Source organism: Centroberyx affinis, unplaced genomic scaffold (assembly GCF_046629955.1).
Source record: "Centroberyx affinis isolate AG114_WGS23_722 - 3 ecotype Tasmania unplaced genomic scaffold, CSIRO-AGI_Caff_v1 ptg001029l_1, whole genome shotgun sequence".
Classification (NCBI taxonomy): domain Eukaryota; kingdom Metazoa; phylum Chordata; class Actinopteri; order Beryciformes; family Berycidae; genus Centroberyx; species Centroberyx affinis.
In genome coordinates, this window is record NW_027279589.1 from 49,758 (window position 1) to 119,727 (window position 69,970).

General features: G+C 43.2%; 5 protein-coding genes and 9 non-coding genes across 15 annotated transcripts in view; 2 read left to right on the forward strand and 12 right to left on the reverse strand.

The window, feature by feature from the left end:
* Positions 1-9,885: 9,885 nt before the first annotated feature.
* trnay-gua (transfer RNA tyrosine (anticodon GUA)) lies at positions 9,886-9,974 on the reverse strand. The gene is given in 2 exon segments: positions 9,886-9,921; positions 9,938-9,974. It is a non-coding gene; the product is annotated as a tRNA-Tyr (tRNA).
* Positions 9,975-18,699: 8,725 nt separating this feature from the next.
* trnay-gua (transfer RNA tyrosine (anticodon GUA)) lies at positions 18,700-18,788 on the reverse strand. The gene is given in 2 exon segments: positions 18,700-18,735; positions 18,752-18,788. It is a non-coding gene; the product is annotated as a tRNA-Tyr (tRNA).
* A 2,690-nt stretch (positions 18,789-21,478) lies between these two features.
* Positions 21,479-21,567, reverse strand: trnay-gua (transfer RNA tyrosine (anticodon GUA)). Its single transcript is given in 2 exon segments — positions 21,479-21,514; positions 21,531-21,567. It is a non-coding gene; the product is annotated as a tRNA-Tyr (tRNA).
* A 1,659-nt stretch (positions 21,568-23,226) lies between these two features.
* Positions 23,227-23,315, reverse strand: trnay-gua (transfer RNA tyrosine (anticodon GUA)). Its single transcript is given in 2 exon segments — positions 23,227-23,262; positions 23,279-23,315. It is a non-coding gene; the product is annotated as a tRNA-Tyr (tRNA).
* An 8,972-nt stretch (positions 23,316-32,287) lies between these two features.
* trnay-gua (transfer RNA tyrosine (anticodon GUA)) lies at positions 32,288-32,376 on the reverse strand. The gene is given in 2 exon segments: positions 32,288-32,323; positions 32,340-32,376. It is a non-coding gene; the product is annotated as a tRNA-Tyr (tRNA).
* A 10,194-nt stretch (positions 32,377-42,570) lies between these two features.
* Positions 42,571-42,659, reverse strand: trnay-gua (transfer RNA tyrosine (anticodon GUA)). The gene is given in 2 exon segments: positions 42,571-42,606; positions 42,623-42,659. It is a non-coding gene; the product is annotated as a tRNA-Tyr (tRNA).
* A 3,715-nt stretch (positions 42,660-46,374) lies between these two features.
* trnay-gua (transfer RNA tyrosine (anticodon GUA)) lies at positions 46,375-46,463 on the reverse strand. The gene is given in 2 exon segments: positions 46,375-46,410; positions 46,427-46,463. It is a non-coding gene; the product is annotated as a tRNA-Tyr (tRNA).
* A 1,227-nt stretch (positions 46,464-47,690) lies between these two features.
* trnay-gua (transfer RNA tyrosine (anticodon GUA)) lies at positions 47,691-47,779 on the reverse strand. Its single transcript is given in 2 exon segments — positions 47,691-47,726; positions 47,743-47,779. It is a non-coding gene; the product is annotated as a tRNA-Tyr (tRNA).
* A 266-nt stretch (positions 47,780-48,045) lies between these two features.
* Positions 48,046-48,134, reverse strand: trnay-gua (transfer RNA tyrosine (anticodon GUA)). Its single transcript is given in 2 exon segments — positions 48,046-48,081; positions 48,098-48,134. It is a non-coding gene; the product is annotated as a tRNA-Tyr (tRNA).
* A 330-nt stretch (positions 48,135-48,464) lies between these two features.
* Positions 48,465-50,868, forward strand: LOC139646993 (uncharacterized). The gene is made up of 2 exons (XM_071522813.1): positions 48,465-48,864; positions 49,671-50,868. Exons 1-2 carry the CDS (start codon positions 48,465-48,467, stop codon positions 50,792-50,794), a joined length of 1,524 nt encoding a protein of 507 aa, XP_071378914.1. The 3' UTR covers positions 50,795-50,868.
* On the reverse strand, positions 50,852-58,269 carry gstt1b (glutathione S-transferase theta 1b). Its single transcript, XM_071522808.1, has 5 exons — positions 58,047-58,269; positions 56,241-56,328; positions 55,093-55,243; positions 53,958-54,134; positions 50,852-53,450 (listed from the first exon to the last, which is right to left on the reverse strand). The coding sequence occupies exons 1-5, from the start codon at positions 58,156-58,158 to the stop codon at positions 53,253-53,255; spliced, it is 726 nt and encodes a 241-aa protein (XP_071378909.1). The 5' UTR covers positions 58,159-58,269; the 3' UTR covers positions 50,852-53,252.
* An 880-nt stretch (positions 58,270-59,149) lies between these two features.
* On the reverse strand, positions 59,150-62,652 carry ddt (D-dopachrome tautomerase). The gene is made up of 3 exons (XM_071522811.1): positions 62,485-62,652; positions 61,696-61,871; positions 59,150-59,630 (listed from the first exon to the last, which is right to left on the reverse strand). The coding sequence occupies exons 1-3, from the start codon at positions 62,590-62,592 to the stop codon at positions 59,558-59,560; spliced, it is 357 nt and encodes a 118-aa protein (XP_071378912.1). The 5' UTR covers positions 62,593-62,652; the 3' UTR covers positions 59,150-59,557.
* A 926-nt stretch (positions 62,653-63,578) lies between these two features.
* On the reverse strand, positions 63,579-68,359 carry chchd10 (coiled-coil-helix-coiled-coil-helix domain containing 10). 2 transcript variants are annotated; one of them, XM_071522810.1, is made up of 5 exons: positions 68,188-68,359; positions 65,652-65,889; positions 64,397-64,538; positions 64,101-64,146; positions 63,579-63,827 (listed from the first exon to the last, which is right to left on the reverse strand). In XM_071522810.1, the coding sequence occupies exons 1-4, from the start codon at positions 68,226-68,228 to the stop codon at positions 64,139-64,141; spliced, it is 429 nt and encodes a 142-aa protein (XP_071378911.1). In that variant the 5' UTR covers positions 68,229-68,359; the 3' UTR covers positions 63,579-63,827; positions 64,101-64,138. The 2 variants fall into 2 exon arrangements, with proteins under 2 accessions (XP_071378911.1, XP_071378910.1); XM_071522809.1 differs by lacking the exon at positions 64,101-64,146.
* Positions 68,360-68,907: 548 nt separating this feature from the next.
* LOC139646994 (uncharacterized) overlaps positions 68,908-69,970 on the forward strand; it is an 11,288-nt gene continuing 10,225 nt past the window's right edge. Inside the window, exon 1 of the mRNA XM_071522814.1 lies at positions 68,908-69,970. This exon is cut by the window's right edge and continues 32 nt beyond it. Coding sequence (XP_071378915.1) covers positions 69,714-69,970 — 257 coding nt within the window. The 5' untranslated portion in view covers positions 68,908-69,713.

Sequence of the window (69,970 nt, forward strand, 5' to 3'; positions counted from 1 at the left end):
AAGTTTTTCTATTGGCCGGCTGCATGAATTCGCAGGTCAAAGTTCACCAAAGTTGAATTCTGCGCCAAGGCAACTGGAAGCGGTTGTTTTTATTTGTCGTCCTACATCAATGGGAATATCAATAGGGCTGTCAAAATTGGCCAAAAATGACGTTCGATTATTCCTTCTAAAAAAAACACACAGGTTCGAACCATTCGAATATCTATTTTTGCACATTATGTCCATAAGAGGGCAAACCAATACGAGAGACATAACTACTTGTATAGGTATATTTATTCCAACATAAACATGTCTTTTAAAAGATCTACATACCTACACATTACAATATAAACAAAATAATGTCCTATACCGTAAAACTTTATTTAAAGACCGTAGGCGTCTCTCTCTCTCTCTCTCTCTCTCTCTCTCTCTCTCTCTCTCTCTGCGCCGTGGTTGGTGCTAGAGTGAGAACTGAGCACGCGCTGTCTCTTGGAGCGAGATCAAATTAATGATTTGTAATTGATATATTATTCAATCGCCTAATTTTTATACAGGTTAGGTAATATTCATACTGGTTTAAATAAACAATTTGATAGTATTTTTCCATCTTTGCTGAGCAAGTTTTGTGAGAGTTTTGTGCGAAAGGAATTAAAGGTCCCGACTCCTGTCCCAAATATAGGCCGGTGGTATTCAATGATTGAAGCAAATAAAAGCCCGGGCTATTAATTGAAGTTTTACGGTATATAGAACGGACATTCAACGCTCCGAGCGAGCTGCTGTGATAAACATGGAACAACGATTATGTTTTGCCATCTACTGACCAAAATCCGAAGTATTTCCAAACGGGGCTTTTTAGATTGCTCGGAGTGCAAATCACTCTCTCTGCGGCCGAGTTGGGTAGTGAACTCTCTGCCAGCATTACCACACGGTTGTTGTTGAATTATTCGCTCGTTTCAACTCGACCTATATTTCATTTTCATTCGATGAAAGTGACGTTGTGTGACTCCTGTCCATCATGCAGTGCAGCGGCCCAGGCCCACGCGAGAACTCGTGAGGCAGTGCTGCTTTTTCCCCCCCCCCCACAATCGAATATAAATTTTCACAATCGAATGTCTGTTTTTTTTTTTTACAATTAGATTATATAATCGAATTTAGAATATTCGTTGGCAGCCCTAATGGGAGGCGAAACAAATTTCCACGTAGGTTTGTGCTATAATGTGACCGTGCCTTAAAGAGATTAACCAGTGTGACTCCCCACACAACTATAGATGAATAGTAGCAGTACCTCAGCATTGTGCCAGGACATGGGGGTGTTGACGAAGAGGAAGCAGCGAGAGCCATGTCTGAACCAGCCATCAGGGCAGTACGCAAAACGAGCTGTAGAGAGAGAGAGAGAGAGAGAAACATTGGATTGGCTTCAACATATAACTGATTAAACACTGATCATATTTGAATGTTTCATCTGTAATTTCTTGTGGCATCAGTGGTGTTTAGTTTTGCACTTCTGTTTTGTTCCTGGTTCCAGCTTTAATGCAGCACTTAATGCTTGCTTAATTGGTTCATATACCCTAAAAAGGAATTTCGTGGGCCAAACGGTGCTTTATTGCTGCTTTTAATCATCACTAGTTGAAGAACGTCACTGGTGTTTGAAAAGACGTCTGTGCATGGTGCTGTAAGGTGTACATGTAGATTATTCAATATCTAACTACAATGGTTTCTCACTGCTTCTTTTATAGTTCTTAACTCGAACAAGTTAAGCTAGACTATGATTTTTGTTTTTATATTAAAATAACAGTACATAAATAGGATATATTCTACATTATCTGTGTGATTTTTGGAGAGAGATTTGACTGATTTCCTTACGTTGAGGCTCCTCCTCTGGGTCCTCGAACACAGGTGCTGCACAAATGGGGACACATTCAACACATGAATAGTATAATAAATCTCTTAAACAGTGATGGCATTTCTCAGCAGTGAAAATTAACAGAGGCATCCACCCTGATTGGCTACAGTCAATGTTAATGGTGAAGTGAACGGGATTTAATGGGGAAAATACAGTTTCTTTGATAAAGTGGATTATTTGTCAAGTCGGATTTACTGCCTGAAATGTCAATACTCATTATATTTAATCAGAAATGTTAATGTTATTATAACCAGTATTGACTTTTTTTCACCCTAGGCATGTAATAATATATATCTGTTAATAACTCAAAAATGTGTGTAGTGAGGCAGCAGGGGGTGCTGTCTCCCTGCAATGGGCAGATTAATCAGAGACTATTGCCTACACCTGCTATGGATGACAGGCAGGGTGAGAGACGCTGAGAACTGAAAAAGAGAGACGGTCTTGGGCAGCGAGGTTGGCTGGGGGGAGCTTGTTTTTGTGTCTGTGCGGCTTGGTACTCTCTTGGTTGTTTGTTGTTTGTATGGTCCTGTCTCTGTCTTATTGTTACTCAGATTAGTTTTAGCAGTTTTAGGTTGTGGGGGGAGTCAGCTATTGCTCCTGGGGTGGAGGGTGTGTGGTTTCTTCCTATTTAGCTCACGGGCTTTAATTAACCTTGCAGTGAAGTTTGTAGTGCAGTGGTGTGCTGTGTGGCAGTGGTTAAGCTAGTCGACGTCATATCCAGCTCTTGTGTAGTGGTGTCCATAACTTTCACAGAGACCCTGCTGTTCTCAGGTCCCATAGGCCAGTGATTCTCAACCCTTTTCATATCAAGGACCCCTAATTTAGTCCACATTAGAGCCATGGACCCCCATTTGATGAGATTTTGTCTCTCAGACCCAAATCTGAGAATATTTATATTGTTAGATATGATTTTGTCCAGAATTCCCATCTGTACTCAGGGATAACAGTGAAACTAATCATTCTTCTACATTCTCTAATTGAGTTAACTTCTTGTAAATTAAATTATGCTGAAGTTAAACTTTCTGGGGACCCCCTGGAACCCCCACAAGGACCCCTGGTGGTCCACGTTGAGAACCACTGCCATAGGCAATACCTGCCCTCCTGGTAGCACATCCTCATCTTGCTCCCCATGCCTTATGAGTTGAACATTTAATTAAAGTGGATTTTGTATTTATTTCCTGTTTTCCTGTGTGGGGTTATTTAAAGCCTCTGACAGTGGACCATACCGGTTCCTCCCAGGTGGTGGCAGCATTTAGCTGCTTTTATATCCAGTAAGGTTCATTACAATGTGTTTCAGATTGTAGTTTCACTTTAAGCAACTGCATATGTAACAGGTATCTTCTATTCAAATCGTGACATGTTGTAATGTGTCAAGCTACATTATGAGAGCTATTTCTGATTACCGTGATTGACAGCTGGCACAGATTCAGTTGTTATTTCTTCAGGTTGTTTCATCATGATCATGTCCCCCTCTTGTACTTCCTCCTCCGACGACTCTGGATCAGCAACGGCTTCATCAGAATTGTCCTCCGCTGGCTTCTCTTCTGCCACCTCTGAACACAGCACCAGTGGGTCATTTGTTCACATTGACTTTATTATAACATTTAGTTCATAAAATTTCAATATAAAAATGTTGCTTCTGAATTTAGGTGGACTAACCTGCTTCAGCAGGCAACTCTTTCTCCAGGGCTTCAACTGGAGCTTCTGTAGACGAAACACAACACTATTGATTTCAGATCTGCAATTCCTATACTTTCTGACTGACTGGCTGTCTCTTTCTGTTTGTCTCAATGTGTTTATGTATGTAATATATACGAAAATTACCAAGATTCATGGTTTTCTCGAGATCCAGAGATATAGATTACAGTAATCTGCATATCTCCACTGTGAATGGCTCTAATATTGAAAGGGTCACACAGTATATCTGGCTCGACGAGAAATTCACATTTAAATATGACATAGGCAACCTTGTTGGTAAATTGCGACAAAAAAATCAGCTTTTTGTACAGAAACAGAACCAGCTTCCTGTTGATTTGTAGGAAGAGGATCGTCGAAGCAGTTTTCCTATCAGTTTTGGATTATGGGGATGTAATTTATAGACAATGCTGCTGCCTCCACACTTAGGCCCTTAGACTCTGTTTACCATTCAGCCCTTAGGTTCATTACTTGTGATAGCTACGATACTCACCAGTGTATCCTATATGATAAGGTCGGTTGGTCTTCTCTGGCTGAGAGACGCAATAACCACTGGTATATGTTTATCTATGAAGCCCTTGTGGGAAAATTACCATCATATATCACATCCATGCTGCATTGGAACTCGGGTCCACATTTAACTCGCTCCAGTGACTGGCTGGCTCTTCAGGTACCTCATGCCAGGACCGATCTTAGGACTGCTTTTAGTGTTAATGCAGCAGACTCATGGAATATCTTGCAATGTCACCTAAAACTGAATACACTTGTATCTCTTGGACACTTTAGGAACATACTTAATAACCGTCCAATTCCTGCCTGTAACTGCTTTAACTGATTTTGTTTGATTTGATTTTGTATATTTGTATTTTCCATGGTGTAATCTCGGCATCATTGTAAATGAGGGTCACCCTCAATGATTTTTCCGAGAATCTTAAATAAAATAAAGGTTGAATGAATGAATGTTAATGGTGAAGTGAACAGGATTTAATGGGGAAAATACAGTTTATTTGATAAAGTGGATTATTTGTCAAGCTGGATTTACTACCTGAAATATCAATACTCATTATATTTAATCAGAAATGTTGATGTTATTATAACCAGTATTGACTTTTTTCACCCTAGGCATGTAATATATATCTGTTAACAACTCAAAATGTGTTTGAGTACAGTTTCACTTTAAGCAACTGCATATGTAACAGTATCTTCTATTCAAATAGTGACATGTTGTAATGTGTCAAGCCACATGATGAGAGCTATTTCTGCATACCGTGATTGACAGCTGGCACAGATTCAGTTATTTCTTCGGGTTGTTTCATCATGATCATGTCCCCCTCTTCCACTTCCTCCTCCTCCGACTCTGGATCAGCAACGGCTTCATCAGACTTGTCCTCTGCTGGCTTCTCTTCTGCCACCTCTGAACACAACACCAGTGGGTCATTTGTTCACATTGACTTTATTATAACATTTAGGTCATAAAATTCAATATAGAAATGTTGCTTCTGAGTTTAGGTGCACTAACCTGGTTCAGCAGGCAACTCTTTCTCCAGGGCTTCAACTGGAGCTTCTGTAGACGAAACACAACACTATTGATTTCAGATCTGCAATTCCTATACTTTCTGACTGACTGGCTGTCTCTTTCTGTTTGTCTCAATGTGTTTATGTATGTATAAAACCAATGAGCTCCAATACTAACCAGGGGCTTTCTCCTCTGTAGCCTCCATGGGAGCTGTAGAGGGAAACACAACACTGTTGGTAACAGTAGTGCAGTATCACACTCTTCTCTTTCTTTGTGTGTGTGTGTGTGTGTGTGTGCACATTTGAGTGCCTATGCATTCAGGGCAGAGTTCTAATCACTTTAAATTCATTCCATTCAAATCTTAAAAATTCAAACATGAAACTTTTGGCATGAGACTTGTCATATTCGGTGTATTAAAGAGTCTACATTAAGTTTTTGGCAAATTTTCCCACAACATAGACACCAAAATCATCCATGTGTATTCACTGGCTGTGAAGCTCCATGCTAACACTATGTTGAGTGATAGTAGGCTGCTAGCCTTATGTCAAAAGTGAGGAAATGAGAATTTGTAGCAGCTCTAAAGCTAAATTTTAAATATGTCAGATTTCTGGAGGAAATGGATCAAATTTACACAAAAATGACATACTGCTTTGAATTACCAGGGACTACTTTCCCTGTTTCCATAGGAAGTGAAAGTTGTGGCTGATGAGAGACCATGAACAGCTAAATATCACCACACAGTGGATGAATACGTGGTTGCTCACTTGAAATAGTCCCAGAAATAAAAGTTCAGACTTCCTTCTCACTCAACATAGTCTATGTTTTTGTGCTAGCATGGATCTAGTGGGGACACATGGATGATTTTGGTGTCTTATGTTCTCATCACATCTTATCACAGTCACTAAGTTGACCAATGGGTCAATCTCCCAAAAACATGTGTTTTGGTGTAACAGAAAAATAATTCTACATCATTAAAACTATCAAATGAATTAAATAATTCTGCATTAACATTTTGAACTGAAAGTGAATGGCGAGTCACAGTCTGACCTGCAACTGCGACACCGAGGAGAACAAGGAGAACAGAGAGGAGCAGGAGAGCCTTCATGGTGATGATGAACAGATTGCCCTGTTGTTAAGATATGGACATAATATGGTTGACGGATTATTCAAAGAGAGACTCAACAGACATGAGCTGCAATATGTAAGAAGGTATGAGAAAGTCTAGGTGGACTAACAAAATACAGCAGGGCTTACCTGTCAGCTGAATGTCAGGTGTTGTTCTTCAGGTATCCGGTAGGTCAGTGATGTAGTGATGAGAGGAGGCTGCTCTGCTCTTTATATACACACCCGAACCACACTTGGTGACCTCATGCACATGGCGTATGAACAGCAAAACGTGACGGTTTTTATCTAGGTGCCATGCAGCAGATTAAAGAGTTGGATTTGAGTGTGTGTAAACAATCTTCAGAAACGCTCCTTTGGAGCGGGGGGATTCCAGAGCCGGTTAATGGTTAAAATGTAAAAGGGATACTTTCAGAATGGAGTGAAAACACAGTTATGTCCTTTGGTGTTTCCACCTAAGTTTATTTTATTTAAGAAAGGGACCGTGCTCATTAATAAACATAAGAACTTAAATGCACCATGTAAATGTGCCAGATTTAGCCATACAGGCTAATTTTCATCTGTAGTCCCTGGGCAGGTTGATGGTTTAAATCAGCGGTTCTCAACGTGGGGTCCGGGGACCACCAGGGGTCCTTGAGAGGGTTCCAGGGGGTCCTCAGCAAACTGAAGAATTGTTAAACTTCAGCCTTATTTCATTTACAAGAAGTTAACACAATTAGAGAATGTAGATGAATGACTGTTTTGATCATAGTTTCTCTCTTATCTCTCTACCTGCAATACAGATAGTCATGGAATTCTGGACAAAATCATATCTAATAATAAAAATATTGTCAGATTTGGGTCAGAGAGACAAAACCTCATCAAATGGGGGTCCGTGAAAAAGGTTGAGAATCACTGGTTTAAAGGAACATAAAAGAACATACATAACACATAAGCACAGACAAATGGATAAATGAGGTTGGCTTTTTTTTTTTTTTGTTTGGCTTTCTTTCAGTCACTGACTGAGTGATGAGGGATTGAGGATTCTCACAGTATTTTGGGGGCTTATCTGCTAAAACAGTTTATCATAACTTAATTTACCAACAGGTTGTTAGATGTCTAGTCCCAAAGCATTTAAAAGGCACTCGGCTCGAATAGCTCAGAATTTGCTGTTTGATCAATCACAGGAAAGTCTTACATCTCTGAGGCTGACGCAGTCAAGGAAGCTGGCTAGTAAAGTCATTGAGCAAATAAAGCCCTGTGCTGCACAATCAATAGTTGATGTGTTCACATTTAACAATAGGGAGGGTACGTGAGGCATAGGTAGGTCAAGATCATTTGGCCTGACCACTGATACCAGGAGTCATAAAGTTACAAAACATTATCAGAAAATGAGCGCTTCTCCACTTTCTTCCTGGTGATTTGCACGCATTGCCTGTCTTCTCATGTGCAGGACAAATGCAACCCGGGCGGTTAAAGTTCTACTTTGTTCCGGGTCACGGTGTTTTCCTGTTTCTACTTTGTTCCGGATCCACAGTGGTTTCCTGGTTCAGGTTCCCACACAGTTGATGTTAAACAGCTGAAGGGTGTGGACTGCAGGGAAAAGCAGGACAGGGAGTGCTGACCTCTCAGTCTGGAGGAAGAGTGAAGCTGAAATATAGGGACAAGGAAAAAGCAGTCCAGATTGAATGTCTCAAAGAACAGACACTTGCAGTATAAAAAGAAGTACATTTTATAATGATGATTAGTATATACTGTATGGAATATTTGCATATTTACTATGACAGAAAGTAATAAAAGCAATATTTGTGACATTTTTCTTTGCACAAAGTATAAAAAAGCTCACATACTAAGTCAAAAAATATTTGATGCTGTTGATTTAGCTTGATGTTCAGTATGTTTCCTTTGATGTGCACAAAATATGTATTGAAGATAATGATTTTTCACTTTAAAAAAAAAAAAATGTATTTCTCTTTAAAAAAGACTTTGTTTTAAGTACCTATGTAGACGTATATAGTCATCAGTCCAAAAGGTTTGTGCACCTCATGACTTTTAGCACATTGAGTTAATAATTGAAAAATGCAGCTATTGTTTTCTGTTTGGTTTTTTGTATTGAGGAATTCTAGAAATGACAGTATGACAGTAGGCAAAGGTATACATATCTATTTTCTGTAGTATATGTTTCCAACCTCCATGTCCTTGTCTTCTTCACCAATTAACCCCCAAGTTGATTTTCAGTATATTACAAGTCTTTTTATTTTACTGGTAAACTTGTATATCCGTAAGATGAAAGTCATTAGAATATTTCTGATTGATGAGAGGCTTTACCTCCTATTACAGAAGAAGTAATTCTATATCAATATAGACCTTATATGACAACTGAAGACAACACACCACTTTACTCAGAATACTAGGTTTTATTAAAATATTTTGTACAAATCAAGAAATAATACGTTTTTATAATTATATTTATTAAAATACCAATGTACCATTAACATTATTGAACAAGTGCCACAAATCGAAATGAAAGAGAACATAGTGAAGAGATCACACATCACTAAAGAAACAAAAGTGGTTACCTATTAATGTTGGACAAAATCTTTACATATATACTGTATACACACACACACACACACACACACACATACACGCCCCATATAAAATCAAGAACAAATTACTTCATCAACAAATTACTTCCTCATCTCCAACCATTGCTCTTTGGTTGCAGTCTCTGTATTTGGGCAATGTATTTTGCCCTTGTACTGGCTACGCCCAGTTTCTTGTGTGTGAAACTGGCCACACTTCCTGCAGGCATGAGACGTGACTGTCTGATTATACTGCCGTTCTGTGGGGGCTGCATCAGCAACTGAGGCATGACAGCAGTTGGTGTTAAAGGAAACTGCTGTGGCTGTGCTGCCACAGCAGGCCTGGGATAAATCACCCTGGGCCCTGCTTTTGCCCCTTGCTGAACGGAGGTAGCTGGTGGCTGGATCTGGGTGGCATGAGGCTGAAGGCTGGATCTTTCTGAACTTTGTTTTTGCCTGCCCAGCTGTGTTTGGTGGCATATGGTAGGTGTGCGGCTGATGGTGGTACTGTGGCGGAACGTCAGGCTGAGTCTTTGCTGGTGGTAGAGGCCAGTTGAAGGGTGGTTTGCTCTTTGTGCTCTCAACACCAGGGGTGAAAACAGCCTTCGTTTTTGGGGAACCGAAAGCGGCCTGTCAACAGCCTGTCCTGATGCCGAGCAGCATACACCACCCCGGTCACTGTGAGGCCCGTCTGTGTACGTAGCTCCACCAGGTACTCTGCCAACTCGTCCACGCGGTCCATCCCTGGAATATTACGCTGATCCACAACCTGGAGGAGGCTGGGCAGGCTGGACGGGGCCTGGGAGAGGAATATTCCGGTCTGAGGGCATTGGAGGAGGCTGGAGAGGATGGACTGGGGCCTGGGAGAGGAAGACCTCTGCGGTGTCATCATAAACCACCAGATCTTCCACTGTGGCTTGCTCTCCGGCAAAAATTCACAGAATCCCCCGACCTCTTCCACATCCAGCCTAACTTAGCTAGCCAACCTTCTCATCAGCAAGTTTACGGCGCTTTTGTGGGGTACAGCTGATGTGTGACTATTGTGCATTACATTTTTTTTTACCTACTTTCATGCATTGTTTTTTTGGTAAATCATAAAGGAAACCTCCTTCGAGCCGGATTTGAACCAGCGACCTAAGGATTTCAGCTGTACAACCTCTACAGTCCTCCGCTCTACCAACTGAGCTATCGAAGGGGGGCTGTGTAGAACTGTAGAGCAAACACACACCACAGTTGTATTGTCTCCACAGAAAATACAAAGCTACATACAGGCTATCATTTGTCTGAACGCTATACACAAATCTCTCCAAACGGTCTATGCTCTCAAAAAATGTTCACACTGCTGTCTGTAAACACTATCATTTTTCAAAGTTTTTCTATTTTTCATTCCATTTTTTCATCCTCAAAAAAATGAGAAATTGAGTGAAAATGAAGTGAATTGAGAGTTACTATTGACTCTGCTGCCCATCGGAAGTTACAGGACGCACATTTGATCCTGTTGGTTTGAGAAATATGTCTAAATATGACACTTTACTTAAGTATGGCATGGGGAGCTGTGGATCAAAAGGTCATGAGTTCGATCCCCGACCAAAACATGTCTCTCTTAACCCAAACTCTTACCAAGTGTTATGAATTTTTCAAATCTTCAGATATCACTTAATAAGTGATACAAATAGGACAGTGGCTTATTGTGAATGCCATACTGCCAAATAGTAATACTTTGTGTTGTTTAATGCTTACATAATGTAGAAATGTGATTGTTACCAATGTAAGAAACACTGGTAACAATCACTAGTCACACCTACACACACGTAACTTTTACGTTAATTTTTGACTAGAATGTACTTTATATATTCATATATTTTACATGTTTGCTTTAGAAAAAAGACCCAATTCATTAATACAATCTAATTAACAATGAATGGAATAAGTACTGAAAGCACTGCAACAATGTAATTGTCTTCTCTGAATGACTGATGAGTTTGCAATACTGTTCTGTTGATGTACATTTTCTCGTCATTTCATTATCTGCTTGAGGTTGCACAAAGCTAAACTTTGCTTGACTCCTGTTTTTACAGATATTTGACATTTTTTTTTTTAGAAATAAGTCAAAAGTACTGCAAAATATACACCTTAATTCTCTCTATCTCACACACACACACACACACACACAGAAATGAATGAAAGAATTATATAAAATATAATAAATAAACTAAATACAAGAAATAATAAATAAAGCTAGGAAACGCTGCTCTACTGGTAAAAAAACAAAAATCAACACACTTTGCAAGGCTCACACAACATATGTCAGTATATACAGTATGTTATTTCTGTTATGCTGATTTTTCTGAAATACCAGATCTGTTATATGGGATGACAATTAAATAATTACAGCAATGAACTAATAGAACTGAAATATAACAAGCAGTTTTTGTTCTTTTAAAACTATTTACACTATCTACACACTAAGAGACAAAGAATGACAGAGAAACCAATCTATTTCTTATCTTTCCTCTTCCTCCGCATCTCCTCCATCCACCGGTTAAGTGGCATACCAGCATTTTGGGGACAGTATATGTACCCACAGTACTGGCTGTGGCCAGTTTCCTTGTTGCGGGGCTGGTGGCACTGACTGCATTTATTTTTATCTACCGTCCGATTGTAAGCCGTCCGGGCAGGTGGTGGGGAAGGCAGGGGGCCAGCAGGAACAATCAGTTTGGCTGCAGGGACTTGTGGGGTCAAAAACACAAGTGGGCCAATGGCAGGGCTAGGATTGGGGAACAGGCAAAGGGGCAGAGGTAGGTGGAGGTGCCTGCTGAGGGAACAACTGCCTCTCAGCTGGCAACCATGGGCGGACAGACTGTGGAGGACGGGGGTGTTGGGCCGGAGCTGCAGACTTCCTCTTGACCACCGCCTGTCCTGCTGTACTTTGAGGCAAGTGGTACTGATGTTGGGGGCCAGGCTGTGGGGGTGCAGCAGTGGGGCGTACCTGTACAGGTGGGAGAGGCGCAGGAGCAACAGGAATAGAGGCAGGCAAGTTGACCCCTTGCAGCAGAATACTACATTCCTGCCTCTTCAGTCGCTTGTTGTGCCACTGAATGAGTGGAGTAGTGCTCTGCATGACCGTACCGTTACCCAGGACCAGCTGCCTGATCTTACTGTAGTCCCTGAGAATCAGAGTCCATCTTGTCAGTGCGTAATTGCCCTGTTTTTTGGGGCTCTTATGGATGTCACAGAGTTTGACAAAGATAGACTCTACCAGACGACAACAGTCTGGCCACTGGGCAGGGGATCCTGTTGATCCTAAGACACAACGTGTCATGCTCTCCACACCTGGTGTAAATTCAGGTTTCTTTTTAGGTTAGGTTAATTTGTTGTGTTTGGTCACTTGAAAGACATTCATTGTGTCACTGTTTCCAGGATAATAATAATAATAATAAAAGTAAAATAAAATGTTAAACTGTAAATATTTAATCTTGCTGATGAATAGTGATTCAAACTGACCTGGAATGAACCTGTTCAGATGCAAGTGGAAGGACTCAAGCAATGTGGACCCTCTGGTAGTTTGGCAGGACGATGCCCTCCTTGGTGGAGTACTTCTTCCACCACTGTAAATAATAATAATGATCAGGGCAATGAATCTTGAATAATTAACAGAACAATGAACCAATAAGAAATCACACAAAAGAGGAAAATGAGGACACATTAAAAACAACAACTGTGAATATATCAAACTTTACACAAATAGCTAAAACTTAATGTTGAGGCTTTGTTTGTGGGCTGCACTCTGCATGGCCTTCAACCACTGTTCTTTGGACAAGGTCTCAGTTTTTGGGCAATATATTTTCCCCTTGTATTGGCTGTGGCCAGTTTCTGAAGTGCGAAACTGGCCACACTTCTTGCACATGTTCGATGTGGCCGACCGATTGTATTTCCGTTTAGCGGATGCAGCTCGGCATTGGTCATCGGTAGGTTCACTGATGGCAGTGGTGGTGCTGGGTAATGAGGACGGGGTGATGGCTGAATTAGGGACAGGGCAGGGGAGCAACAGCCGCATCTCTGGTACGACAGGTGCAGGTGGTGCTGCAGGAAACATCTGCCGCTGTGCAGCTATGGGCCTGGGACTAATAAGCCTGGGCCCTGCTCTCGACCCTTGCTGGATGTGGGGGGCTGGAGGCTGGACGGAGGTGGCTGGAGGCTGCCTGAACCTGGTTCTGGCCTGCCCTGCTGTATTGGGTGGCATTGTGTACGAATGCAGCTGATGGTGATGATGTTGTATAGGCACAACAGGCTGTGCGTTGGCAGGCAACAGAGGCTCCACTGCCACTGGGCGCGCCTCAGGGAGCTGCACGTCTTTGAGCAGAAGAGCAACCTCTTGAGCCTTCAGGCGTTTGTTGTGCCACTGTACAGTATAAGGGTGGTCTGGTTCACCTCAACTGGCTGAAGGGTGGTCTGCTCCATCACCGCTCCGTTGCAGAGCAGTAGCTGCCGAATTCTTCGATAATCTTGAAGAATGAGAGACCATCTTTTCCCTGTTTTCTAGGGCTTTTGTGGATGTCACATAGCCTGACGAAGATGGTCTCTATAAGTCGGCAGCAGCTTGGCCACTGTGCAGGGGAGGCCTTCGAGCCCAGCACACACCTCTTGGTGCTCTCCACTCCAGGGGTGAAATCAGACCGCTGTTTAGGTGATCTGAAGCGGCCAGTCAACAGCCTCTCCTGGTATCGAGCAGCATACACCACCCGCTTCTTGTCAAAATCCTCCAGGTTCTGCCACAGACTCACTACAGTGTAGGCCTGCTGGTTGTTGAGGGTGAGGCCTGTCTGATGGCGCAGCTCCACCAGGTACTCTGCCAGTGCATCCACTCTGTCCATACCCGGGATGTTGTGTTCATCCACAGCCTGGAGAGGTGCAGAAGGCTGGAGAGGGGCTGGAGGGTGGAGAGGGGTTGGAGGCTAGAGGTCTTCACAGGTCTACCTGGACCCTAGGACCTGAGACCCGACCCGGGACCCGTACTGGTTCGGGTCCACGTTTTATTATGGTCAATCGGGTCCGGGTCGGGTCCCATTCTATTACCGCGGGTCCCGGGTCTGTGTATCATTATGTGTAATACCCGAGTGGATCTGAGAAGACCCGTGATCAGCGCTGATCACGTGACGAGATGAGAAACGCATGGAAGCGCTGTGTAACTTGCGTGATGATTAGGCTTGTCACGGGTTTGAGGTTGGCGGACTCTTAAGGCAGAGACAACACGAGGAGGCAGCAGGACAATTCAAACAATGGTTTAATGGAGGGTCGGGTAAGGGGGCGTGGAGGAAGGAAAGGGGAGGCCAGGCTGGGCAGACTGGAGGGGCAGGACGAGGCTGGTCTGGAGAATGGAGGAGTCCGGGCTTGATAACCGGCCTGGGGAGTGGAGGAGTCCGGGCTTGACAGCTGGCTGGAGAGAGGGCAGGCTGGATGAAGGACTGAGTCTTCCAGAGCTGGAGCAGGCGGCAGGAGTCAGGACAGGATCTGAACACAGAGGCAAAAGTGAGTCACGGCAAAAATGCAGGACGGAACTGCAAACAGGCTAAATGGCTTGAAAGTGACTAACAGCGTGAACTGAGTCGACAATCTAGCGGAGTCTGGAGGTTTGAGCCGCTTACGTAGTAGAGGGATGATTGGTGATGAGTTGCAGCTTGAGCAGGCCGGCTCCTGACTCCGCACACCTGACTCCAGCTCTGTAATCAGACCACACACACAAAGAGAGAGAGACTAGGAGGCAGAGGACATGACAAGGCTGACCTAGGATCAGATTACAAGAGCGAAACTAAGGTGAAAAAAACGTTGAGCAGCGCCAGCGAGTTGGAGCGGAGGAAAGGCGCAAGATGGAAACCTTCTTCACTGAGGTGAAAAATAAGCTAAAAACTATTGTTTTAATTTCCTTGTCACTTAGCCTATTGCAGGCTACGTAGCCAAGTAGCTGCTAGATTCCATTATGGAGTCTCACTGTCATCTACTGGACAAACTGTAGAACGGCACAACTTGGCAAGTCGGAAACTTGGCTGTTATTTTGATCTCCTTTTATTAGGCTACCATATGTTGTATTTGACATGATAAACGTTTTTAGCAGTAGAACGGCATTTTTAGTAGCAATTTTAATCACCGGGTTTGTCGGGTCCATAAAACGGACGGGTCTCGGGTCTCTCTCCTCTCGAACATGCACCGGGTCGGGTCTGTAATATCTCGGGCAAAAACGGGTCGGTATATATATATTTTTAAAAATTATCGGGTCCAATCGGATCTCGGAACGAATTTCCTGGGTCCATTAGGGTTCGGGTCCATCATTTTGGACCCGTGAAGACCTCTACTGGAGACTGGAGAGGTGCAGGAGGGTGGAGAGGGGCTGGAGGCTGGAGAGGGGCTGGAGACTGGAGAGGTGCAGGAGGGTGGAGAGGGGCTGGAGACTGGAGAGGGGCTAGAGACTGGAGAGGTGCTTGCGGGTGCCAGCTGCTGGAGAGTAGAGAGGTGCTGGAGGGAGGAGAGGTGCTGTGGTGGTCGACCTCATCACAATCCACCAGACCTGCCACTGTGGCTTCTTCTCCCATCGCTTCAGCGAATCCCTCATCCTCTTCCTCTTCCCCTTGCCCTTCCACGTCCAGCTCCTCCAGCTGCTGGGAGGTCTCCTCACAACTAGTGTGCATATCTTGCAGTGGCGCATTATTTTGCCGCAGCAAATACTGCAAACCAATCAGCTCCCCTGAGAAAATATTAACAAAAGAAAATTAAACATTATATATGTAAATGAACATGTAATGACACCAGATATATTAAATGCAGTCATCACAATACCCTCACCAGTGTATTTAGCAGGTGGCATTAAGTTAGGGACCAGTTTCCTGCCAAACACCCTCTCGAAATTGCTGTTGACGCAATGAACCAACTCCCCTGTGTAACTGTGCAGGGGAGATGGTTCAGTTGCAACAGCAGCAGCAGCGCGGTCCTGGTTCCAGCGGTTCAGCCCCTCCAGGAGGTAAATCTGGAAGTTCACGCTGTTGGCACTGTTCCCTGAAAGAAAGACAGAAAGAAAGAATGAATAGCAGGCTAAATGTTAGAGCCACCTGTGACAGAAATCTCTAGATTTCTCTGTAGATTTTTGACAACAAATTATCATAAAGACAGGCATATTAAATCATTAACACCATGGATAATGAACACAAACCTGGAATGAATCGATTCAGGTGGCAGTGAAACGATTCCAGCGATGTGGAGCCCCTGGCACATCGGTAGGTTTTCAGCAGCACTCCTCCCTTGGTGATGCTTCCGGTCTCTGTGTAAAGCGGCACACCTGCAGGGTCCTGAACGCATGCCACATGCCGCTTCTGAGTCCGCCAGATGTGCTGCATCCGCACAGTGTCAATCAGAGGAACATTGAGCGCGTCATTCCCCTTGATGCTCATGAGCTCCCCTAAGAGCTGATCAAGGAGGAGAATGGTCTGCTCTTCTCCTCGGGTCCTCCTCCTGCAGTGCAACGCCAGCTCAGCCTTGGTGATGTGGCGGTCCAGCTCCCTTCTCAGTCACTGCGGGCCAGTTTTGCTGCGTCAGCTGCTCCCTCTTGGCCCTTCTCAGCAGAGCCACATCATCTGCATCCCACTCAAAAATGCATGCTGACATGCGTGCCATAAAAGTGGGGGTACAGCTGATGGGCGTCGGTGGTACACCCTACTGCCAGACGCCGCATGAAGTGCCAGATGTCTAGGCGAACGATGAGATTGGGCCACACACTGAAGCGCATCTTCAGCTTCGTCTCTCCCACTTCCTTGCAGCAGCCACAGTCCACATACAGGGCAATGGGGGGAGCCACACCTGCCCTCCGGTACCTCTCCATCAGGCCTGCAGCCATGAGGTCCAATCCAGGTCCTTCATGGGCTGTAAGGACACTGACAAGCACTTGACCCACTTCGTTGCCAACTGAAGTGAGCCATTGTGCAGTGCCCTTAGCAGGCCCCGTCAGCTTCTTGGTGATCTGAAAATACAAATGAATAAACACAGTATTATTAGAACAGGTTCACCTGGACTTACTAATTACATAAAGCAATTTGATACAAGTTTATTCATAAGGATAAACCCCTTGAGATGAACCATCTTGTTTTCGATAGGGTCCTAACATACAATACAAACAAACATGAAAAACAAAAAATGAAACAAAGACATTAAAGTAATAGGAAAGACAAAAACAAAACAACAATCAACAATTCAACAGACACACTACAACTAAGACAATCAACACACAAACATCAGAATAATAATGAGAATAAAGAATATAGAATATACAGTGTATTGTATAACCCTAACCCTAACCCTAACCCTATTGTATTGTAACCCTAACCCTAACCCTATATATAGGTATAGCATCATCTGAAACATGTACAATTTATCTCAAAATAAGAAAAAAACAAACCATTTTTAAACATGAAATGAATAAAACACGTGAAATGATGTCAAGGATCATATGTTTGAAGTTAAGTTATTCCAGTCTGAAGGAGCCTTAAACATAAATGCTCTTTCCAATTGCTTTTCTGACTGTAGGAATGGAGAAGAAGTATTGTGTAGAATGCCTCAATTGATATATTGAGGAATATGGTACCAAAAACTGTTGTAGGTAATGAGGATAGTTGAAATGTACACATTTAAAGATGAGTAAGTAATTGAGTGTTTATTTTGTAAAATCTTATTAAATCTAGGGTTAGTAGTTCTAGGGTTAATAACTGTTTCACAAAACCAAATACTTAATTATAAGTGAGAATGCAGTTATCCAAATAGTTATTCAAACCTTTTTAGTGGAATCCAATTTTAAAATGGATCTGTATGTGCTTGTATCAAGCCTTGATATCCTCAAGCCTGTTGAGAATATCGTGGCTGTAAACAGTCAGAATCCATTTGTAGCTGGGGACTACGTCAGGTTGCGACCTCCAAACCACCTAAAAATGCACAGAAGTAGGCTACGCTAGCCAAAACTTCAGTTCAGTTAAATATGTGTTAATGTTAATAATTCAATTCAGACAGACTAGCATGACAACGAATATGTAAAACTGTTACCTTCACTTACCTTACACTAACGGGGCCAGGGACTACACAGAAAGTTGGAATATGGCGAGGTGCACAGATCCATCAGTGTCGGGTGGGCAAATGCACTCGGAATATGTCCTGGAACAACTGTGATGTCCAAATGGTTTGTGTGTAGTACTTGCTCACACAAACCACCGAAGCTGCGCACTGACTGTGGGACTGAACGGTAAGAAAGGAAAGGCAACCCGTGTGTAAAACTAAAAAAAAAAATTGTTTTTGGAGCGGCAAAGCGGGGAACAGATCCTCTCTTTTCTCAGTTGATGTGACACATTTCTCCAAACTAAAGTCCATGCTCTCAAACAGTTTCACAGCCATCTAAACCCTTGATAGTTTTGGAAAACTAACCACATTTTCATTGTTTCGACGCAAAACACAAATGCATAAATTTTCCAAACGCTACACACAAAAATCTCCAAGCAGTCCATGCACTCACGCTCACACAGCTGTCTAAACATATTGACAGCTGTGTGAGGTACATGGGTATGATTTTGTCCAGAATTCCATAACTATATGTATTGTAGGTAGAGGGATAACAGTGAAACTATGATCAAAATAGGCATATTTCATCATTCTCTAATTGTGATAACTTCTGGTAAATTAAATAATGGTGAAGTTTAGCAATTCATCAATTTGCTGGGGACCCCTGGAACCCCTCAAGACCCCTGAACCCGACGTTGAGAACCACTGCTTTAGTATATTCCCATAATCAAAGCGCCACCTGCGCGCCAACCCAATTATAAACTGACTATTGTGCATCAGTTTTTTTTACCTACTTTCATTCATTGTTTTTTTGGTAAATCATAAAGGAAACCTCCTTCGAGCCGGATTTGAACCAGCGACCTAAGGATTTCAGCTGTACAACCTCTACAGTCCTCCGCTCTACCAACTGAGCTATCGAAGGGGTGCTGTGAAGATCTGTAGAGCAAACACATACCACAGTTGTATTGTCTCCACAGAAAATACAAAGCTACATACAGGATATCATTTGTCTGAACGCTATACACAAATCTCTCCAAACGGTCTATGCTCTCAAAAAATGTTCACACTGCTGTCTGTAAACACTATAATTTTTCAAAGTTTTTCATTCATTCATTCATTCATTTGTTTTTCCATTTTTCATTCCATTTTTTCATCGCTTTCATTGCTGTGACGCAAAATGCGTTCAGTGTGCACAACTTTCAAAACACATGAACACAGTTGTCACATCAACCACGACCAAAACAAACTACTTGAACAAACTTCAAGCTGACATTGTTTTCTAAATTAAAAAAACCTGACATAATATAGTGCAAATTATTAATAAAAACTACTTTTGATAGTCTTTCTCTCTCTTCTACTACTTTGCTAAAAAAAACATACTAAAAAACAAAATCAACACACTTTGCAAGGCTCACACAACATATGTCAGTATATACAGTATGCTATTTCTGTTATGCTGATTTTTCTGAAATACCAGATCTGTTATACGGGATGACAATTAAATAATTACAGCAATGAACTAATAGAACAAGACTGAAATATAACAAGCAGTTTTTGTTCTTTTAAAACTATTTACACTATCTACACACTAAGAGACAAAGAATGACAGAGACACCAATCTATTTCTTATCTTCCCTCTTCCTCCGCATCTCCTCCATCCCCCCGTCAAGTGGCATACCAGCATTTTGGGGACAGTATATGTACCCATAGTACTGGCTGTGGCCAGTTTCCTTGTTGCGGGGCTGGTGGCACTGACTGCATTTATTTTTATCTACCATCCGATTGTAAGCCCTCCGGGCAGGTGGTGGGGAAGGCAGGGGGCCAGCAGGAGCAATCAGTTTGGCTGCAGGGACTTGTGGGGTCAAAAACACAAGTGGGCCAATGGCAGGGCTAGGATTGGGGACAGCAGGCAAAGGGGCAGAGGTAGGTGGAGGTGCCTGCTGAGGGAACAACTGCCTCTGAGCTGGCAACCTTGGGCGGACAGCCTGTGGAGGATGGGGGTGTTGGGCCAGAGCTGCAGACTTCCTCTTGACCACCGCCTGTCCTGCTGTACTTTGAGGCAAGTGGTACTGATGTTGGGGGCCAGGCTGTGGGGGTGCAGCAGTGGGGCGTACCTGTACAGGTGGGAGAGGTGCAGGAGCAACAGGAATAGAGGCAGGCAAGTTGACCCCTTGCAGCAGAATACTACATTCCTGCCTCTTCAGTCGCTTGTTGTGCCACTGAATGAGTAGAGTAGTGCTCTGCATGACCGTACCGTTACCCAGGACCAGCTGCCTGATCTTACTGTAGTCCCTGAGAATCAGAGTCCATCTTGTCAGTGCGTAATTGCCCTGTTTTTTGGGGCTCTTATGGATGTCACAGAGTTTGACAAAGATAGATTCTACCAGACGAGAACAGTCTGGCCACTGGGCAGGGGATCCTGTTGATCCTAAGACACAACGTGTCATGCTCTCCACTCCTGGTGTAAATTCAGGTTTCTTTTTAGGTTAGGTTAATTTGTTGTGTTTGGTCACTTGAAAGACATTCATTGTGTCACTGTTTCCAGGATAATAATAATAATAATAATAATAATAATAATAATAATAAAAGTAAAACAAAATGTTAAACTGTAAATATTTAATCTTGCTGATGAATAAGTGATTCATACTGACCTGGAATGAACCTGTTCAGATGCAAGTGGGAGGACTCAAGCGATGTGGACCCTCTGGTAGTTTGGCAGGACGATGCCCTCCTCGGTGGTGGTGCCAGTCTCAGTGTACAGGAGCACACCTGGTTTGTCCTGGATGCACTTCACATGCCTCTTCTGGACGTGCCAGATGTGCTGCATCCTCTCCTGGTCCAAGAGAGGGACACCAAGAAGGTCTCTGCCCTGTACCCCCGATCAGCTCGTTAAGAAGGCCTTCAATCATGACGATGGTCTGCTGCTCTCCTCTTGTCCGCCTTCTGCATTGTAGGGCCAGTTCCTCCTTGGTGATCTGCTGGTCCACTAGTGTTTCAGTGATGCCAGGGACACCTTCCTGTTTCAGCTGTTCCCTCTTGGCTCGTCGCAGCAAGGCAACATCTCCGCTGTCCGCATGCAGCATGACAGTTTGGCCATGAAGATGGGATACAGAGGATGTGCATCCTTTGTACACCCAGATGCCAGTCGCCGCATGAAGTGGTAGATGTCGAGCTTGACGACCAGGTCTGGAACTTGACAGGGAGCAGGCTTGGCCGGGCAACAAAGTTGGAGCATGCGCCAAGGTACCGGCAGCTTGGCGCTTATGCCACTCCTTGCTGTGGTCGTCCCTCAGCTGCCTGACCAAGCGGGTGGGGCTGGTACCCAGGGTCCTCTCCCTCAGAAAGCGTATCACCCGCATGTCACAAGCGTATCTGTATTAAACAAAGGGAAAGAGAGACAGAAAGAGACAAACAGCTAATTTCTAGTGTGTTTCAATGACAAACATTTGTGACACAGGCTAAATAATCTCAGTATACTCACTTTGGAGTCAGGATCAGTCTGAACTCCAGCCTGTGCGCCAAATCCAGCTGGTCCAGATGATTTTGCTGGTGGAAATGTAACTGGTTTTGTAACCAACTGAACATTTTTTTTTTTAAATCATAAAGGAAACCTCCTTCGAGCCGGATTTGAACCAGCGACCTAAGGATTTCAATTCTACGACCTCTACAGTCCTCCGCTCTACCAACTGAGCTATCGAAGGGGCACTATGTTGTATTGTAGATCAAACATATTTCTGAGCCATTCATTCGTTTTGCAAAACAAACCACATATTCATTGTTTCCACGCAAAATACAAATATATAGTTTTTCCAAACGCTACACACAAAACTCTCCAAACGGCCCATGCACTCACGCTCACACAGCTGTCTAAACTCTAATTTTGCAAAACTAACAGTAACTTGAACTAATACTCTAATAATACCTTTTCATTGTTTTTAGTTGGCACATATTATCATCTTCAGTATGAACTGTTGTTTACCGCTGTTTACATCCCACCTCAGGCCTGTGTCAGTGAGGCATTACAACACCTGGCTGACCAGATATCTAACATGGAGCACAAACATCCAGACTCCCTGCTCATTGTTCTTGGGGACTTTAACAGAGCAAACCTCAGCCACAAACTGCACAAAATACCAGTGGCTCCCAACCTCGGGGTCCCGACCCCCACTAGGGGGCGCCAAAGCTTCACGGGGGGGGTCGCGAAGCCCTCTTGATTTTAAGGGTGAAAGAATTTTTAGATATAAATTTAATTCATTTCTGTGAAGAAGACAACAAAATTTAAGTGTTATTTTAGAAGTTTATTTATTTAGAAAAATATAAATAAAGATATAAACTTTTTTTTTAAATATTGCGAGGATAAGGGCGTGTGTAGACATGAACACCAGCAGTAGACTATTAACAGAACTAAGCTAGCAGAGCAAACCGGCTAATTACCTGGTCCTGTAAGTACGTTAAAAACAAAGAGCTGATGGAAAAATGGCCAAGCGTCAGGGAGAAGAGAATGCTGAATTTCTCAAAAAGAAAAAGAGGACTTACCAAGACAGTTATATTGAGTTTGGCTTCATAGAGGCAATGGTGTCATGCTCTCCACACCTGGTGTAAATTCAGGTTTCTTTTTAGGTTAGGTTAAGTTGTTGTGTTTGGTCACTTGAAAGACATTCATTGTGTCACTGTTTCCAGGATAATAATAATAATTAAAGTAAAATAAAATGTTAAACTGTAAATATTTAATCTTGCTGATGAATAGTGATTCATACTGACCTGGAATGAACCTGTTCAGATGCAAGTGGAAGGACTCAAGCAATGTGGACCCTCTGGTAGTTTGGCAGGACGATGCCCTCCTTGGTGGTGGTGCCAGTCTCAGTGTACAGGAGCACACCTGGTTCGTCCTGGATGCACTTCACATGCCTCTTCTGGACTTGCCAGATGTGCCGCATCCTCTCCTGGTCCAAGAGAGGGACACCGAGAAGGTCTCTGCCCTGTACCCCCGATCAGCTCGTGAAGAAGGCCTTCAATCATGATGAAGGTCTGCTGCTCTCCTCTTGTCCGCCTTCTGCAGTGCAGGGCCAGTTCCTCCTTGGTGATCTGCTGGTCCACTAGTGTTTCAGTGATGCCAGGGACACCTTCCCGTTTCAGCTGTTCCCTCTTGGCTCGTCGCAGCAAGGCGACGTCTCCGCTGTCCCACTCGAAAATGCAGCATGACAGTTTGTCCATGAAGATGGGGTACAGAGGAGGATGTAGATGCCAGTCGCCGCATGAAGTGGTAGATGTCGCGCTTGACGACCAGGTCTGGAACTTGACAGGGAGCAGGATTGGCACTTTCCATTTTTTTTTACCTACTTTTAATCATAAAGGAAACCTCCTTCGAGCCGGATTTGAAACAGCGACCTAAGGATTTCAGCTGTACAACCTCTACAGTCCTCCGCTCTACCAACTGAGCTATCGAAGGGGCGCTGAGTTGAGTTGTAGAGCAAACACACATCACAGTTGTATTGTCTCCACAGAAAATACAAAGCTGCATACAGGATATCATTTGTCTGAACGCTATACACAAATCTCTCCAAACGGTCTATGCTCTCAAAAAATGTTCACACTGCTGTCTGTAAACACTATAATTTTTCAAAGTTTTTCATTCAATCATTCATTCATTTGTTTTTCCATTTTTCATTCAATTTTTTCATTGCTGTGACACAAAATGCGTTCAGTGTGCACAACTTTCAAAACACATGAACACAATTGTCACATCAACCACGACCAAAACAAAATACTTGAACAAACTTCAAGCTGACATTGTTTTCTAAATAAAAAAAACCTGACATAATATAGTGCAAATTATTAATAAATACTAGTTTTGATAGTCTTTCTCTCTCTTCTACTACTTTGCTAAAAAAAACATACTAAAAAACAAAATCAACACACTTTGCAAGGCTCACACAACATATGTCAGTATATACAGTATGCTATTTCTGTTATGCTGATTTTTCTGAAATACCAGATCTGTTATACGGGATGACAATTAAATAATTACAGCAATGAACTAATAGAACAAGACTGAAATATAACAAGCAGTTTTTGTTCTTTTAAAACTATTTACACTATCTACACACTAAGAGACAAAGAATGACAGAGACACAAATCTATTTCTTATCTTCCCTCTTCCTCCACATCTCCTCCATCCACCGGTCAAGTGGCATACCAGCATTTTGGGGACAGTATATGTACCCATAGTACTGGCTGTGGCCAGTTTCCTTGTTGCGGGGCTGGTGGCACTGACTGCATTTTTTTTTATCTACCGTCCGATTGTAAGCCGTCCGGGCAGGTGGTGGGGAAGGCAGGGGGCCAGCAGGAACAATCAGTTTGGCTGCAGGGACTTGTGGGGTCAAAAACACAAGTGGGCCAGTGGCAGGGCTAGGATTGGGGACGACAGGCAAAACGGGCAGAGGTAGGTGGAGGTGCCTGCTGCGGGAACAACTGCCTCTCAGCTGGCAACCATGGGCGGACAGACTGTGGAGGACGGGGGTGTTGGGCCGGAGCTGCAGACTTCCTCTTGACCACCGCCTGTCCTGCTGTACTTTGAGGCAAGTGGTACTGATGTTGGGGGCCAGGCTGTGGGGGTGCAGCAGTGGGGCGTACCTGTACAGGTGGGAGAGGCGCAGGAGCAACAGCAATAGAGGCAGGCAAGTTGACCCCTTGCAGCAGAATACTACATTCCTGCCTCTTCAGTCGCTTGTTGTGCCACTGAATGAGTGGAGTAGTGCTCTGCATGACCGTACCGTTACCCAGGACCAGCTGCCTGATCTTACTGTAGTCCCTGAGAATCAGAGTCCATCTTGTCAGTGCGTAATTGCCCTGTTTTTGTTGGGGCTCTTATGGATGTCACAGAGTTTGACAAAGATAGACTCTACCAGACGACAACAGTCTGGCCACTGGGCAGGGGATCCTGTTGATCCTGAGACACAACGTGTCATGCTCTCCACACCTGGTGTAAATTCAGGTTTCTTTTTAGGTTAGGTTAATTTGTTGTGTTTGGTCACTTGAAAGACATTCATTGTGTCACTGTTTCCAGGATAATAATAATAATAATAAAAGTAAAACAAAATGTTAAACTGTAAATATTTAATCTTGCTGATGAATAGTGATTCATACTGACCTGGAATGAACCTGTTCAGATGCAAGTGGAAGGACTCAAGCAATGTGGACCCTCTGGTAGTTTGGCAGGACGATGCCCTCCTTGGTGGAGTACTTCTTCCACCACTGTAAATAATAATAATGATCAGGGCAATGAATCTTGAATAATTAACAGAACAATGAACCAATAAGAAATCACACAAAAGAGGAAAATGAGGACACATTAAAAACAACAACTGTGAACATATATCAAACTTTACACAAATAGCTAAAACTTCATGTTGAGGCTTTGTTCGTGGGCTGCACTCTGCATGGCCTTCAACCACTGTTCTTTGGACAAGGTCTCAGTTTTTGGGCAATATATTTTCCCTTGTATTGGCTGTGGCCAGTTTCTGAAGTGCGAAACTGGCCACACTTCTTGCACATGTTCGATGTGGCCGACCGATTGTATTTCCGTTTAGCGGATGCAGCTTGGCATTGGTCATCGGTAGGTTCACTGATGGCAGTGGTGGTGCTGGGTAATGAGGACGGGGTGATGGCTGAATTAGGGACAGGGCAGGGGAGCAACAGCCGCATCCCTGGTACGACAGGTGCAGGTGGTGCTGCAGGAAACATCTGCCGCTGTGCAGCTATGGGCCTGGGACTAATAAGCCTGGGCCCTGCTCTTGACCCTTGCTGGATGTGGGGGGCTGGAGGCTGGATGGAGGTGGCTGGAGGCTGCCTGAACCTGGTTCTGGCCTGCCCTGCTGTATTGGGTGGCATTGTGTACGAATGCAGCTGATGGTGATGATGTTGTATAGGCACAACAGGCTGTGCGTTGGCAGGCAACAGAGCCTCCACTGCCACTGGGCGCGCCTCAGGGAGCTGCACGTCTTTGAGCAGAAGAGCAACCTCTTGAGCCTTCAGGCGTTTGTTGTGCCACTGTACAGTATAAGGGTGGTCTGGTTCACCTCAACTGGCTGAAGGGTGGTCTGCTCCATCACCACTCCGTTGCAGAGCAGTAGCTGCCGAATTCTTCGATAATCTTGAAGAATGAGAGACCATCTTGACAGACTATCTTTTCCCTGTTTTCTAGGGCTTTTGTGGATGTCACATAGCCTGACGAAGATGGTCTCTATAAGTCGGCAGCAGCTTGGCCACTGTGCAGGGGAGCCCTTCGAGCCCAGCACACGCCTCTTGGTGCTCTCCACTCCAGGGGTGAAATCAGACCGCTGTTTAGGTGATCTGAAGCGGCCAGTCAACAGCCTCTCCTGGTATCGAGCAGCATACACCACCCGCTTCTTGTCAAAATCCTCCAGGTTCTGCCACAGACTCACTACAGTGTAGGCCTGCTGGTTGTTGAGGGTGAGGCCTGTCTGATGGCGCAGCTCCACCAGGTACTCTGCCAGTGCATCCACTCTGTCCATACCCGGGATGTTGTGTTCATCCACAGCCTGGAGAGGTGCAGAAGGCTGGAGAGGGGTTGGAGGCTGGAGAGGGGCTGGAGACTAGAGGTCTTCACAGGTCTACCTGGACCCTAGGACCTGAGACCCGACCCGGGACCCGTACGGGTTCGGGTCCACGTTTTATTATGGTCAATCGGGTCCGGGTCGGGTCCCATTCTATTACCGCGGGTCCCGGGTCTGTTTATCATTATGTGTAATACCCAAGTGGATCCGAGAAGACCCGTGATCAGCGCTGATCACGTGACGAGACGAGAAACGCATGGAAGCGCTGTGTAACTTGTGTGATGATTAGGCTTGTCACGGGTTTGAGGTTGGCGGACTCTTAAGGCAGAGACAACACGAGGAGGCAGCAGGACAATTCAAACAATGGTTTAACGGAGGGTCGGGTAAGGGGGCGTGGAGGAAGGAAAGGGGAGGCCAGGCTGGGCAGACTGTGGAGGGGGAGGACGAGGCTGGTCTGGAGAATGGAGGAGTCCGGGCTTGATAACTGGCCTGGGGAGTGGAGGAGTCCGGGCTTGACAGCTGGCTGGAGAGAGGGCAGGCTGGATGAAGGACTGAGTCTTCCAGAGCTGGAGCAGGCGGCAGGAGTCAGGACAGGGTCTGAACACAGAGGCAAAAGTGAGTCACGGCAAAAATGCAGGACGGAACTGCAAACAGGCTAAATGGCTTGAAAGTGACTAACAGCGTGAACTGAGTCGACAATCTAGCGGAGTCTGGAGGTTTGAGCCGGGCTTATGTAGTAGAGGGATGATTGGTGATCAGTTGCAGCTTGAGCAGGCCGGCTCCTGACTCCGCACACCTGACTCCAGCTCTGTAATCAGACCACACACACAAAGAGAGAGAGACTAGGAGGCAGAGGACATGACAAGGCTGACCTAGGATCAGATTACAAGAGCGAAACTAAGGTGAAAAAAACGTTGAGCAGCGCCAGCGAGTTGGAGCGGAGGAAAGGCGCAAGATGGAAACCTTCACTGAGGTGAAAAATAAGCTAAAAACTTGTTTTAATTTCCTTGTCACTTAGCCTATTGCAGGCTACGTAGCCAAGTAGCTGCTAGATTCCATTATGGAGTCTCACTGTCATCTACTGGACAAACTGTAGAACGGCACAACTTGGCAAGTCGGAAACTTGGCTGTTATTTTGATCTCCTTTTATTAGGCTACCATATGTTGTATTTGACATGATAAACGTTTTTAGCAGTAGAACGGCATTTTTAGTAGCAATTTTAATCACCGGGTTTGTCGGGTCCATAAAACGGACGGGTCTCGGGTCTCTCTCCTCTCGAACGTGCACCGGGTCGGGTCTGTAATATCTCGGGCAAAAACGGGTCGGTATATATATATTTTTTAAAATTATCGGGTCCAATCGGATCTCGGAACGAATTTCCTGGGTCCATTAGGGTTCGGGTCCATCATTTTGGACCCGTGAAGACCTCTACTGGAGACTGGAGAGGTGCAGGAGGGTGGAGAGGGGCTGGAGGCTGGAGAGGTGCAGGAGGGTGGAGAGGGGCTGGAGGCTGGAGAGGGGCTGGAGACTGGAGAGGTGCAGGAGGGTGGAGAGGGGCTGGAGGCTGGAGAGGTGCAGGAGGGTGGAGAGGGGCTGGAGGCTGGAGAGGGGCTGGAGACTGGAGAGGTGCAGGAGGGTGGAGAGGGGCTGGAGACTGGAGAGGTGCTTGCGGGTGCCAGCTGCTGGAGAGTAGAGAGGTGCTGGAGGGAGGAGAGGTGCTGTGGTGGTCGACCTCATCACAATCCACCAGACCTGCCACTGTGGCTTCTTCTCCCATCGCTTCAGCGAATCCCTCATCCCCTTCCTCTTCCCCTTGCCCTTCCACGTCCAGCTCCTCCAGCTGCTGGGAGGTCTCCTCACAACTAGTGTGCATATCTTGCAGTGGCTCATTATTTTGCCGCAGCAAATACTGCACACCAATCAGCTACCCTGAGAAAATATTAACAAAAGAAAATTAAACATTATATATGTAAATGAACATGTAATGACACCAGATATATTAAATGCAGTCATCACAATACCCTCACCAGTGTATTTAGCAGGTGGCATAAAGTTAGGGACCAGTTTCCTGCCAAACACAGCGGAAATTGCTGTTGACGCAATGAACCAACTCCCCTGTGTAACTGTGCAGGGGAGATGGTTCAGTTGCAACAGCAGCAGCGCGGTCCTGGTTCCAGTGGTTCAGCCCCTCCAGGAGGTAAATCTGGAAGTTCAAGCTGTTGGCACTGTTCCCTGAAAGAAAGAAAGGAAGAAAGAGAAAGAAAGAATAGCAGGCTAAATGTTAGAGCCACCTGTGACAGAAATCTGTAGATTTCTCTGTAGATTTTTGACAACAAATTATCATAAAGACAGGCATATTAAATCATTAACACCATGGATAATGAACACAAACCTGGAATGAATTGATTCAGGTGGCAGTGAAACGATTCCAGCGATGTGGCGCCCCCGGCACATCGGTAGGTTTTCAGCAGCACTCCTCCCTTGGTGATGCTTCCGGTCTCTGTGTAAAGCGGCAGACCTGCAGGGTCCTGAACGCATGCCACATGCCGCTTCTGAGTCCGCCAGATGTGCTGCATCCGCACAGTGTCAATCAGAGGAACATTGAGCGCGTCATTCCCCTTGCTGCTCATTAGCTCCCCTAAGAGCTGATCAAGGAGGAGAATGGCCTGCTCTGCTCCTCGGGTCCTCCTCCTGCAGTGCAACGCCAGCTCAGCCTTGGTGATGTGGCGGTCCAGCTCCCTCTCGGTCACTGCGGGCCAGTTTTGCTGCGTCAGCCGCTCCCTCTTGGCCCTTCTCAGCAGAGCCACATCATCTGCATCCCACTCAAAAATGCACGCTGACATGCGTGCCATAAAAGTGGGGTACAGCTGATGGGCGTCGGTGGTACACCCTACTGCCAGACGCCGCATGAAGTGCCAGATGTCTAGCCGAACGATGAGATTGGGCCACCCACTGAAGCGCATCTTCAGCTTCGTCTCTCCCACTTCCTTGCAGCAGCCACAGTCCACATACAAGGCAATGGGGGGAGCCACACCTGCCCTCCGGTAACTCTACATCAGGCCTGCAGCCATGAGGTCCAATCCAGGTCCTTCATGGGCTGTAAGGACACTGACAAGTACTTGGCCCACTTCGTTGCCAACTGAAGTGAGCCATTGTGCAGTGCCCTTAGCAGGCCCCGTCAGCTTCTTGGTGATCTGAAAATACAAATGAATAAACACAGTATTATTAGAACAGGTTCACCTGGACTTACTAATTACATAAAGTGATTTGATACAAGTTTATTCATAAGGATAAACCCCTTGAGATGAACCACCTTGTTTTCGATAGGGTCCTAACATACAGTACAAACAAACATGAAAAACAAAAAATGACAAAGACATTAAAGTAATAGGAAAGACAAAAACAAAACAACAATTAACAATTCAACAGACACACTACAACTAAGACAACACACAAACATCAGAATAATAATAGAGAATAAAGAATATAGAATATACAGTGTATTGTATATTGTGTATATATAGGTATAGCATCATCTGAAACGTGTACAATTGATCTCAAACCATTTTTAAACATGTGAAATGATGTCAAAGATCGTATGTTTGAAGGTAAGTTATTCCAGTCTGAAGGAGCCTTAAACATAAATGCTCTTTCCAATTGCTTTTCTGACTGTAGGAATGGAGAAGAAGTATTGTGTAGAATGCCTCAATTGATATATTGAGGAATATGGTACCAAAAACTGTTGTCGGTAATGAGGATAGTTGAAATGTACACATTTAAAGATGAGTAAGTGATTGAGTGTTTATTTTGTAAAATCTTATTAAATCTAGTTAATAACTGTTTCACAAAACCAAATACTTAATTATAAGTGAGAATGCAGTTTTCCAAATAGTTATTCAAACCTTTTTAGTGGAATCCAATTTTAAAATGGATCTGTATGTGCATGTATGTCAAGCCTGTTGAGGATATCGTGGCTGTAAACAGTCAGAATCCATTTGTAGCTGGGGACTACATCAGGTTGCGATCTCCAAACCACCTAAAAATGCACATAGAGTATGTACGCTAGCCAAAACTTCAGTTCAGTTAAATATGTGTTAACGTTAATAATTCAATTCAGACAGACTAGCATGACAACGAACATGTAAAAGTTGCGTTACCTTCACTTACCTTACACTAACGGGGCCAGGGACTACACAGAAAGTTGGAATATGTCATTTGATTGGCATTTCAAAGTTGTAAAGATGGAATTCCCCATGTGATTGGCTTTTGAAAGATGGACTTCGCCATGTGATTGGACGATTTGGCTGTCAGGTACCGCCATCTAAGGGGTGCTGAACACCCCAGGGGCCTCATGTATAAACATTGTGCACGTACAAAAACGTTGCGTACGCCAGTTTTTCTCACGCACACGTTGGGATGTGTAAAAATGACCTTGACGTGAGAATGTGCGGACCGTCCCACAAACTTTAGACCACGCCTACGCACATTTGTCTGGATTTGTCAGTTGATGACGCCAAACTACAAAGTAGTGAAACTCTCCAAATGTCTCACTCAATTCACTCTGCTATGTCTATGAAAAACCATAATTATTTCTGCTGATACACTGGAATAGTTTGGTTATTTATGTGGATAATGTTTAGGATTAAGGCTAAAACCCATCTGGCGTTGTTATTTTCAAATTGTAGCTCCTCCAACACTGGAGGAAAATGCCAATTTTTCCTCCTTCCATAACTTTTCCTAAATATGAGGGTTTTTAGTTAGGAAATGGATACAGGCACTCTTTGCAATTTGCATAAAAATCCTCTATATCGCGTTGGTTTGTGTGAATGCACGTCTCTCTCCTCTGGCTGCTTCAAGTAAGTGAACGACTGACCATTGAGACAGACGGCGCAATGAAAACCTAGTGAAACCACAGATTACAGCAGGCCCTACTCACTGTGCCAAAACCAAGATCGCCAGTAAACTGGAGAATTTTCTTTATGTGACATGGAGATGTTAACGCACATCAGGGACTGTACAGTTGCCGAGGCGCACAGGAGGCGAGGTGCACAGATCCATCAGTGTCGGGTGGGCAAATGCACTCGGAATATGTCCTGGAACAACTGTGATGTCCAAACGGTTTGTGTGTAGTACTTGCTCACACAACCCACCGAAGCTGTGCGCTGACTGTGGGACTGAACGGTAAGAAAGGAAAGGCAACCCGTGTGTAAAACTAAAAAAAAAAAAAATAGTGTAGAAAGAAATGCCACAAATGGAAAAGCACATTGCCATATTTGGAGCGGCAAAGCGGGGAACAGATCCTCTCTTTTCTCAGTTGATGTGACACATTTCTCCAAACTAAAGTCCATGCTCTCGAACAGTTTCACAGCCTAAACCCTTGATAATTTTGCAAAACTAACCACATTTTCAGCGTTTTCACGCAAAATACAAATGTATAAATTTTCGCTACACACAAAAACCTCCAAGCGGTCCATGCACTCACGCTCACACAGCTGTCTAAACATATTGTTAGGTATGATTTTGTCCAGAATTCCATAACTATATGTATTGTAGGTAGAGGGATAACAGTGAAACTATGATCAAAATAGGCATATTTCATCATTCTCTAATTGTGATAACTTCTGGTAAATTAAATAATGGTGAAGTTTAGCAATTCATCAATTTGCTGGGGACCCCTGGAACCCCTCAAGACCCCTGAACCCCACGTTGAGAACCACTGATTTAGTATATTCCCATAATCAAAGCGCCACCTGCGTGCCAACCCAATTATAAACTGACTATTGTGCATCAGTTTTTTTTACCTACTTTCATTCGTTGTTTTTTTGGTAAATCATAAAGGAAACCTCCTTCGAGCCGGATTTGAACCAGCGACCTAAGGATTTCAGCTGTACAACCTCTACAGTCCTCCGCTCTACCAACTGAGCTATCGAAGGGGTGCTGTGAAGAACTGTAGAGCAAACACATACCACAGTTGTATTGTCTCCACAGAAAATACAAAGCTGCATACAGGATATCATTTGTCTGAACGCTATACACAACTCTCTCCAAACGGTCTATGCTCTCAAAAAATGTTCACACTGCTGTCTGTAAACACTATAATTTTTCAAAGTTTTTCATTCATTCATTCATTCATTTGTTTTTCCATTTTTCATTCCATTTTTTCATCGCTTTCATTGCTGTGATGCAAAATGCGTTCAGTGTGCACAACTTTCAAAATACATGAACACAATTGTCACATCAACCACGACCAAAACAAACTACTTGAACAAACTTCAAGCTGACATCGTTTTCTAAATTAAAAAAACCTGACATAATATAGTGCAAATTATTAATAAAAACTACTTTTGATAGTCTTTCTCTCTCTTCTACTACTTTGCTAAAAAAAACATACTAAAAAACAAAATCAACACACTTTGCAAGGCTCACACAACATATGTCAGTATATACAGTATGCTATTTCTGTTATGCTGATTTTTCTGAAATACCAGATCTGTTATACGGGATGACAATTAAATAATTACAGCAATGAACTAATAGAACAAGACTGAAATATAACAAGCAGTTTTTGTTCTTTTAAAACTATTTACACTATCTACACACTAAGAGACAAAGAATGACAGAGAAACCAATCTATTTCTTATCTTCCCTCTTCCTCCACATCTCCTCCATCCACCGGTCAAGTGGCATACCAGCATTTTGGGGACAGTATATGTACCCATAGTACTGGCTGTGGCCAGTTTCCTTGTTGCGGGGCTGGTGGTACTGACTGCATTTTTTTTTATCTACTGTCCGATTGTAAGCCGTCCGGGCAGGTGGTGGGGAAGGCAGGGGGCCAGCAGGAACAATCAGTTTGGCTGCAGGGACTTGTGGGGTCAAAAACACAAGTGGGCCAATGGCAGGGCTAGGATTGGGGAACAGGCAAAGGGGCAGAGGTAGGTGGAGGTGCCTGCTGAGGGAACAACTGCCTCTGAGCTGGCAACCATGGGCGGACAGACTGTGGAGGACGGGGGTGTTGGGCCGGAGCTGCAGACTTCCTCTTGACCAGCGCCTGTCCTGCTGTACTTTGAGGCAAGTGGTTCTGATGTTGGGGGCCAGGCTGTGGGGGTGCAGCAGTGGGGCGTACCTGTACAGGTGGGAGAGGTGCAGGAGCAACAGCAATAGAGGCAGGCAAGTTGACCCCTTGCAGCAGAATACTACATTGCTGCCTCTTCAGTCGCTTGTTGTGCCACTGAATGAGTGGAGTAGTGCTCTGCATGACCGTACCGTTACCCAGGACCAGCTGCCTGGTCTTACCGTAGTCCCTGAGAATCAGAGTCCATCTTGTCAGTGCGTAATTGCCCTGTTTTTTGGGGCTCTTATGGATGTCACAGAGTTTGACAAAGATAGATTCTACCAGACGAGAACAGTCTGGCCACTGGGCAGGGGATCCTGTTGATCCTAAGACACAACGTGTCATGCTCTCCACACCTGCCGTAAATTCAGGTTTCTTTTTAGGTTAGGTTAATTTGTTGTGTTTGGTCACTTGAAAGACATTCATTGTGTCACTGTTTCCAGGATAATAATAATAATAATAATAAAAGTAAAATAAAATGTTAAACTGTAAATATTTAATCTTGCTGATGAATAGTGATTCATACTGACCTGGAATGAACCTGTTCAGATGCAAGTGGAAGGACTCAAGCAATGTGGACCCTTTGCTAGTTTGGCAGGACGATGCCCTCCTTGGTGGTGGTGCCAGTCTCAGTGTACAGGAGCACACCTGGTTCGTCCTGGATGCACTTCACATGCCTCTTCTGGACTTGCCAGATGTGCCGCATCCTCTCCTGGTCCAAGAGAGGGACACCGAGAAGGTCTCTGCCCTGTACCCCGATCAGCTCGTGAAGAAGGCCTTCAATCATGATGACGGTCTGCTGCTCTCCTCTTGTCCGCCTTCTGCAGTGCAGGGCCAGTTCCTCCTTGGTGATCTGCTGGTCCACTAGTGTTTCAGTGATGCCAGGGACACCTTCCCGTTTCAGCTGTTCCCTCTTGGCTCGTCGCAGCAAGGCGACGTCTCCGCTGTCCCACTCGAAAATGCAGCATGACAGTTTGGCCATGAAGATGGGGTACAGAGGATGTGCATCCTTTGTACACCCAGATGCCAGTCAGGGATTGCTGTTGGTGCGTTCTGAGTGTGAAAAGAAGAGGACCGCCGCTACATCTTCCGTGAATATTTACAGTCTGTGTATTTTGCCGTTTTAATTATGTCTGCGCATGAGAGTGAAAAATTATCTGAAGCTGTTGGTGGAGTGACTGAAGTTAGTACAATTCACTGTTCTGAAAAAATCATACACTTGCCTGTGACTGATGGAAAAAGACAAGGGAAGCCAACACAAAGGGCCCTTGAAGCTAATTTTGCAAAACAATGTAAGGCAAGAAAAGCTAAACTTGGACAGCTCACAAGCAAAAGGAATGTTATAGAACCACTTCTGGTCGATTTCAGAAATATTGAATTGGTGAAACAACTATTCAGTGGATTTATTGATAAAACAAATGAGTTCAAAGCACTTCACATGTCAGTACAGCAACTACTACAGAAAGAAGAAATGGAAAAGGACCATAATCAGTGGTACATGCCAAAAATTCTATTGTTGCAAGAATTTCATGACAAAGTTGAACAATGGCTAAAAGAGGCACCTTTTCCACAAGTGACACAAGCACAAAGTTTAAAATCAAGTGATAATGTTTCAGTTGGCATGATTAGCAGAAGATTCAGCGGAAGCACTTCAAGTACATCCTCAGTTCGTCGTCAGGCAGAGGCAGAAAAAGCAGCTCTACTTCTTAAGCAAAGGCAGGCATTGGAAATGGAGGAGGCAAATTTGAAAGCAAGAAAGGAAGCATTTGAATTCGAAGTGGAAATTTCAGCTGCTAATGCAAAGTTGAAAGTGTTGGATGCTACTCAGGATGTAGACCCCAAGCCTACTGCTAAACCTTCAGACCGCATCAATGAATATTTTGCATCAATGGCACATGTACCATTGGACGACGACGACGACGACGACGGAGCTTCACAACAGCCAACCAACTATCATGCCCCTAGTGGCCAATCACATCACTTTCGGGGACAGAAATCTCAGCAGCTGCCTTCATGGCAACAGATGCCTACTACTCACCAACAACCCAACCCAAATGTTGGCTTTCAAGATGGTGCTCAGTTTAACTTTCAACCAAGTGGAGGCATGATGGAGATTATGAGGAAACAAAACGAAATCACAGAAATGTTAATACAAGAACAGAGACTCTCACTCTTGCCATCCCGAGAGATTCCTGTTTTTAAAGGTGATCCGTTAAATTATATCACCTTCATTAGAACATTTGAACACTGTGTAGAAAGCAAAACAACCAACAACAGAGATAGATTGCTCTTTCTTGAACAGTTTACTGATGGACAACCAAAGGCAATGGTGAGGAGCTGCCTTCACATGGATTCCCAAAAAGGCTATGTGGAGGCAAAAAGGCTGTTACACAAACACTTTGGGAATGAGGTTTTTATTGCTGCTGCCTATCAGGAAAAGATTTTGAATTGGGATGTAATCCGGTCAGAGGATAGGAAAGCCTTGCACAAATATTCACTATTCCTGAGAACATGCTGTAACGCTATGAATGGTAATGAGATTCTGCAAGACATGAACAATCCTACACACATGAAGTCTGTGATGTCAAAGCTACCATTCAAGCTTAGAGAGAGGTGGAGGACAGTGGCGTATGACTTTCATAAGCGCACAAACCAAAGAGCCAAGTTTCAACAGCTTGTGAATTTTATTGAAAGACAAGCAAACATTGCCGTTGATCCCCTCTTTGGAGACATTCAAGATACTGTATCAACGAAAGACAAGAAGGCAAACCCTCGAAGCAGCAAATTTAAATCCATTCCTGGTTCATCATACAATAAGAGCAGTTTTGCCACTGTAACAGAAACACATGAGCAAAGGAATGAACATCCAAACACAAACACTACATCCATGCCACTGAAGACATGTTTGTTTTGCAAAAGAAATCACAGCACGGAGCTGTGCAAAGAGTTTGACAAGAAGATGCACAAGGACAAAGTTGAGTTCTTTAAAATGAATGGTTTATGTTTCGGTTGTGTTAACAAGGGACACATGAGTAAGGAATGTAAAAGGCGAATGACTTGTAAGATATGTTCAAAGAGGCATCCCACTGTGTTGCACATTGAAATGAAGAAAGATGCAAGTCCAAGCACAGATAATGTGTCGGTAAGCAGTGCGTTAGTCACTATGAAAAAGCCTATCCATACTGGGGCCGGTGACCAACAGAAACTGTCAATTGTTCCTGTACAAGTTAAGTTGACAAATTCCAACCAGAGACTCCAAACGTATGCTTTTCTTGATCCAGGAAGCACTGGGACTTTCTGCACAGAAGCTTTAAGGAAGCAACTGAATGCCAAAGCGACACAAACTAGAATCCTACTTCGCACTCTAGGACAAGAAAAGGTCATCGGTATCGACATGATCAATGGGCTGGAAGTGTCAAGTCTTGAATGAGATGATTTTCATAAACTGCCACCACTCTACACCCAAGAAGAGATTCCTGTTACCAAGGAGCAAATTCCCACTCAGGATGATGTGCAAGAATGGGACTACCTAGAAGAGGTTAAGTTGCCATATATCGATGCAGACATTGGACTCCTGATTGGTAATGATGCAGCTAAGCTTATGGAGCCATGGGCAGTGATCAATAGCAAGGGTAATGGACCCTATGCAGTTAAGACAAGACTTGGATGGGTGGTTAATGGACTACTACATGAAAACACGAGCCAGAAGCAGCCAAACCACATTTTCAGCAATCGCATATCAATAGTAAACCTGAATGACCTCATGATCCAACAATACAACTACGATTTTCCAGAAAGATGCTACGAAATGTCTATGGAAGATAAAAGATTCATGCAAATCATGTCTAACTCTACTGAGATGAAGGATGGTCACTACCAGCTAAAACTTCCATTCAAGCAGAATGACATCGCAATGCCTAACAACCGCCATCTTGCAGAGCAGCGTGCTATGTCACTGAAAAGGAAGTTCAGAAAGGATCCTGAGTTTCACAAAGAGTATACTAACTTTCTTGAAAGTGTAATTCAAAAGGGACACGCCGAAACTGTACCACAAGAGCAGCTAAAACAAGAGGAAGGAAAGATCTGGTACTTGCCTCATCATGGAGTGCGTCATCCCAAAAAACACAAACTTCGTGTAGTCTTTGACTGTTCAGCGTCATTTCAAGGAACTTCATTAAATGATGAACTTATTCAAGGACCAAACTTAACCAACACATTGTTGGGTGTCTTGATCCGATTTAGACAGGAGCCAGTGGCAATGATGGCGGACGTAGAAGGCATGTTTCATCAAGTGAAAGTCACACTAGCTGACAGCAACTTCCTTCGATTCCTATGGTGGACAAATGGTGATGTCAGTCAAAGCCTAGTTGAGTACCGAATGACAGTGCATCTGTTTGGAGCAACATCTTCATCCAGTTGTTCTAGTTATGCCTTGAGAAGGACTGCTGAAGATAACAAAGACAAGTTCTCAGCAGTGGCTGTTAATGCTGTGAAGGAGAATTTCTATGTTGATGATTGTTTGAAGTCTGTGTCAAGTGAGAACGACTGCATAGCACTATGTAAAGAACTAAGAACCCTGTGTGCTCAAGGAGGTTTCCGCCTAACCAAATGGGTAAGCAACAGCCGTGCTGTATTGACCTCTATTCCAGAGGAAGAACGAGCTACTGAAGTGAAAGACATTGACTTGGATAAGAAGCACCTACCGGTTGAGCGGGCCCTTGGGGTGCAGTGGAATGTGGAAGAGGATACATTCACGATTCAAGTGAATATGAAGAATCAACCCTACACAAGAAGAGGAATCCTCTCGACTGTAAGTTCAGTCTACGACCCGCTGGGATTTTTAGCTCCATTCATATTCGCTGCGAAGCATATCTTGCAGCAGCTATGTAAACTGAATTATGGATGGGACGACAGGATTCCAGAGGCCTTATGTCAGCCATGGCATAAATGGCTCACTGGACTACAACAGATGGAGAACTTCAGCATTGCAAGATGTATAAGATCTAAGGAATTTGGCGAGATCAAGTCAGCCCAACTTCATCACTTCAGCGATGCAAGCGAGTCAGGATATGGTACTGTGACCTGCAACGCTGAGGACCAAGTACATCTCGCTTTAGTCATGGCAAAGGCAAGAGTCGCCCCCTTGAAGCAAGTCACGATTCCAAGAATGGAACTCACAGCTGCCGTACTTGCAGTACGAGTCGACAGGATGCTAGAGACAGAGCTACGCCTTCCACTTAGAAGAGCTGTGTTTTGGACAGACAATACCTCCGTCTTGAAGTATATCAGAAACAACACCAAAAGATTCCAGACATTTGTGGCTAACAGAGTCGGCATTATCAGAGAACTCTCTGCTATTGAACAGTGGAGATACGTGAGCACCAAGATCAACCCTGCAGACCATGTATCCCGAGGTCTTACAGCTGATGCATTTTTAAAGTGTGAAAGCTGGAAAAATGGTCCAGACTTCCTACAAGAAAAGGAAGAGACATGGCCTGACTTACCTGCTGATCTCGCCTCCATACCAGCCGACGATCCTGAAATCAAAAGAGAGAAGGTTACAGTCAATACCATTCAGACAACAGATCAAGATCCTACTAGCACTCTGATATATCACTACTCAAGTCTCGATAGATTGAAAAGAGCTGTAGCATGGATGCTGCAATTTAAAACTCACCTTTTGCAACTGAGTAGGAAAAGGAAAGACATGTTTGCCATGGTACAAGTTCAAGAACCAGACCCAGGCAGACAAAGACATATGATTGAAGTAGAGATAAAAAGGTTCAAAGACACTGTAACAGTACACAGCCTCTCTCAGGATGATTTGAACAAGGCAGAGATGGCTGTTGTACAATTCTGTCAAAGACAAGGATTTCAAGAGGAGATTGAAACTTTACAGAAGGGAAGCTTGAACGTGAGAAAAGACAGTTCAATCTACAAGTTTGATCCGAAACTTGTCCAGGAGGTATTAAGAGTGGGTGGGAGACTAAGCAGAGCAGCCATGCCGGAAGACGCAAAGCACCCTGCCATCCTCCCAAAAGACCACCATGTGTCTAAGCTCATTCTTCGAAATATCCATCGGCAAGTAGGACACAATGGGAGAAACCACATGCTTTCCTTGCTGAGACAAAGGTATTGGATTCCGTGTGCCAATTCATTGTCAAGAAAGATTATTTCTGAATGTGTGATATGTCGATGTCTTAATACATCTGTTGGTGAACAGAAGATGGCAGACCTGCCAAAGGATAGGATAACCCCCGACCTACCACCTTTCACACAAGTAGGAGTGGACTACTTCGGTCCGATTGAAGTGAAAAGAGGGCGTACCACAGTCAAAAGATATGGAGTCATTTTCACCTGCTTAGTCAGTAGAGCAGTACATCTTGAAGTAGCCCATTCTTTGGATACAGACTCGTGCATTAATGCTCTCAGGCGTTTTATCGCAAGAAGAGGTCAAGTGAGCGAAATGCGTTCGGACAATGGGACCAATTTCATATCTACCAAAAAAGAACTAAAAGAATCTTTGAAAGCATTGAATTTGGACAAGATAGAAAGAGCTCTGCAACAGAAAGGAGTCAAATGGACATTCAATCCACCCGCTGCTGCCCATCATGGTGGGGTATGGGAACGATTAATCCGTTTACTCAAAAGGACCTTGCTTTCAGTCACAAAACAGCAAACACTGGATGATGAAAGTCTCCATACAGTAATATGTGAAGTGGAAGCCATACTTAACAGCCGTCCACTCACAACAGTTTCAAGTGACCCCAACGACCTGGAAGCACTCACACCAAATCATCTGTTGTTGCGTAAGAAACAGCCGATCCTTCCACCAGGAGTGTTCCAGGCCGATGATGTGTATGCAAGACGCCGTTGGAAACAAGTACAATACCTATCAGATCTGTTTTGGACGAGATGGATAAAAGAATACCTACCTCTTATGAATGAACATCAAAGATGGAACCGCATCCGGAGGAACTTTGAAAAGGGAGACATTGTGATCGTAGCAGACACAAATGCACCAAGAGGATCCTGGATGCTGACTAGAGTCCTGGAAGCAATGCCAGACTCAAAAGGACTTGTGAGAAGTGTGCGTCTTCAGACGAAAACCAACATCCTTGAAAGGCCCATCAGCAAGATTTGCCTGCTGGTGCCAAACCCAAATTGAAGTACTGAAGATTAGGCAGGCTTATAAACACCATGCCTGTTTCACTCCTCTCACAAGTATTTACATTGCACGACACAAGTTAATCTTTTGTGTTGAACATTTTTCTTATGGCTCCTGTTTTGAGTTAGTATATTGTTATTAGAGCAAGCCCATAACAATAGGGGCCGGTTATGTTGGAGCCGTTTCACATTAATGCCGCCCCTACAGTTGGCATAGGTGAATAGCGGCATAGCTTACTTTAATTAAGCATCAGGTGCGCGTGGAGGCAGAACGCCAGAAAGAGAAAAGGTTTTCAACCGCACGCACGCATGCACATGTACAAGAATATAGATTAACGAGCATGGTAGAAAGAGTTTGTTTCGAATATTTGTTTTTTTTGTTTGTTTGTTGATTTGAACTCGAATCCCTGCTCTGTTTGGGTTGCTTTGCCTTTTTATTTTGATACATCGATCGCACACACACACACACTCCAACCACAAAATCTCCGCTTGGACTCCAGCATAAGAAGATCATCAACCAAGAACATCAAACCGTGAGTAACCTAAGCAGCAGAAGAATCCAAGTGTGAGCGCGTTGTTGCCCCATATTATCTCGCGTAAAGGCTGTTGGTAAAGGTGAAAGCCATAGGCCTTACAGCCACAAACTGCACAAAATACCAGTGGTTCCCAACCTGGGGGTCCCGACCCCGACTAGGGGGCGCCAAAGCTTCACGGGGGGTCGCGAAGCCCTCTTGATTTTAAGGGTGAAAGAATTTTTAGATATAAATATACATCTCAGCATTTAATTCATTTCTGTGAAGAAGACAACAAAATTTAAGTGTTATTTTAGAAGTTTATTTATTTAGAAAAATATAAATAAAGATATAAACTTTTTTTTTAAATATTGCGAGGATAAGGGCGTGTGTAGACGTGAACACCAGCAGTAGGCTATTAACAGAGCTAAGCTAGCAGAGCAAACCGGCTAATTACCTGGTCCTGTAAGTACGTTAAAAACAAAGAGCTGATGGAAAAATGGCCAAGCGGCAGGGAGAAGAGAATGCTGAATTTCTCAAAAAGAAAAAGAGGACTTACCAAGACAGTTATATTGAGTTTGGCTTCATAGAGGCAATGGTGTCATGCTCATTGTGTCACTGTTTCCAGGATAATAATAATAATAATAATTAAAGTAAAATAAAATGTTAAACTGTAAATATTTAATCTTGCTGATGAATAGTGATTCATACTGACCTGGAATGAACCTGTTCAGATGCAAGTGGAAGGACTCAAGCGATGTGGACCCTCTGGTAGTTTGGCAGGACGATGCCCTCCTTGGTGGTGGTGCCAGTCTCAGTGTACAGGAGCACACCTGGTTCGTCCTGGATGCACTTCACATGCCTCTTCTGGACTTGCCAGATGTGCCGCATCCTCTCCTGGTCCAAGAGAGGGACACCGAGAAGGTCTCTGCCCTGTACCCCGATCAGCTCGTGAAGAAGGCCTTCAATCATGATGACGGTCTGCTGCTCTCCTCTTGTCCACCTTCTGCAGTGCAGGGCCAGTTCCTCCTTGGTGATCTGCTGGTCCACTAGTGTTTCAGTGATGCCAGGGACACCTTCCCGTTTCAGCTGTTCCCTCTTGGCTCGTCGCAGCAAGGCGACGTCTCCGCTGTCCCACTCGAAAATGCAGCATGACAATTTGGCCATGAAGATGGGATACAGAGGATGTGCATCCTTTGTACACCCAGATGCCAGTCGCCGCATGAAGTGGTAGATGTCGAGCTTGACGACCAGGTCTGGAACTTGACAGGGAGCAGGCTTGGCACTTTCCATTTTTTTTAACCTACTTTTAATCATTGTTTATCATAAAGGAAACCTCCTTCGAGCCGGATTTGAACCAGCGACCTAAGGATTTCAGCTGTACAACCTCTACAGTCCTCCGCTCTACCAACTGAGCTATCGAAGGGGCGCTGTATAGAATTGTAGAGGAAACACACACCACAGTTGTATTGTCTCCACAGAAAATACAAAGCTACATACAGGATATCATTTGTCCGAACGCTATACACAAATCTCTCCAAACGGTCTGTGCTCTCAAAAAATTTTCACACTGCTGTCTATAAACACTATAATTTTTCAAAGTTTTTCATTCAATCATTCATTCATTTGTTTTTCCATTTTTCATTCCATTATTTCATCGCTTTCATTGCTGTGACACAAAATGCGTTCAGTGTGCACAACTTTCAAAACACATGAACACAGTTGTCACATCAACCACGACCAAAACAAACTACTTGAACAAACTTCAAGCTGACATTGTTTTCTAAATAAAAAAAAACTGACATAATATAGTGCAAATTATTAATAAAAACTACTTTTGATAGTCTTTCTCTCTCTTGTACTACTTTGCTAAACTCCCATAAGCACATTGCCACATGCGGGCCAACCAAATTATAAGTGAACTATGATTATCGTTTTTACCGAAGGCACTGTGGTCCATTTTAACAAGTTTTGTTAGATTGTCTATGAGTTGACACAGACATTATCATAAATGAAACCACCTTTGAGGCGGATTTGAACCAGCAACCTAAGGATTTCAGCTGTATGACCTCTACAGTCCTCCGCTCTACCAACTGAGCTAAAGCTGGAGAACAAGTTTGTAGAGGGGGGGGAAGAAGGAGGAAAGAAGGGGAAGGAGAAAAATGAAGAAAGAGAGATAAAATTGAGAAATTGAGTGAAAATGAAGTAAATTGAGAAAATCAACACACTTTGCAAGGCTCACACAACATATGTCAGTATATACAGTATGTTATTTCTGTTACGCTTATTTTCCTGAAATACAAGATCTGTTATATGGGATGACAATTAAATAATTGCATACAAAAAATAAATACAAAAATACAAAAAATATAAAAAATAATACATAAAGCTAGGAAAGGCTGCTCTACTGGTAAAAAAAAAAAAAAAAAAAAAAACATACTAAAAAACAAAATCAAATCACTTTGCAAGGCTCACACAACATTCAGTATATACAGTATGTTATTTCTGTTATGCTGATTTTTCTGAAATACCAGATCTGTTATATGGGATGACAATTAAATAATTACAGCAATGAACTAATAAAACAAGACTGAAATATAACAAGCAGTTTTTGTTCTTCTAAAACTATTTACACTATCTACACACTAAGAGACAAAGAATGACAGAGACACCAATCTATTTCTTATCTTTCCTCTTCCTCCGCATCTCCTCCATCCACTGGTCAAGTGGCATACCAGCATTTTGGGGACAGTATATGTACCCATAGTACTAGCTGTGGCCAGTTTCCTTGTTGCGGGGCTGGTGGCACTGACTGCATTTATTTTTATCTACCGTCCGATTGTAAGCCCTCCGGGCAGGTGGTGGGGAAGGAAGGGGGCCAGCAGGAGCAGTTTGGCTGCAGGGACTTGTGGGGTCAAAAACACAAGTGGGCCAATGGCAGGGCTAGGATGGGGACAACAGGCAAAGGGGCAGAGGTAGGTGGAGGTGCCTGCTGAGGGAACAAATGCCTCTGAGCTGGCAACCTTGGGCGGACAGAGTGTGGTGGATGGGGGTGTTGGGCCAGAGCTGCAGACTTCCTCTTGACCACCGCCTGTCCTGCTGTACTTTGAGGCAAGTGGTTCTGATGTTGGGGGCCAGGCTGTGGGGGTGCAGCAGTGGGGCGTACCTGTACAGGTGGGAGAGGTGCAGGAGCAACAGGAATAGAGGCAGGCAAGTTGACCCCTTGCAGCAGAATACTACATTCCTGCCTCTTCAGTCGCTTGTTGTGCCACTGAATGAGTAGAGTAGTGCTCTGCATGACCGTACCGTTACCCAGGACCAGCTGCCTGGTCTTACCGTAGTCCCTGAGAATCAGAGTCCATCTTGTCAGTGCGTAATTGCCCTGTTTTTGTTGGGGCTCTTATGGATGTCACAGAGTTTGACAAAGATAGACTCTACCAGATGACAACAGTCTGGCCACTGGGCAGGGGATCCTGTTGATCCTAAGACACAACGTGTCATGCTCTCCACACCTGGTGTAAATTCAGGTTTCTTTTTAGGTTAGGTCATCAAACTTTTCAACTCCTCCCTCAGAGTGTCAGACACTCTGAGTCAGTAGACTGGCTCTTGAACCTATTTCACCCTGTCAGCAGTTATAACCCATAACTTATAACTTATATCTAACTGTGCAATACCAATTTTTTTGTGCAATAATTCAACTGCAATAATTCAACGGTGCAATACTTATTACTTATTAATTATTTAATTATTTACACTGGTGTATGTATATATTGGAAGTATGATGCATATTGTACAGAATTCTTATTTCTCTTATTTCTATATTATTATTATTATTTTTATTCTCATTGTTATATATTGTAGTATAATGCACATATTTTACATATTTCTTACTCTTGTATTTCTATTTTTCTTATAATTTCTTATAATTTCTCTACGCTTGTATATATTCACTTCTACAATGTGAGCAGCTGCAATGTAACCCAATTTCCCCTCGGGGATCAATAAAGTATTTCTGATTCTGATTCTGATTCTGATAATTTGTTGTGTTTGGTCACTTGAAAGACATTCATTGTGTCACTGTTTCCAGGATAATAATAATAATAATAATAATAAAAGTAAAATAAAATGTTAAACTGTAAATATTTAATCTTGCTGATGAATAGTGATTCATACTGACCTGGAATGAACCTGTTCAGATGCAAGTGGAAGGACTCAAGCAATGTGGACCCTCTGGTAGTTTGGCAGGACGATGCCCTCCTTGGTGGTGGTGCCAGTCTCAGTGTACAGGAGCACACCTGGTTCGTCCTGGATGCACTTCACATGCCTCTTCTGGACTTACCAGATGTGCCGCATCCTCTCCTGGTCCAAGAGAGGGACACCAAGAAGGTCTCTGCCCTGTACCCCGATCAGCTCGTGAAGAAGGCCTTCAATCATGATGACGGTCTGCTGCTCTCCTCTTGTCCGCCTTCTGCAGTGCAGGGCCAGTTCCTCCTTGGTGATCTGCTGGTCCACTAGTGTTTCAGTGATGCCAGGGACACCTTCCTGTTTCAGCTGTTCCCTCTTGGCTCGTCGCAGCAAGGCAACATCTCCGCTGTCCGCATGCAGCATGACAGTTTGGCCATGAAGATGGGATACAGAGGATGTGCATCCTTTGTACACCCAGATGCCAGTCGCCGCATGAAGTGGTAGATGCCGAGCTTGACGACCAGGTCTGGAACTTGACAGGGAGCAGGCTTGGCCGGGCAACAAAGTCGGAGCATGCGCCAAGGTACCGGCAGCTTGGCGCTTAAGCCACTCCTCACTGTGGTCATCCCTCAGCTGCCTGACCAAGCGGGTGGGGCTGGTACCCAGGGTCCTCTCCCTCAGAAAGCGTATCACCCGCATGTCACAAGCGTATCTGTATTAAACAAAGGGAAAGAGAGACAGAAAGAGATAAACAGCTAATTTCTAGTGTGTTTCAATGACAAACATTTGTGACACAGGCTAAATAATCTCAGTTTACTCACTTTGGAGTCAGGATCAGTCTGAACTCCAGCCTGTGCGCCAAATCCAGCTGGTCCAGATGATTTTGCTGGTGGAAATGTAACTGGTTTTGTAACCAACTGAACAATTTTTTTTTTTTTTACATCATAAAGGAAACCTCCTTCGAGCCGGATTTGAACCAGCGACCTAAGGATTTCAGTTGTACAACCTCTACAGTCCTCCGCTCTACCAACTGAGCTATCGAAGGGACACTGTACTGTGTTGTTTCCACACAAAATACAAATATATAGTTTATCCAAACGCTACACACAAAACTCTCCAAACGGCCCATGCACTCACGCTCACACAGCTGTCTAAACTCTAATTTTGCAAAACTAACAGTAACTTGAACTAATACTCTAATAATACCTTTTCATTGTTTTTAGTTGGCACATATTATCATCTTCAGTGTGAACTGTTGTTTACCCCTCACCTCACATACATCCCACCTCAGGCCTGTGTCAGTGAGGCATTACAGCACCTGGCTGACCAGATATCTACCATGGAGCACAAACTGAAGTGGGGACAGAATCCTGTACACCCAGGCCAGAAACACACTGACGAAAGAGATCAAAGTAGCAAAGAGGTGCTACACTGAAAAGCCGAAGAACAGGTTTTCAGGTTACAGGTTTGATAAGCCCACATTCACACCCCACCACCCACTCCGACCACATCAAACAACCATCTGCACCCCCTGCCACCCCCTCACCCCTCCCCACCGACCCCCCACCTGCACTCAGGATCTGTGAAGAGGATGTGAGCAAGCTCTTTCAGAGACAGAAGACCAGGAAGGCACCAGGAAGGCATCTTCAACAGATCACTGGAGCTGTGTGAAGTCCCCTCCTGCTTCAAACGCTCCACAATCATCCCGGTCCCCAAGAAACGTCTGTGGTCATGAAATCCTTCGAGAGACTGGTGATGGGTTAGAGCAGAGGATGTACTTCCTTTTTGCTGAAAAGTTAGAGGAGAAATAGAGCTTTCATGTGTCTCTCTCTTCTATTACTTTAATACAGTGATTCTCAACCTTTAAAGACCCTTGATTTAGTACCTATTAGGGCTGTGGGCCCCCATTTGATGAGAATTTGTCTCTCAGACCTGAGAATATTTTTATTGTTAGATCATGATTTTGTCCAGAATTCATAACTATATGTATTGTAGGTAGAGGGATAACAGTGAAACTATGATCAAAATAGGCATATTTCTTCATTCTCTAATTGTGTTAATTTCTGGTAAATTAAATAATGGTGAAGTTTGGCAATTCATCAATTTGCTGGGGACCCCTGGTGGTCCCTGAACCCCACGTTGAGAACCACTGCTTTAGTATATTCCCATAACCAAAGCGCCACTTGAGCACCAACCCAATTATATACTGACTATTGTGCATTCCATTTTTTTTTTTTACTATTTTTAATCATTGTTTATCATAAAGGAATCCTCCTTCGAGCCGGATTTGAACCAGCGACCTAAGGATTTCAGCTGTACAACCTCTACAGTCCTCCGCTCTACCAACTGAGCTATCGAAGGGGGGCTGTCCTGTGTTGTACTGTAGAGCAAACAGATTTCCGTCCATCTGCCAAACTAACCAGTTTTATTGTCTCCACAGAAAATATAAAGCTACATACAGGTCCGAACGCTATACACAAATCTCTCCAAACGGTCTATGATCTCAAAAAGTGTTCACACCGCTGTCTATAAACACTATCATTGTTCTAAGTTTTTCATTCATTCATTCATTCATTCGTTTTTGTTTGATTGTCTATGAGTTGACAGACATTATCATAAATGAAACCTCCTTCGAGCCGGATTTGAACCAGCGACCTAAGGATTTCAGCTGTATAACCACTACAGTCCTCCGCTCTACCAACTGAGCTATCGAAGGGGCGATATGCTGTTAAATACAGTTTTTCTTCAATTTTTTTTAAAAACAGCTATACATATTGTTAAAATCTTCAAAGATATGTGCTATAATTTTTCGCGTCAGTACTTAGGAGCAACTGGATTTAAATATACAATCGTTTCATTATGTATTTTGTTTTCCCTGATTCATACTCCCGCACAGTTGGTGGCGGTAATGCACGAAAACGTTGTTCTCCAACGGCCCTCATAAACAAGAAGAAGAAGAAGAAGCAGTATGGCGGAACACTGTACCCACTTATTTCTCTGCTGCTGACGGCAACAACATTGCCGAAACAAACACCTCCTGCCGAATATGAGCACAGACTTGAACATTTCACCCATGTCTGGCAACAGAGACTCTTTCCACGCCCAGCTGGCTTCTATCGTCGAGGTTTTGGCGAACGCGGCCGTGGCGGAGATCTGTAAACTGGTGGATGATGGCTACGCAGTGCTGCGGCTGGAGATTTCCCAGAACCAGAGGGAGATAGACAGCCTGCGGAGGAAACTGCTGGTCGCCAAGATCCAGGGCTCCAGACGGAGTAGCCTGGAGAGGCTCGGGGCGCTGAGACGGACCGGCCATGTTACCCGCTGTGTAGTAAAGCCAAGGAGCAACGCGGAGGTTTATAAACTCAATGGCAAAGCCCAGGCCACAGGACAGCGCCGAGAGTCGGATATACCTGTCGTCGTTAAGATAGAGAGCAATGGACTTGGAGGTAGCCGAATTTGAAATATTAATTCATGTTTTATTTAACCAGGTTTGTCTCTCTTTTCAAGAGGGAGACACAGCCCCGATACCGTATGTTCTCTCGTCACGCCAAACTTTATAAAGAAAATCTGGCAATTTAATGCTGCCTTGCTTTTCGGCAAATGTATACACCTGCTAAAACATGATTTATGACCTTTTACGAATCATTATTTTCTTCTGGTAAATTCGGCATGTATACTATCCACCAAGCAGCACCTCATTTTCATAAAATCTCAACTTTCTTTTATGGTTCGCGCTGTTCGGTACCGCCCACCTGGTGTATTTTGGAGGAAGCTGATTATGGGTATAACAGGGGAACCAATTATAAAAGTTGAAATTTTATTGAAATAGATGCTGCTTGGCGTAAGAGATATGTGCCGAATTGAAGAATGGTTCCTAAGGATTCGATAAAGGTCTCAAGTCATGTTCTGCGAAGTATGTAGCGTTGGCAGATCAGCAAGTCACATTAAATTGCGAGAGTTTTGAATGGTGTTTGGCGTTACTTTTTCTCCATACGAGAGAATGGCATGCATCGTGGCTAGGGGAGACCTGGCCAAGACAGCAAAATGTACTGCGAATAAGTCTACGAGTGATGAGACAAATATACAATCATCTGCCATAATAGAGGTGTTTGTATGCATTGGGTAAGACAGATCCTTGTTCTTGATTCATTGGCTCATAGCCATTGTTTTTCCTCAACCTGTGATGTCTCAAAGGATACCAAACTGACCATCATCTGTTTCTTCCTTTTTTCTCCCCTCTTTCTCCTCTCAGATACCCAACCCCCAGTCAACCAAGGCTGTGAAACCACCACCGTGGTATCAGCGAACTCCTCCTCCACCTCCAAACCTCAATCCAGATCCCTCAGAGCACAACCTGAGAGTCGGAAGAAGAACCTCCAGGAACACAACGCTGACCGGATATTCCAGTCCCATCCACCACCATTTTCATCACAGCCCAGTTCTGAAAATACAAACTGGGAGAGCTACCATCCCATATCCAACAATGGCGGTGCATTCACCTGTACAACAAGCTGTCATAATAATAACTTGTTCACCAACTCTCCTCAATGGACAGAGGTCAATCCAATCCCGGGGAACCACGCTGGGGAGCCTCCGCGCAATCCTTCCCCTTGTAGACAGGGTGCAGCCGGGACTAGAACCGATGGCAGTGGGGCTTCAGAGGGTGGCGGGGTGACGATGGTCTCCGATGACCTGGGTAATGTAGTTCCGTCCCTGGCTGGCAATTTGGACTGGAAGCCTGATGTAGTGGTGGTAGGATCGGTTCCCATTAAAGTGGAGGAAGACATGAGCTCAGAGTGGAGCATAATGGACGGAGACGCAAGGTCTGCCGAGAGGAGACAGCAGAGAGAGAGCCGAAAAGGAGACGGAGAAGGGAGAGAGAGGGGGATCGACGCCGACAAGTATCCCCCGCTTCTGCCGCGAAACACAGCAGATAGAACTACGGGGTGCAAGTCGGCATCGGAAAATATGAAAACACTGTCCTACGGTGGCGTCTCCTCCTCCTCCTCCTCCTCCTCCTCCTCTTCCTTTTCAACCGCGGCCAAAAGTTGCCGGCAAGTGTTACACCCTCAGTCGAACGGAGGGGGCAAACCGGCCGGCGGAGGGCACCCGTTCCGGTGCGAGCTCTGCGGCAAGGCCTTCGCCAAGTTCCCGTCCCTGCGGCGGCACCAGCGCGTTCACACGGGGGAGAAGCCGTTCGGCTGCCGCCACTGCGCCAAGCGCTTCTCCCACCGGCACCAGATGAAGAACCACGAGCGGGTGCACACCGGCGAGAAACCCTTCCGCTGCCCCGTCTGCGGCAGGTGCTTCGTCCAGTCCAATCACATGAAGAGACACCTCAGTATCCACGCGGCGGGAGACCGCGCCATGAGCTGATAGTGACGCACAGGGAACTTCTTGATGGGCATGGGTCGAAAATATTCAAATATTAACTTTTTTTTTTTTTTTTTTTTTTTAAATAACTGAGATACATTATTAATACTAGAAGGGCACTCGGAGAGCGCAGACCTCTGCCAAGGTTCGTGCTGTTATTGCTTGTTCATGTGTCGGATCCTCTCCAAAATGTAATGGGTTCTTCCTTGGCCCATGCTACACCCTTCCACAAAGTTTCATGAAAATCGGGCCAATGCTAAGCTATGCTGCTAAGAGACAAAGTTCGAACAGCTGAAAAAGAGCTATGGCATAGAGCAGCCACTAGAGGGTGATTTAAAGTCACAAAGAAATGAAAAATGACTTGGCTCATTTTCCATGTCATAAAATACACCTATTTAATAATATATTCCCAAAAAAATTACAATTTTGTTTTTATTCTCTATTTTTATATCGAAATCCTATTACTATTTACTTCCTGGAAAATGGTGTCTTTTTCCTGGTTGCTAAATGGCGTACCCGTAGGCATACATATTATGTAATTTATTTATGTATTTATTTTGAACATAATATATGTTGTCCCTCCCCACATTATGTCCTGCTCCAAAGCCCTGTTTGAACTGGAAATATGTTGAATTACAGAGGCAAGACACCATCGAAATGCCGTTTCCTTGTGACCTTTAAAAAACCTTCTACAGTGTCTCTAGTGTTGTTTTGTGCTCATCCTCTGCTAACTTCTTTCAGTAGCAACTATGTCTTTATCAAAGCCACACAAAAGCCCAATGTGGGCAAACTTAATCTGGTTCAGTGGAATGTTCCACGACAGCAAAAATGACCTTCTAGATTATTAACTATGTATTCAGCTCGTTTTTAGCCCAAATCTGCCTAATTTAACAATGTGGAATGGGAGCTAAACTGGATCTAAAAGGTAAAACAAGACTCTATATATTTACTGAGACTGGTGGAATACTGTATTTGCTAAATGGGAAGCTTTGGGTTGGTGTTTGATGTGATGACAATGCTGATAATAACTTTTCCAAACAGTGCTTGTGTGATCCTTTTGTACTCATGATTGTGATTTGTGTTTGTCTTGAACCGCTTCTTTTGTTTTGTTTTCATCTCAAGATGCACAAATGCACAAGTTTGTATCTGATCTCATGAGTGGAGAACTAGAACTCTTGCCACTTCCCCATTCAGTGTGGGGTGTCAAAACTGGTAGTGTAATGCACAGTAAGTAAGATGCGGTACAGTACAATATAGTGAAATGCAAATCTAGTGCAACATCTTTGGTTTTGATGGACAGAAGTCTTTGAACATGGTCCCTGTCCCAAGATTCAAAGAAATCACTCTTCTTGAGATATCCAACTCAAAAATAATCACAGTAATCGCACACACTCTACACTTCTGCCTCTACACTTCCACTGGAAGGTCGAAAATCTTTCTGCAAATGGTGAAATAAACTTGACATGATTTGGAATGCAGCAGTGTAATGTGATTGTGTTTTATTAAAAGCATACAGCAAATTCTAAGCTTGCAGAGATGAGTTTGAGGAAGCATAATAAAGACCAACCCACATGTATGCTACGGTTATAGGGACAAATAAGTAATAACTAATAACTAACCCTTTGTGATTATGGTAAACTGAGATTACATTCTCAAGACTTAATATCTAACAGTGGGTAAATGATCAACTCATGAGTTAGATGGTTCATGAACTTCTTTGACCACACACACCTTTTACCGCCTGTGAGTCAGTTGAGGTTAACCATTGGTTCCAATTAACCTGTACGAAAATGCAATAAATCTCTAAAACAGAATATCTAAACATCCAGAAAACCCCAAACTACATATTGCCCACATCTCCCCGTCGGGTGAACCACACAAAGAAATAAAGATTGTTTTTCCTGTGTGAATGAATTCTCAACTGAATGATCACCATAATGGTAACAAAAATAGAGATGGGAGTTTCGTGCCAAGACACAAGATACAAATTTATTAAGGCTTCGAACAATTGTAATCATGCTATTACATGGGGAACGGCTGATAAACTGCATACATGTACGTAGTGAGAGTTACGGAAACGGACACACAGACATGCTCTTAACTTGCAGTGATATCACTCTGACCAATCTTGCTGCGAGAGGAGTGGCTTCCTCGCATTTCACATTCCTCGACATTATGCAACAAGGACTCATTGTGTCCAGATTTCTGTCTGACCACATGCATGGTCCAGTCCTTATGGATGAAAATGGTGTGACACGAATATGCAAAAAAATCACTGTGTTTTTAGTACATACACCATTACAACAGTGTGACCTCTTCATATAAAGAAGCTTATCCAATCAATCAGTAATGACAGTGAAACATAGCGTTATTTGCATTAGTGGTACTGTCAACTTTGAGAACTAGGACCTAACCATTGCAAGTAGCTTTGACAGAGGAGGAGATCTCATTTGAGCCCTCCTCACAGAAATAACCTCATAATCTTGGGCTTGAAGATCTGCAACTTGCTGCTATCCATGGTTTTCACCATCTCCTGGGCAGCCAGGATGCCCTGGTGGGCGTCGTCGAAGAGCTCCTTTCCGATGGCCGCCTGGACCCTGTCCCGCCAGGCGCTGAGCCTCGGTCTGTCCTCGAACACATCCAGGCCGGCGCCCACAGGCTGTCATTTAGAGACACAGAAGAAGTCCTGCTTATGCATTGTGGTACAATTCATTGCACATACCCTATGATTGTTCTCGACACGAATAACTGCCTGAATTTACAGTTCCCAAATGTAGAAAGAAGAGCGTAGGAGAGTAAAGAGCGTCCCATCCTTGCTAATTGAGATGCTGTATTTTCACCCTATTTGGCTAAATGAAATTCTGGTGTCAGTATGGTCACTCCAGAGAAAGCTGGACTCACCAACATTAGATCTGTTCCTCTCTCGCCTCTTTGCCATCTTTGGTATAAAGCATCACAGACCGGCCGGGTTGGTAAACATGAGCTTGCTGTGTGCAGTTTACTGACATCACAATACAGGATTTCTGGGTATTGAATTGTAACAGTTACCTCTCGCTGCCATTTGGGGCCACCCAACATGTAAAGTTACCTGGCGCAGCTTTAAAGGACAGTGGTCTGATTTTATTTGACGTCGTGAAAACGTCCCACGAGGATCCCTTCCGCTCACCTGCATGATCTCCACAATGGCAACCAGGTCAGCCAACGAAATCTGCTCCCCTGCGATAAAGGGCCTGTCCTGGATAAACTTTTCTTCGATGAGTTTCAGAGAGCCGTTCAAGTCCTCCACGGCTGCGTCCATCTTGTCCTGCGGGACCTCCACACCCAGGATCTTGGGAATCATGAGCTACAACACAAAGACTGCATTTTAGCCTGCGGGAAGCGCCGATAACATAACACGCTATTCACTACTTCACACAGGACGAACAATATAAACCATTGTTCTTGATACAAAATGATCATTTATTTGAACTTCCTGTTATGCACTTCTCAGACAAAAATACATAAAGTGGATGAGCAGATCATTGGACGAGGACTCTTCATAAACTATAGACCTGTAGAGGAAAAAGTTTGTCATTTCTTATGTGTTTCTAAAGTCCAAACAAACCGGGACGAAACGCAGCCATGCCATGACCACATGTGGAAAACAATGACCATCTGACTGGGTCCAATTAGTGATTGAAAACATCCTCATTTACCATTTGTAGCCTTCATTTATCCAGGAAAAGTTTGCTAAGTGGGCATGTCCTTTCAATAACATCCTGCTTCACATAGTCGACCAATGAGCAGTATCCAACCTTAGCGAACCGAACATGAATATTCTTGAGACACGAGAATAGATTTTTTACATCTGTGGTCTTGCCACTATGGCATTGGCCTCTGTATTCCTTAATGTTAGATGGTTATAACTTTGGCAATCCAGGCAGTTTATAAGGGAATACCAGTGTTATTTAGAGTCTATTTAAAGTCTATTTACTACTGTCGACACTGATACGAAAACACTCAAGTCAGCGCACTGAAATAAAGAGAAAACAGAAAGTTTGGCTTTATGTTTACTGTGATGGATTCTCTCGCTCTGTGGAAGTTGTTGAGTGAAGGGAGGAAAATGAGCCTTGATACCTCCAACTATGCTGACTGTGCAGACGCCAGCAGGAAGAATGTCAAGGACAGAGGAACGTAGACCATTGGCACAAACTAACAAAAACACCAGTATTATACTTGGACGTCCCTGTGGATAAGAGCAGCAGCATCAAAATTCACAAAATGTAAACGCAAGAGGTGCAGAAATAGGTAAGTGAACATACCCTGAGCCAGAATATCTTGGAGCCATGCATACGTATAGCCATGTGCTGCCATGACAGGTATTCGTTCACGCGAGCGCGCCGCTGTAGGTCAGTTGGATACCAGAAGTCGGGGGTCTTGAACTTCTCCGCCAGGTACTGCATGATGGCAATGCTGCAGAGGCAAGGAATACAAATGATTATCAAGGAGGAGCACACCGGTTTTATTAAACACCAAGTTTATGTCAAGAGTTTGAGTAAAACTGGGTGGACATTCTCGTCCTGTACAATCTAGGTCAGTGGTTCTTAACGTGGGGTCCGGGGACCACCAGGGGTCCTTGGGCGAGTTCCAGGGGGTCCCCAGCAAATTGATGAATTGTTAAACTTCACCATTAATTCATTTACAAGAAGTTAACACAATTAGAGAATGTAGACGGATGACTTTTTGATCATAGTTTCTCTGTTATCTCTCTACCTGCAATACAGATAGTCATGGAATTCTGGACAAAATCATATCTAATAATAAAAATATTCTCAGATTTGGGTTTGAGAGACAAAGTCTTATCAAACGGGGGGGTCCGGGGCCCAAATGTGGACTAAATTAGGGGTTCTTGATATGAAAAAGGTTGAGAACCATTGATCTAGGTTACTTTCAACTCCAAGAAACACCTCTAACACTTGATTCTCTATTTAAAGTAATAGTCTGCAACTTTTTCTTATAAGTAAATGTCTGTTTTTGCTACTTTCCATCAGCGATTGATACCATATCAATAATAGTGATTCAACCTATACTCAGTTCATAAAAGCCTTTACATTTGCTGTTCTAAACATAGGCCTATATGAGAGGGTCTCCCTTTCCTGGGAAAAATCCTCTGCTGCACAGGAAGTGATGCATTTTACGTTCATGGCAGCAGACATAAGTTTGAAAAAAATATAAGAAATATAAGACACAGTCTACATTGAGTGTCTTCATTATTACAGTATGTTGGACTGGTGCCTACATTGAGTGCAAAACACCAAAATAATGACAGCCTATTATCAAAGGTGTTGCCAAAATCAAGAAAAGCAAAGAATCTTGTAGATTATCACTATAGTATGTTAAAAGACACTAGATATTTTGTATAATTACATTTTCATTCAACGCCTGTTTAATTCTAGCACTTTCTCCGCACCTTTCAGCCAAGCAGAAGTCTCCGTCTCGAATAGCAGGGGCTTTTCTTATCATGTTGATCTTCCCATATGCTTCCCCATACTGCTCACCTGAAATCCAATGCACATGCTTTTGTCACCTGTGTCAAGCCAGCAGCAGCAACAACAAGTTCTTGCTCTGAAATGGTCTGAATTTACAAAAATACAAGCTGCTTTAACAAACCCTTTGCAGAGTAATCAAACTTGTAAACGTCTGAATAAATGTACACATTTTTGTAGACGAGGTAATAAAACAAATAAAATTGCATTTTTTCCCCCTGAAAATAACCTTAGCAAGTCCATCTACTTTTGATTGTAAGCTGTATTGGCTGAGGGTACACAGTAGGCTTGGGCGATATCCAAAATTTCATATCACAATGCCGTCCTGCTAAAATATCGCGATATACGATATTATCACCACGATTATTGTTGTTTTTTTTACTATCCTACCACTAGTAGATTATAAAGGTAAAAGCTCGCAGAATTGTGATCTAAGCAACACCTGGTGCCACTGCAGGGTGGGTTGGGGAAAGGTTGGGCGATATTCATCACGGAAAGTATTGCCTAGTACACAACATTTGAAAACTGATGAGTGAAACACGCAAATCATACGAAATTATACTTTGAAAAACAAGATGGCTTACACCCGTCACTGTACCCATAGGTTGTTCTGAAGCTGCTGAATTGAATGCAAGGGGTGAGCTCTATCAGGGTGTCCATTCACCCATATGCATTTCATAGAGAGAAGTGCAAAAAAAGATGAGTGACATAAAAATTTTACAATACAAAAACATCTGATGTACTTATGCCTTTGATTAAACTGGAGAACCGCCGCCCCCAAATGTTGTGCCCTATTAGCATTTATAGGTCTAAAATGTACGGAAGAGGATTAGGGCCACCTGTGAAATATTTATTTGAGTTCTGACTTTCAAATCAGTATTCGAATTCTGAGTTTAATCTCAGAATTCTGACTTTATTCTCAGAATTCTGACTTTAATCTTAGAATTCTGACTTTATCCTCAGAATTTAAACTCAGAACTCAAATAAATTTTTCACATGTGGCCCTAATCCTCTTCCATAAAAATGACTTGTTGGCTGGAGTAAAGCTGCAATCACAAAATGAGATACAGTTTTGTTTGCAAAACCCCTTATAGTACAGTTAGTTTCTATTTATCTTGAAATTTGCACATTTGCCAGGCTAGATTGAGTCAAAATACACTGTTACAACACACTTCCTATTTTAACCATTCTATAACTCTGTGGTTGTGATTTGTTGTTTCTTCAGATTTGGCACAGCTCATTTAGTTTGGTCGATAAAGCAATGTGGAATAAACCCATACAGCCTTTACTTGTTTGTGTGTGTGTGTGTGTGTGTGTGTGTGTGTGTGTGTGTGTGTGTGTGTGTGTGTGTGTACACCACAGGTTATTCTCCAAGGAAATTGTATCATTGGTAGGTTAGATAACGAAGTAGACTAAGTTAGAGAAAGACTTTTTTTTTTTACTCAGCCCACTTAACAGTTCTACAGCCACAAGAAAGATGGACTCCAAAACTAATCTTTCCAATTTTATCGATGACATTAAATATTGTGGCACTACCTTAGGCGAGATTTAAAGACTGTGAACATAATAGCCTGCAGGCTCTTTGCTCTTTTTGCATTCTGAACTTCGAATAACTTAAAATAAAAATTAAAAACCTAATTAGCTGCCATGACGGCAACATGTCGAATAAATGTGTTTTCGAAAGGACAGTGAGTTCTTCTCTGCATCATTGTGTGTGAACTTGCACTTACCTCCAAGCAGCGAAACCTTTTTGAATTCAAAGGGAATGTTATTCTTCTTGGCGAAGATGTAAACCGAGCGACAGGGCTGAGAGAAAAGGTCCAAGTACAACTCCAACGCCATTGTCTTCCACTCTTGCCTTCGACGCCACAGACTGCTGGACAGTGACAACGAGATGATTTTTCACCACTGACACTTCGCTGGCTGCGGTTTGCAGTGATGTCCAAGTTTCTGAGAAGTTTGTCCCGTATGTTCGTAGCGCCAAAGATCATTTGTTTTGTGAAGATAGGTCACACCTATTCCAGTCCGTTAGACCAGACCAGTGTAGGGGCGGGAAACGCTGGTCCTGTTGTTTTGTTTTTTTTTTTACATATATATACCGGGGTACTCGGAGAAAATCACTGACTCATCACTTAGTCCTGAGGTAAAAAATGGCCAATCACCAGACCTCTCCTGGTAATACAAATGCCACAGGGACATGGCTTTGCCTACCGGGTGGGATTTCAGTGGAAGCAGGAAGGAGTGAAACCTCTCGATTCGTCTATATACTCTCTGTTCCCGCACCACACTTTGACCAATCTGTTGGAGCCTAGAGCACTGGGTGGAAGGTGATATCCAGTCTGATACGTTGCTTTTTAATGGTTTATATAACACCATGTCCTCTGGATTTGGAAATTATGAGCTATTGTATAATACATGTTTTCAAACCAAAAATGTATCATCTCAATATGATTACAATGTATAAACAGTTTGTTGGTTTTTGAAAAATTACATTTTGCTTAGTGTATTGGCAGCATTGTTTCTGATAAACAGCCATGCCAGTGAAGTCAATCAAATGTAATGACTGGAGTTGAATTACAAAGTAATAATGAAATCAGAATGCCAAAATTAAAGGAACTATAATCTTAATATTTGTCTTGCATAACCTTTCATATATATAATCTATTGTAGGAAGTTTCATTCCAAAATGAGATATGTAACAATTTAAAAATGTGAGCCCTACTGCCATGGATCCTTTCAAAATCAATCAATCAATCACACCAATTGGATAAACCTATTCCACCATCTTGTGGCTATACCTACTACAAAAAAGACAACGCCAAATCCATTCGATCTCATCTTGTCTTTAGTGAAAATATTACATATATTACATATCAAATGTCAGTCTGTAATGTGAGTCACTTCAGGAATGAAAAGGCTACAGTGACTTTCAAGACCAAGTCACGCGACTGTGTCTGACATAAGGATTTGTCTAAAAAGGTACCATGTTATACAAGAATAATAATTAAAAACATCATTAAATCAAATGGTATTTAAAATGGTTAGGTACCTGACAGGCTTTTAGAAAAACTCTATTTGGGTTAAACGTGGTTCAGGCAGCCGACCTGGGTGCCTAAATAAAACCTAATCTTTAATATGTCTATTCACACATCGACTGCTGATTTACACTTCAAAATTGTCTCCGTTTTTCTTCATTATCTTTTAGGAATGAGTTTGTAGCGTTGGAAATGACAAGCGTCCTTCACAAGAAGCTCATGACGGTTCCTTTCTTCCCGACCTGATGAGGCTCCAGCGCGTAGAACCGGATAACAATCCTGTGGAATACAAGAAAGCTGCAATTCATTTCCCCATTGATGCATTCGCTACGATGGAAATAACAGAATTTGGGGTTAATGCAGTCAGTCTATGAATTGCCGTACTATATGTTGTTTAAGGGACTCGTAATTAGTGGTGATTGGATCTCACTTTGTGATTTAGGCTGATAAGACAGGTAGACATACAAAATTATATAAACATTTTGCATGGTGCAGCCAGGACAGTCCATTCTGCACAACAGTGTTTAGTGTATGCAATAAAAAAAGGAGCGTGGGTAGATTATAAACAAACAATAACGACAGCAGGAAACACAAGGACAAGGTCATATATTTGGCCAATTGAGGCGGTGAAGCTGACACACAGCAGTCCTTGAATTACGTAAAGTACCTTGAGTTTATATTGTGTGAAATATCTTGTGCTGATTTGATACTCATAGTTGGTTTGCCCAAAGACCCCCTCATCTGAGAGCTCTGTGATTGGATAAGACTCGGTAGAGAATTAAATAACTGGCTATCCTTTAGGCAGGGCAATAACCACAGTACAAGACTGAGACCAGATCTGATAATCAGGAGTCATCCTTATACATTCTCCAAGTGGGCTAATTTCTAGGGAATTAAAGTGAAATTAAACTATTCCTAATTTTGCTGGAGACCCTCTGGAACCTTCCTATGGATCCCTGGGGCAAGTTGCATAAAGATAGACCTAGTCTTAGACTTAAATGTGACCTTAAGTCAAACTTGCTATATACACTTATATTTACCCGTTCCTACAACTTCTTGATTGTTGTAGATCTCTAATGTGTTGTTTCTGTCTCGTTCTCTTCTACCGTTTTTTATGAAACACCTTCAGTATTTAAACTTCCCACTCACAGTTAGGCCGACTCGTTGCCATAACAACAAAGTTCGTAACTCAAGATTAGCCAGGGGGAAGGTGGCTATCTTTCCTACCTCAAAATAAGTCAGTCGTAATATTTAAGTAACAGACAGTCTTAATTAGCCTAGTCCAACCTGAGAATCTAAGACCAGTCTAAGGCTTAGACTAGTTTTAAACTAGCTTTATGCAACTGGCCCCTCGTGGCCCCCAGACCTCTATTTGAAAGCCACTGCACTAGAAGATGTACTGTTTACATAAGCCATAGGGCATAAGGTGCTGATAAAGGCGGACCATTGGGAAACCTGTGTTATACAGCTAACTCGTTGGTCATTACAAAGCTATCACTTCTTTCATTTTACAATCTGTTGACAGTGGAAACAGCCAATTATGTAAGTCAACATACTGTAGCTAAGACTACTTTGTTTGGATTAGGGCTGCTACTAATGACTATTTCCATTATCGATTAATCTATCAATTTGTTTTTCCATGAATCACTTTGTCTATAAAATGTCAAAAATAATAACATATGCCCATCACAAGTTAAGTCATTCTTCAGATTGCTTTTTAGTCTGACCAGCAGCCAAAACCCCCCCCAAAGTATTCATTTTATACTGTTATGAAACAGAGAAAAGCAGCAAATCTAAGTATGTGAAGCTTTAACCAGCAAATGTTTGCTTGCTATGTTTTCTTGAGAAATGGCTAACACGATTGATCGATTATCAAAATTAGAATCGATTCATTTTCTATGGATCGACTATTGTTTCAGCACTAGTTTGGATGGAAACAATCCAGTGGGTGTGTCACACAGAATAGCGTGACAAGCAAGTGAACAAAATGTACAGGCCGAGCATTTTTCAAAGACATCTCACAGAAATCTGGTCTTTCTTTCATCAGGATGTCCGGCAGTCATTGCAGAGTGTAGGTTCAAGGTTAGTGTGTACTGTGTAGGTATAGGCCTGGTCTTACTGCAGCCAGCCGCCCCACGTCAGCACATAAGTTAGACATAACATTATAGAAAACAGATGGGCCATTTGGATCGGGGCTAGAAAAACAACTTGGGTGGGAAAAAGCTGCCCAAAAGGAAGATAATGGGGTTTGATTGTGCAGGCTCTGTTATTACAAAACATCAAGAATAGGCCTGTCTCCCATAACAAGATGATGGTTATGTCTGCTGTGCTCCAGTGAACCGACCTGTCTTCAGTCAGACCGAGTTCCCCCGTCAGGAACTGGAAAATCTTGGCACTGTGCTCCTTATTCTTGTCGGCGGTGTCGGTGACGCCGATGGCGGACACCGACAGCACGGCGCAGGGAGAGCAGGACCCGCCGATCAGCATCGGCACCCCGGGTTTCACCACCAGGTTCATCCTCTGGAAAAGAACAATCAATCACCCATTAATACAAAGAGCATCCAACCCTGTGACCGAGGGGGGCAGTTGGGTATGGCAAGTCTAAATTTGAGGTTTAGGTCAGTATAATAGAAAGCAGAAATAGCCAGAATTTTATTTGGAAGCCATATCTAAAAGAAGAAGAAGAAGAAGAAGTAGAAAAAAATTGGGGAAATTCATAAAGTAAATTCAGAAACAAATGTTGCCTCGAAGCCGTGTGAGTCTGTGCAAGGAGAGTTGGGTGAACTACATCTAATAACAATCATATAATTTCTAACATTAACCAGATAGTAATATCTTGTCGGTCCTTACTCCTGAAATTCACTTGCTTCCAAGCTGTTTTGGAAGTTTTGGTGGCAAGTGAAAGTAAAGGCAGGTACTTCTCCATATACCTTTAACACTTCTGCCTATAACAGGCTTCATATGAAGACAGGGCATTTGCACATATGCACATATCAAGACATAACTCATAAAAAGCAGCCTTGGCATGTGTTCCAGTTTTTAGACAAGCACGCGAGACTATGACATTGAGCATTATGCAAGCTTTGCTAGCGGTATACCGTTAGGCTATTCTTGCTAGAAAACAACAACTCACGTCCTCCGGTTTCCCCAGAACACCCGCTGTGGTGGAGCATAATTTCTTCAGAAAGTCCTCGGAGAATTTGCTCGCTGGCAAATTACTTTCCAAGTCAATGAAAGGCATGTTGGCGACGCTGTGAGAGCAGTTGAGCAGGGACTAAAATCTCAGACGGCGCGACGACAGCTAGAGTACATAAATCAAACATACCACTTCCGGTCATGGCTTTCAAAATAAAGGCCTTATTAACGCGTATGTGTTGCGATGATACAGTAAAAGTAAAAAATATCTATTTAAGGATGAATGGTAGTGAATGAAAATACAAGTTGTTATGTCTACAATAGTGTATAATACTGCATCCTATACCCTTTCCCTCTAAAGTGACTATTTTAGGCTTTTGTTTTGAAGGCAGAATCGTCTGTCTTCCGGTCGTAGTCTGGTTACCTGTAGCTAGCTTGATGCAGCTGGGCGCAAGAAGGAGCTTTGTAGCCTATCTCGTACCAACTCAGCAAAATGAACAGGAAGGGAAAGTGAGCACTAGCGCCCATGCTGGTCGATTTCACTCCTGAGAAAAAAGACCGTCATTTTCCTATTGACAACTCAAAATAATTTGTGACTGAATAACTACATATTTATTATGGCTATTCAGCATGTTTCATCAGAGGTATCTCAGCAAATAAACAATAAATGTATCAATTTTTTTAACTTGAGCACTTCCACACAAAAGAAGAGCTTTTATATTATTATGCGTTCCTTTTATCAAGTATTCTATACTCCTGACTCCAATGAGCACCTATTTTTGCATAGAGACTTTAATGATTTGATGACACATAATACAAATTAAAACTCAGTTCCATCTCTGGCAGTCTGAAAATGACTTTCAGGATCTATTAAAAAAAATGCAGAATTTTATAACAAATTGTAAGAAACAGTTAAAAATGTCATACTGTACCTTTACCCTTTCCCAGAACAATATCCTACATTTAGGGAAATTTTGTCATTGATAATACATTGTGCTATTAAGGATTATTACACAATAATGTATTGCACAGTCATTAGTACATGATAGAAATAAATTGAACGCAGGCAGATAAAAGTTGAAAGTAGATAGCAGCTATTTATTCCATTTTCATCACTGTACATTACCAAAAACATTTCATACATTTCACAGCAATCAACCAACAAAACAAACAAGCATAAACCAGCATCCTCACTGACTGGGGTAGAGAGTCTAGATGTTTTTTTGTTTTTTTTTCACTGGACCAAAAGGTTCATCTGTCTAAAATGAACATGTGTTTACATTATTGAAATATGTCTGTTATGACTGCTGGCACTCGTCCTTCACACCAGTGATTGCACACCTAAAGAGAAACAGAAGATCAACATGGTAAAAAAAAAATAATGATGTTGTTCTAAACCTACGCAGAAAGTTCCTGGAGTTCCTTAAGTATTTAAATAAAACGTATTTTCTGAGAGTGTAATGATCAACGATGCAGAAAATTCATTTAGCATTTAGTTATTGAGAGTTTCATACAGCTCACATGAAAACATTTTTAAAACTGTGAAAAAGTGGGTAAACATCAATTAAACACATCAGATACAAGGGATGGGATATGAAAAATGTGACAACGTACCGTGGGGCAGAAAAATGTATGGTGGTATTAGCTGCATGTTATTCTGCTGCAGTAATCACAAATGAGACGCTTGACCATCACAGTTTCACAAGCTCTCCATCCAAATTATATGATTCACAAATTACATTTTTAAATTGTTGTTTACATTCTAGCAGCCAATGCCATTGCTAGAAAGATTTGTGTCTCAGAGATGAACATAACTCTGCACAGTCAGACTTTGTTGTCACTGAACTTTTATATATCACATCGTATCGTTGTATCAAATTGTGAACTCCGTAATATAATGTGATTCTTACCGTGAGAGAACTTGCACTGTTTGAGCGCCTCGCTGAAGCCCTCGCACAGGTTGAGGTCAGTCTGGGTGGTGGCGCAGTCCAGGAACTGTTTGACCTCAAAGTGACAGGGGCCTTGCTGGGCCGGGCCGGGCCGGGGGGCCTCCTGGAACAGGTACGCGCAGGTGAGCACATTACAGGAAGGCGTTTTAGTTCTGTGAACATTTCTCCAAGGCATAAATAATCTCAGTGGTTGAGTTAAACCTCAATGGGCGGGGCAGCTCTGCATTCCAGAAATGTTTGCATGAGTAAAAACTCCAATCTGCAAACACATGTGATGGAATTTGAACATGGCGTTCCCTCTTGTAGTTATTCTTCAAATGTGACCATTTTTCCATTGGTAAATAGTACACACCTTTTAGAACATCACTCAAGATGTTTTCTGATCCACCGGTAGATTCTGCATATAGGCGACCCCCTAAGAAGCTTGTATTTCAGTAAAATCTAAAGTTTCGGCTTGTTATTCCTTCGCCTCCTTTGAATTTTTCCAACTTCCGGCACACAAAAGGGAAATGTTCTCACTGCTGCCCCACACACTCTCCGATAACCTCCTCTATTAATGCCGGATCAGTGAGGGTATCATGTGAACTTGTCTCCCTGTGTGAAAGCTACAAGGGTGGCTTCACTAACAGAATGTCATTTGACAAATGCTTGGTGGCGTTTTTCCTCGCAGAGGCTACAGAGCTTCTAGCCGACCTTAATGTAACAAGAGGCTCTTGAGCTGCCTAATGTCTTGCCTAACCAGTTATGCTAATGAGGTCATTAATTAATCGAATAAATGTATTAATTAGCAAATATTGTATGTCAACACACTTGACGCATGGGTGGTGTTAATATGAACTCTGTGTCTTAAAGCATTAAGGAGTTATAGTAGTTTCCTTGTTAAAATGCGAATTTATGCAGGAATATTTTTCTTGCAACTAGCAAAACATTTAAAATAATTGAGATTTTATTGAAATATGCTTGGTAAATCACGTGCCGTGTACACGTATAGTAACCTGTGGATCCTAGTGATTCAGAGAAGGTTCCATGAGGTATGTAAAGTTTGCTGATAAATGTGTGCGTGTGACTGACACATTATTACGCAAAAGATTATGCAAAATGAAATGCCTCAATAGGTTGTCCTTCATTTACTATGGCACAGATAAAATGGACACAAACTCCAGTGTCTGATTATCACACCTCTACAATTTCCACCCCTCCATCTGGCCCTGCTTACCTGGTACGCAGGCTTGGCTGGCTCCGGGCTGCTGCTGCTGCTGCTGCTGCTGCCGCCTCCGCTAAAAGCTCCTGTGAGGGCGCTGCCCATGACGTGGCCGACGGCCGAGCCTACGGCCACCCCGGCGGCAGTAGTGGCCATCTGGGCCATGAGGCCCGGTCCCTGGGACTGAGCCGGGGCCGGGGCGAGGGCCGAAGGGGGCGGATGGACGGGAGCCGGAGCATGGGATGGAGCCGGGCTGTGGAAAGAGGACAAACTGTAAAGTTCTTGCCCATAAGACAAGCTTAAAGGTATCATGGGGCAGAAAAAATCATCACAATATTAGCTGGATTTTATTCTGCTGTAGTAATCACAAATCAGATTAAAATTGTTGTTTAAATTCTAGCAAGTCAGACTTTGTTGTCATTGGACTTTTATTTATTACATCGCATCGTGGTTGTATTGAATAGTGAACCCCATATTGTGTATCGAATCGTATCGTGAGATAAACATATGGTCGCATCCCTACTTAAAGGGGCATTACGCGATCTATGATCTTTATCAACCTCTACTGGCGACCAGTGGGAATTGCAACAACATCGAACGAACTTACCACCTCCTACACAAGTCCCCCCAGTTGTTGAGTTATTGGTACTAATCAGCAACCCCCCCCCCATACATATTGTGGGCATAAAAATCTTACTTACTGCACCTTTAAGCTCGACAAAAGCCACAGAGGATGGCCAAGGAAGAGAAACAGGTATAGGTGTAATGCAAATGTAACACAGGGGCCTCTTTCTCTGACATCAGCTGCGTCTCCAGTTACATGCCTCCCTCACTTATGTAATTATTAATTTTGCCTCCAACGCCACCCACCACTTTTTTTTCCCCCCATTCAAACTGCATGAACTTTACACGAACGAACAGATAAGTTCATAAACTATAACCTACAAAAATTCACTGCAATAAAGCTCAATGGACTCTGTAATATTATTTTCTATCAAGTTCAACATGGAGAGCTTTTCACGCTTTTTTTTTTTTTTTTTTAACTTCAGAATCTGTCTTCCATTTGCCATACTGCAGGCATCAGCTGGTCCTCCACATTTCACTGCTGTTAGTATACTTACCAACCATTGTGATTTTTCTGCAAATCCAAATTTTTAAATGACATGATGAAAAAAGAAGAGGGGAAACTAAGATGTTTAACACTGTACACTATATTAACTGATTGGAAAGTGTCCATCCCCGATCAAGATATTAAGCTCTACCAAAGCAGCACTTTACATTCTGCACCCTTACAACCTGCAAGGAAAGTTTCATTGAAGAATTGCCCAGTTAGCTGCTGTTTGCACTGGGAAAACAAAGTCATTTTGAAATGTCATAAAAGAGGTGGTTATGCATTAGGCCTATCCAAAATCTCTTGTGGCTTTCTGGTCATTTCTCAGCTTCCTACTTCAGACGAGTTCAGTAGCTACCTGTGACCGTAGGTAGTAGCAGGATTAACAGTTAAGACTGTGGGGAGACAGACATCCCTTGGCAATGATAAAGGTTCAGCCTACTGAAGATTAGGGTTTGTCTAATAGCCAAGAAGTCAGTATTTCGAGACCTTTTTTTTGTTTTGTTTTTTTAAAGATTAACCTCGTCCCTAGCCCCGATACGCTCCTCACTCTTGTACAGAGAACACCACACCAAAGTCCATTAAAAATCTGGCAATTTCATGTTTCTTTGCTTATCGGCAAACGCACACACCTCGTTGAGCACGGCATATGACCTTTCCACGAATCAATAGGTTTCACTCTTCAATTCGGCATACATGGAATGCACCAAACAGCACTTCTTTCAATAACATTTCACCTTTTATCATTAGTTCGCTTGTTATTCTCGCCGTCCTCTTCCACCAAAACACACCGCGGAGAGAGGTAGCGCGAGCACTGAGCCAATTGTAAAAGTTGAAATTTTGTTGAAATAAAGTGCTGCTTAGTGGATCATATTTACGCCAGATTTACCAGTGGCCACAAAACAAATCGTAAAAGATGTTAGTCAAGGTTGTACTGCAATGTAAACTTGCCGATAAGCAAGAACACATTAAATTGTCCGATTTTTGAATGGACATTGGCCTGGCGTGATCTCCATACAAGACAGCGGCATGTACGAGGGCAGTGTGATCCCAACATACGCATACTCAAAGATTTAGAAAAGTTCCAACGCTCTTGATAACATTTCCCCAGGAAAACGTTACATGCAAAACAAAATCATGTATTTTGAGTCTCTTTAAAGACATGCTGACCTTTTACCTAGTGACCTTGGCAAGACCAAAATGACTTGGGCTACTTTAGACGAGGCATGGTCTCTGTGACTCATGACGCATCTTAAATATCTGTCTGTAGCCACATTAATATACACCAGGCGAAGAACCACCTCTGCTAGTCACAGGCTTCTTGCATTTAAAAGTGTCAACTCGCGACAGGCTGAATTACCGCTAAAGTAAAAGAGGGTCGTTACAATGTTACAACACCGACGCTTGAGCCAGTTATGTAAATTACCCAAACTATTTTACCTCGCCGGAGCTGAGGGGCGACTGCGGCTTCCTCTGGCCATCCTTGAAACAGAAAAGATCTGACTTTGTGGATAAAACCGGCTGGTGAATGGGATAAGTCAGTCGTTGCTTGTAGAAAGTGCGTACAGGCAGCTCAAGTCTCGCAGCCGGTGGCAGCACACGCACGTGCCAGTGACCTTGTGCGGCTTTTCAGGTTGACAAATGTCGCGAGATCTCGCAAGATACCCCGAGATTTTATAAAGCAACCCATAACAAGTATCTTTGTTGTTGCTGTTGCCTGTCACTACTACTACTACTAGTAATAGTAATGACACATAACCTCTTTACTTCTGCTACCGCGATTTCTTGCCGCGTTTGTAGGAAAAAAGTCGCGTAAACAGAGTCCAATTAGCATAATTATTTCTGGGTTCTAACATAAAACGTTGTTGTTGTTTTTTAGGAATAAATGTGCAAATGAATCGGTTCAACCAATTTATCTACTCTAACATCACCCATTTGTATGTTTAATCCCTCGTACTACTAATAATAATAATGATAATAATAACAACAATAATAATAATAATAATGACATTCCAGCTGATATTCAGGTAGTCTACTTTAGGAGATGAGTGAAGTCTCTTTTTGATACTCTGTTTAAGATATTTCGCCCGCCCCCTAGAAATGAATGGCGGAGAGTGAATTATAACATCTGTTATTCACATTGTAAATACTTACAAGATTCGCTCTTTCCAATGAATTCGGCTGCTGCTTTCCACACATTTTCTCCAAGAAATGTACTTTCCTAGGTTTTGTCTTTTCTTCTTTTTTAACCCACAGGTCAGTGTGATAAAACACTTGATAGCTGAGTCTAATAATAACTGAGACTGACTTTATACTCGCAGTATATCATTCTTTACATCAGTGTGTAGCACAGCGAGTGTTACATTTTTTTTATAATACCTGAGATACTACCTTTTCTTGTCTCCACATGTCCCACTGCTTTGTGTCATTTTGCACAAACCCATAATGTTTTAGACCTAATAGTTCATCTTTTCATACATTGTAGCCTTCTCGGTTGTGTTACGTTTATATGCCGCCCATTTGCTCTGTTCTTCTTTATATTCTTATTTTCTTTGCTGTGTCCCATTGCTATGTTGCTGCTGCAGCGACCCAATTCCACCACATGCATCATTACAGCTTCATCTAATCTGATTTTGACAAAATTCTGCATTGCTACATAATAGCTAATGTTGCCAATGTACTGTGTTATGGCCTGTCCGCTCCTGAACAGTAGGTGGCGCTGTTTTACTGTATTCACCGTTCTTACTGGGAAAAAAAAACTGTCAGAAATGAGTTTCCGTGCAGCCACCATATCAACAAAGACTCGGCTCCCTCGATACTAAACCTGTTCTCCATCATTTTTAACACGTACAACCAAATAGATATGCATTTCAGGTAGCGCTGCAACGTTTTTATCACCGCCGATACAGTTTTAAAGACAAAATCTCGTTTTTTTCACCAAAAGGCCGAGTGTTTCAGCTGTAACAATGTCGACAGCCCTGGACTTCCATTCTCAGATTGCCTCCATCATGGAGGTGTTGGCCAACGCGGCCGTCGCAGAAATCTGCAAAGTTGTGGACGACGGATACGCCGTGGTTCATCTGGAAATGTCCCAGAGCCAGAAGGAGAACGAGTTCCTCCGCCGAAAAATCAAACTGCTGGAGTTGCAGATCGCCAGGTACCGGGCGGAGAGAGTCAAGGGTCCGGAGGGCTCCTTCAACAGCCGCTTCCCCGGGGTCCGCCT

Bases quoted from the DNA above. Each gene is read 5' to 3' on its own strand.
- gstt1b (XM_071522808.1), bottom strand. From the start codon at position 58,158: ATGGCGTTGGAGTTGTACTTGGACCTTTTCTCTCAGCCCTGTCGCTCG. The intron at 56,329-58,046 runs GTAAGTGCAAGT...ATTGGATTTCAG, and splicing joins AAAGGTTTCGCTGCTTGGAG to GTGAGCAGTATGGGGAAGCA. The intron at 53,451-53,957 runs GTGAGCGGAAGG...TCTAAATGACAG, and splicing joins CCATTGTGGAGATCATGCAG to CCTGTGGGCGCCGGCCTGGA.
- ddt (XM_071522811.1), bottom strand. From the start codon at position 62,592: ATGCCTTTCATTGACTTGGAAAGTAATTTGCCAGCGAGCAAATTCTCC. The intron at 61,872-62,484 runs GTGAGTTGTTGT...GTTCTTTTCCAG, and splicing joins TTCTGGGGAAACCGGAGGAC to AGGATGAACCTGGTGGTGAA. The intron at 59,631-61,695 runs GTCGGTTCACTG...TGTATTCCACAG, and splicing joins CTCGGTCTGACTGAAGACAG to GATTGTTATCCGGTTCTACG.
- chchd10 (XM_071522809.1), bottom strand. From the start codon at position 68,228: ATGGCCAGAGGAAGCCGCAGTCGCCCCTCAGCTCCGGCGAG. The intron at 65,890-68,187 runs GTAAAATAGTTT...CTCTTTCCACAG, and splicing joins CGCCCCTCAGCTCCGGCGAG to CCCGGCTCCATCCCATGCTC. The intron at 64,539-65,651 runs GTAAGCAGGGCC...TACCTGTTCCAG, and splicing joins CAGCCAAGCCTGCGTACCAG to GAGGCCCCCCGGCCCGGCCC.
- LOC139646993 (XM_071522813.1), top strand. From the start codon at position 48,465: ATGAGCACAGACTTGAACATTTCACCCATGTCTGGCAACAGAGACTCT. The intron at 48,865-49,670 runs GTAGCCGAATTT...TTCTCCTCTCAG, and splicing joins AGAGAGCAATGGACTTGGAG to ATACCCAACCCCCAGTCAAC.